Below are 72,089 nucleotides of genomic sequence, written 5' to 3'. Positions count from 1 at the left end.
CAACCTACATTCCCAAGAGCCAGATTACCCCGTCTTTGAAGATCTAATTATTTCCCGTCAAGATGTCTTGGATTCCATTAAAGTGATGAAAACGGGAAAGGCATCAGGTCCAGACCAAATAAATAGTCAAGTTTTAAAGCAAATTGCATCCGAGATTTCAGGTCCACTACACAATCTTTTTAATTTTTCTATTAGTAATGGTAGGGTCCCACGGAGCTGGAAAGAAGCAACTGTTTGTGCACTTCACAAAAAGTCTGATCCTCAGGATGTTGAAAATTACAGACCGATCTCTCTTTTAAGTGTTTTAAGTAAATGTCTCGAGAAAATTCTCCACAAATATACTTTTAACCATTTAAGGGCTATTGAATTTATAACCCCATTTCAATCAGGCTTCATTCCAAACGATTCCACTGTCAACCAATAAGTCTCTGTGTATCACTCCTTTTGTAAAGCCCTTGACGAAGGCAAAGAGGTTCGAGCCGTTTTTTGCGACATTTCTAAGGCCTTCGACAGAGTATGGCATGAAGGACTTGAAGGACATGAAGGACAAGCTCCGACTTAGTGGTATCTCGGTCAATCTTCTATCTTGGTTAAAAGACTACCTACATGAGAGGACCCAGTTTGTTGTAATCTCTGGCTGCCAATCTGACCCATTACCCATAAACGCTGGTGTCCCTCAAGGGTCTATATTAGGGCCCCTCCTCTTTCTCATGTATATAAATGACATTGTACGAGATATTCACTGTCCAATTCGCCTATTTGCTGACGACACCACGCTATATATCATCGTCGACAACCGTGTTGATGCGGCTAATCATCTTAACACTGATCTTGCAAAAATTCATTCCTGGGCTGATAAGTGGTTGGTAACCTTCAATCCGTCCAAAACCGAATCCTTGGTTGTATCTAAAAAAATCAACCGCCCAATCCATCCACCTCTCTTTTTCAACGACTACCAAATCACTGAGGTTTCGTCTCACAAGCATCTTGGCTTAACTTTTTCTGATACATGTTCCTGGCATGACCATATTGAATCAGTCATGAAGAAAGCATGGCAAAGACTCAATGTAATGCGAACGTTCAAGTTTACGCTCGATAGAAAGTCCCTTCTATCGATTTACACAACATTTATAAGACCAATTCTTGAATACGCTGATATAGTCTGGGATAACATTAATACACAAGATGAAATAGAACTTGAGAAGATTCAACAGGAAGCAGCAAGGATAATCAGCGGGGGGACACGTTTGGCATCCTTGCAAAACCTATACAATGAAACTGCTCTCGAACCATTAAAAAATAGGAGAACAAAACATAAACTTACCCACTTCTATAAAATGTATAATTCACTAGCACCCCCATACTTGTGCACTGTTATCCCCTCTAGCGTGGGAGAAAGATCTGCTTATCCACTTCGTAACTCTAACAACATTCGCAGTATCCAATGCAAATCACGACTTTTTACACGATCTTTCCTACCATCAACTATAAACCTATGGAACAATTTACCGGAATCGGTGAGAACGGCTCCTTCTCTCTCTGCTTTCAAAGCAAATCTTAGTAAAGATAAGAAAATAATTCCCCAGCATTTCTACGATGTGGAGCGGACATCTAATATTCTACATGCGCGTTTACGAATGCATTGTAGCAGTTTAAACGAACATTTGTACTCAAAAAACATTGTACAAAGTCGATATTGTCAATACGGTGCGATTGAAGACACATATCACTTTTTCTTCAATTGCCCCATTTATGCAGAAAAAAGAGTTATCCTTTTTAACAATCTGTCTAGATTCTTACCCATAACTTTGCAACTTCTTCTTTTCGGTGTTAAAGACGGCTCATATGAAGTAAATTCATTAATATTCAAACATGTTCAGTCTTACATCCGAGATAGCCATAGATTCTAACCCATTTCTATCTCAGGAACAAACCATATTCTGCTAACGATGCCCCGTTCCCGCAACTGCTTCCTTTCTTACCGCAACTTCTCTAATTCTGAAACTCTACTCTTCCACTGCTATCCCTTTCCTTCTCCACTTATTAGCTCTTATGCTATCTACATTACTTTGTTATAATTTTTGTATTATAGTTTATAGTATTTTACATTTCTAACCAGTATGCAATAATCTATCACTGTAATATATTGTTCGTAATTTTGACATGTCTTTAAATAGTTGTTATACGTTTGGTTGTTTACACCAATACAGCAGCACTTCTAACTGACAGAAGAGAGACATAGTATAAGCCTCGAGCTTCCTTCTCAATTCTGTCCAATTGTATTCTACATCCTTTATGTAAACCAATACTGCAATTCTACCTGCCTAGCATATTGCTCAAATATAATATGTATGTTTGTATTGTATTGCTTATATGTACTTTCAATTAACTAAATAAATAGTGTTTAAACCAACCAGCCACTGACACATATCACTGCTATTACCAACCAGCCACTGCCACATATCACTGCTGTTATCAAACGTCCACAGCCACATATCAATGCAATTTCCAACCAGCAACTGCCATATATCACTGCTGTTATCAAACGTCCACTGCCACATACCAATGCCATTTCCAACCAGCCACTGCCACATATTACTGCTGCTATCAAACATTCACTGCCACATATCAATGCAATTACCAACCAGCCACTGCCACATATCACTGCTGTAACTAACCAGCCACCGCCACATATTACTGCTGTTGCCAGCCAGTCACTGCCACATATCGCTGCTATTACCAACCAGCAACTGCAACATATCACTGCTGTCACTAACTAGCCACCGCCACATATCACTGCTGTTATCAAAAAGCAACTGCCACATATCACTGCTATTACCAAAAAGCCACTGCCACATATCATTTGTGTTATCAACCAGCAACTGCCACTTATCACTGCTATTACTAACCTGCCACTGCCACATATCACTGATTTTACCAACCAGCTACTGCCACATATCACTGCTATTACCAACCAGCCACTGCCACATATCATTGCTTCTATCAACCAGCCACTGCCACATATCACTGCTGTTATCAACCAGCCACAGCCTCATATCGCTGCAATTACCAACCAGCCATTGCCACAAATCGCTGCTATAAACAATCATCCACTGCCACATATCACTGCTATTACCAAACAGCCACTGCCACATATCAGTGCTTCTATCAACCATCCACTGACACATATCACTGCAATTACCAACCAGCCAATGCCACATATCACTGTTAGTACCAAACAGCCACTGCCACATATCAGTGCTTCTATCAACCAGCCACTGCCACATATCACAGCTGTTATCAACCAGCCCCTGTCAATTACTTCACGACATCAACGACAACTGGCCATCAGAGAACGACGTAAACAAAAAGAACCACAACCATCTCAAGCCCAAAGAATGGTCAATCCTGGCTAGAGCAAAACGAAGGTGAAATTGGGGATCACGTTGCGCTTCCGATACCTGCCGTTGACATAGACAAATGTGATTATAGAAACATTGTTGGTGCTATTGCTGACCAGGATTAAAATGACAGTTAAATCCGGTATAACTATAAATGTTCGGACACTTAAAATTAATTACGTTTTTTCATTTTCGAAAATGTAGATACGTAAAATATAAAACAATTACAGGTGTCAGAAAATTTAGAGACACAAATTTAGTATCCGAAAAGTATAAATGCAAATTACTCAATAACGCACAATAGTGTTTCTACTTTGCAATAAATACAACTTCACAGCTTTGCTTACTCTTGCCTTAACAAACATACAAACATTAAACATACTGCTTACTTAATAGGAAAATAACATGTAAAATGCTGTTGGGTGAAGCGAGTGTTTTTCTAACGGTATACATGGTTATTTACTCGATTACGGAAATGTTATGGTCTATTGGCCTCAGGCATGCGTCTCCTAGGTTTAATGACCTTAATACGTTTGTAAAAATCCGTTATCGAAGTGTTACAAGATAAGCGAACACAGTCACGAAATCTGTTAAAATAGCGCTGTTAAATGTACTGTCCGAAAATTTAGATTCATTAACGATATACGAAAGCGCTTATGTCCGAAAATTAAGAGTCACAAAAATTATTATTTTTGCCAAAAAGAGGGTGTCCGAAAACTTAGAGTGTCCGAAAACTTAGAGTAATTTATTGCCATGAAGTCAGATTTGTTTAGTACAAGATATTCCAGGAACCATTCGACCTCTGCCGCAACGCCTTCTTACGAAATTGGATATAGACATATACATGACATTTCATCAAGCAGTCAGGAAGACAGTTTCTGGTGGTCAAGGATTCTTTCATTGCGACTGTAGTCTAGGGAAGAGACAGTGCCAGACTAAAAGGTGTAAATGTTTTAAAGCCAATATAATGAATACTTTGTAATAGTAGATGCCATAACAGTCTTACTTGTAATTCATTTAAGTAATTTCGTGAAATGACTAAACACATTTGTCAGTCATTTTGTGAAATTCCTGAGGACAACAAGATTTTCGTGAAGTCTCTACCTGAAACAGTCTTTTACGAAATTCCATTTTTTTTAGGAATCGCATGAACATCCTTTTTTTTACAAATGTAATACAACGTATACGCATAATACTCAAACCTATTGATGTGATATTTACACTATTCTGCACTATATGTATCGAACTGTTTCGTCAATAATGGTACGCGTAACAGTGAGCATTTGTAATACAAATACATTAATCAAGCCATGAACAAAATCATTGTTTATATTACCTATTTCTATTCGCTGTCAAATCAATAGACATGCGAATCCAGCAGCAGAAGTCATATTTCGTTGATTTGCATCGACTTGGAGTTTGATGAAATCTCTTAAGCAAAGTTCGTTCGTTCCAACATACTAAGTACGCCTAGTGGTGTTTGTTTAACCGATATAAAGGGGTCTTGCGGAAGTTTTGGGTATTTTTTCCCCCATAATGTTTTTTTCTAAAAAGTGTCTCTATTAATACTTACAAACACTATGTAAAAAAGAACTAAAATATCGTATCAACGGTGGTTTTGATTTAATTTTACATGCACTTATGAAACATTATATTTTTAATTAAAAGTGCTAAACTTCTGCTTGTGACAAAACTAAATATAATATGTGATGACAAATTTACATGTCAAATTTTTGGTAGTTTGTAAGCTTTATTACATTTATTTATATCGAGTAAAAACAAACAATACAAATTTAGTGCATTACATTACTTCCATGTTAAGAAATCATGGTTTTTTATCATTTCTAAATGATTAAACCGATACAAATCTTACTATTTCAGCCACACGCTTTAAATCAATCAAATACCTAATAAGCGGAAGTTGCAAACATATTTACTTCTCTTTTTACTTTTCTCATTATGAAGCAAGATTAGAAACAGACGTCTTCTCACTTTTTTTAAGCAGTACTCACAAAGTAACATTTTACAAAATATTACAATAACGCCAAGTAAAACGCAAAATTTCGTGAATTGATTCGCACATTTTGAATAAGTATCATATTTGATGACGGTGTATATAACAGGTTGAAAAACAGGAGCTAAAAAGTGACATACAAAAGATAAAGTAAACGAACGATATGACTTACCCGCCAGGTACACTGCAGCGAGAACAGCAACGAAACACATCATCAGAGACTTGGTTTCGACTTGCAACATTAAGGTTCCGAAAATACCCTAATAATAATGACCGCGGCGTTGTGCGAATTTCTGGGACCGCTCAATTTTATACAACACCAACCCTACGCACATGCGCTCTCAGACTTAATGCCACTGTGGTACAATACCACGTTGATTAACTGGTCGAGTGTTTAAAAAAAAATTTGAAACAATTGATACTTGCAAAACAAACATTTCTGTCTCCTGTAATTAATCATGTTAATTTTTAAAAACAACAATACAAAATCGCACCAAAGTCTTAATAGGTTGTTTTTTTACAGCGAGTTACTTATACGTTGTTACGTCTAAGATATAAGACCCCCATAACTCGAGTTAATTTTTCGCAAGTTAAACAACATGTTTATTTATGTGTCGATAAAGTGGACATAATGTTCCATGTTTAAAATACAAGTCTTACATCTGGTCATTTTCAGATTATTATTCCGGGGATGTTCGTCTTGTCGTCAACTGAGGTGCACCATGAAGTCATCTGTCGTACTGACAGGAGGTGGGCAGGGCAGGCCGGGATGGGAACCCGTCAATTGAAGTTGTCTCTCCGTATGGCCGTTCGTTAGTGTGAGGCAGTGGAATTAGAGAGATGTTCAAGGGTGTTGAGTGCTTGAGGCGGTCTGTATTAAATACTTTGTAAACTAAAGAGATGGATGAAGGTGTGTCAGCGTTGGAGCAGGTTGCGTTTTATAAACATGTACTGTATGTGAGTGTGATCTTTGTAAATGTTGTGTGAGGTGCTGTGCAACATGCGGGAGTGTTGGTGTGATAGGTGTTTTGGAGATATTTTTAATTTGAGTATTATTACTGATGAGAACATGAATACAAGCTACACTGAATGGGCTGTTATATTTTTTTTTCTTTCTTTACGTCTTACCTTATCAACGTGTTTGATGATTCAGACATTATCAATCAAAAGTCAAACAACTTATGTTACTTATCAGTGAATATTTTGTAAACTTCTATCAATTCCTAATAGTCATATTTCTTATCATCCATGCATTACACATGTGCTATTTTGTATTTTACATATGGCTTAAAAACACTTATATGCTTAAGGGCTAATAAATGTTGCTGCTGCTGAGGTTGTTATATTATAATACCATTGATGATAATCTAAGGGTCGTGTTAAAGTAACGAAAACTATGTTGTAAAATAAATTTAACCCATAAACAATCAGTGTTATGCAAAAGCAAAAATTTCACCGCTAGATGTGGATATAGATATAACGAAATACCAAATGCTCGTTTTTATTTTTTTTGCGCGACAGTATATTCCATGTTAATTTTCCGCCACGATCTCCGAAGATTTACGAGCGAACGCGAGACTGGCTTCAGGAAGTGTCGGAAGAACGAGATATTCGTGAGAACTACGTCGTTCTTCCGAAGCTGTCAGAAGAACCATAATTTTTGCTTCAATATTTTCAAAGTTATTACCCGTTGTTAATGTTTATATTTATGTTTGTCTGATACATATCTCCAACACTGTAAGAGGTATAAGCTTGTGCCTTTATAGACAGTTCATCTCTCATTGAGAAAAGGTGTACTAAACAAAAAATTGTCTGTTGCTTGTATAATTGTGTAAATATTACCCTTATTTTTATGTTTAATAGTTTTCCCCATGCTGATACAATCAGTTAAACAAAATTTCTTAAACTAAACCATCAAAGCAGCATGCGCGGGCAGGGGGATTTGAGGCACGACAGTGAATATATTGTTTTTCTTGTCGCCACCAATGGTTTGTGTGTCGATTTCTTGAACCATCTAAATTTGTCAATAGAACCTCACTTGTCTACGTTTAGCATTTCAATATATCTTTACGTTTTATAACATTTATACCAGTCGCTGATCTTCCTATGAATAAAGATAACAAAGACATATGTTCTTCGAAGTAAAAGTAGTTTACTTCTTTCTTAACCCTTTCAGTGCGGGAACCGAATTTTGAAGGCCTTTGCAAACAGTTTGGATCCAGATGAGAACGTGGCGTCTCATCAGGATCCAAACTGTTTGCTATTCTGATAAAATTCTTTGAAAAAAATCGAAGAAAATGCTAATTTTAGAAATTCAGCAGACGACATTTTAGCAGACGACAAATTTCCCAGCATGCAATGGGTTTGACAGCTTCAGTAAAGGTAGCTTATCAGTCCTGGCCACGACACTGCTGGCAGCATTACGGATACCTATAGCTAATATGTATACCTACCTATAAAGAAATACACACTGTAAACGTAAAATTTATAATATTTAATAAAGTATTTGAATGAGTCCATTCTCTGAATCTTTAACACCCATAAGATGAACTCCAGATGGTTCCTGCTGTTGTCGCACTGTGTTTAGTTGGTGTGTTAAACAACAACAGCTTTATTAATCTTATTCAATCACACGCAATACAATCAGAAATAAAAAAAGATCGAAATAAAATAAATAATTGCTATATAGTTTCTATCCTTGAAGCAATATTTGAACAATTAATATGTGTATTTTAAGACGTGTCCACATGAGATATTACATAATGAAACATATATAACGTTTGATATCCTAACCACAACTTAAGTTTCAATGTTAACTGCACTTCCCTAATTGTGTGGACGTCTGCAATCACGTGCTACAAATGTACAGGCGTCGCGTGCAATGATGAGATACTTGATCTGAGCCACGCGTCCGTCACGCTGCGAACCGGATGTAGAGCTTGCAACAAGAGGATTGCCGGGGTTTAACAGACAGTTTTAAATGCTGTCATGAGCCTCGGTATTGGACAATTTAGGTCCAGCTAAAATGACCCTGTGAAGGGGCGTGGGACCTGTAAATAAACTCAGAAAAACAATCGGTATTGGACAGCGGGACTTCATGTATGTGCACAGGCTAATCTGAGACGACACTTAACGCACTTGATTTCAACCCAGATTTCACCGGAGCGAGGATCAGTTATAGAAAGGCACACAGAAATCTTCATAAGTTCTATTAAGAATTCTTTCTTTACATGTTTTTAGCTAACTTAAAGGTCATATAGTGACTATTTAGGAACTTAAATCATCCAAAGCTCCATATTGATAATCAGAAACGTTAAGTGTTGGCACAAACATAGGTTTGGCCGGATGGTAAGAAACCATCAACAGTTTTACGCCTTACAAACAATACGCGAGGTCTCTTGGAGCACGATAGCTATACTGCTGCTTAAGGGTAAAACCTTATTGTATTGGTCGAGTCCTTATCGCCTGTAAAACCCGTACTCACAATGTTTCTTATTTATTTATAAATGAAGCTTCACTTTGTGAAGTACTGTGGTGTTCGTAATAAAAAAACATCGCAGTATGTGCTTGATTTTTATACATTTAAATGGAGGAATGCGCTTTGCGAAACCGGCAGAAGTATTGAGGAGTATTTATGATGCGGTGATTGCTCGAAAATATGGCAAGCGGTCACTATTTGACCATCTAGAGTTCATTGTATTGACGCCATGTGGTCACTTTACGTACACCTTGTGAATACACGGGAGTCGTCATGGTACTGTACGTGCCATCGTATAGTCGCTGTACGGGCGCTATGTTGTGACTTTATAATAACAATTAGTGTCATCGTTTGTCCACCTTTCTGCCCAACTACGGGTATATAACCATATGCACACATGTACATACAATTAAGGTCAATAAAGGAAATATTTCATCTTTTCAGTTGGTGTTGAACGGGACTGTGTGAATGCTATTCAGACCAACGTATGTACGGAGATGTCTGTGTTCGGCTATACCGTTGCCTCCTGCTTTGTAACACCGACCTCAGTATCGGCGTTGGGCACGTGCTCATTTCCATGACAACGACTGTTTGATTTGCTGTCTTCACATTCCTGCTACTGTGACACCGATCTCTTTGACAGCACTAGTCACGTGATCGTCTTCATGACATTGGTTGTTGGATTTGCTGTCTGAACCTTCTTGGCTTATTTGCCATAGAAGAGTTTCGTGTTCACCAGATACATATTTTCAACAATATGTAAACGTTTTTTTTTTAAGTTTTCCAAAAGTAAACGAATTACACAAACACAGAAGTTTAATTAAGAAAATGCTTCTGATAGTTGATTTAAACATACGCCCAAAGAACTTGATTGGCAGAAAGAGTTACGAATTATCATTGTGAAAATTGCATTATCATTGTGGCTATTGCAATATCACTGTGACTGATGAACAGTAATTTGACTATGTCGTTATCATCGTGACTATTGCATAACGTGCGACTAACTTCAAATGAATTAAGTTAACCGTTATACATCTGTCTTGAAGGAACTACATATATGTCTTTCAAAAAGGCCGAGCGGTTATGTCGCTTGTCAGTTCCAATACCAAAAATTGCAAATGTGTAAGTATCCAACGCCATAGGCAAATGGACGGATCCATGCATCTGCTCTGCTTCGGCCGATTCTATTTAAACTTAATATGAGTGTATATATATGGGTAAGAGGATGATGCTCATATAATTGAGACGTGCACCTTTTGTCAATAACTGAGTTATGGTCCTTTTTGTCTTGAAAACACCCTTTTATATATGTTTCTGTCTTGATCTTTATCTCGAATAACATATGAGCCACATCCACGAAACTTACCATAGTTGTTCTCAAACATGTAAGGCTGAGTCACATAAGTCACGATGGAGGCAATGTCAAGGTCACATATTGAAGTCAAAGATCACACATGTGATGAATTATTAATAATTTAGCCATACATGTAAATTCATTATGCATCAAGGGATTCTGCAATAACTTTCTCTTGCTCTCAATCAACTATATTGATTTAAAAGAGGACAGATGCCAAGGAGGAGTGGATTGAGGAGCACAATTTCAACATTGACAAAGATATGAACACAGGCAGTTGTAAGTTTCCTTACGGCACCATCAGACGCTAACGGGAACCTCCTAACCAAGAGTGCCGCTGTCCTGAACAGGTTGAGTGAATACTGTAGTGACCTTTATAACTATCCGCTTCAATCAGACCCGAGTCTTTTTCAGAATGAGCCCAGACAAGAAGCGGACGAAAAAAGTCCGTCTATACTTAGGGAGAGGTAGAAGAGTCGGTGTGAAATCTGAAGGCAAAGAAATCACCGACAGGAAACAACGCGTCTTCCGAGCTGGTACGGAGGAGAGGAAAAAAGGTCCGCAACGACAGCAACATGCTAATATATATGGGAGGTGAAGAAGTGGAACCAGGATTGGACCCACACCCCCCCCCCCTCTTTCGAATAAGGGCAGCCTCAAGCTGTGCGAGAATTACCACACCATCAGCCTCGTCGGTTATCCCAGCAAAGTCATGCAGCACATCCTCTTCAATCGATTGTAAAATAAGGCCAATGAATTGCTGTCGAAGCAGCGCGCTGCATTCAGACATGCAAAGCTATTATTGAAAAACACCTTCAAAACCAACGTGAGCACTTACGCAACGTAATCGACTTCAATAAATATTTCAACCGCCTGTTGCATGATGGCAAATGGTATGTAAGGAAGGGACAAAGGGCTGGTACAAGTCATACAATAACTCTACGGATACGACAGCAGCGCAGTACTTCTAAATGGACAGAAGGGGGCTTATGAAGGGCATAAGTGGGCGTCCGCCAGGGATGTCTGCTCTCATCCGTCCTCTTTAGCCATTTCATTTATGATGACGAACTCCTCTTTACCGGTAATGCAACTGTAAACCCGGTTTACATACGCCGGGAACGGGAATTAAGCTTGGGTCACATTGGTGAGAAGCATGTGCAACATGTGGTCTATCTCTCTAACGACTGAGGTAGTATGCAACGTTCAATTTAGTAAAACAAGACAAAAGGGGGCGTTTTCATGTATAGCATTTATTGTTAATACCGTGTTAATGGTTTAACAACAATACAAATATTCGACATTTCTTCATTATTTGTAAATGAATGAATGTCTGGCGGATATCGTTTACGGCAACCAGTACTTCTGCTTCAAAACAAGTGTTATAAAATGGGTTTCAGCTCCTTTAAAAATTTTCATAGGTAAACAAATAATATTATATTAATTTTGTGTTATTTTAGGGCGCTGAATCTGTTGAATCGCTAAGTTTAATTAGCTACTTGACCTTATATCACATAGTGAATGTATGTGTATGAAGGACTAGTTGCCAGTAAAGTACACTCCAATCATGAAAATTGAAACTACAGCAAAAAGCCACACATAACACGTAGAACAAAATACATATGTAATACGAGGAATGTTTCTAAAGTCTCTGTTAAATGCCAACGTTTACATTTGATCTGTAAGTTTGACATAAACCTGTGAGGTATCGAGACGGATTTAACACGCAACAAGTCATCCGCTAATGGTTTAAATTTTTTCCAAGTAATTTTAAAATATATCTGTGTATTGTGAATGTAATGCTGAGAAAGGAATTTTACAGCTGGTTTATGGCCAAATGTTACCTTTATGTTGACCTTCACCCTTAAGCGTGTAGACGGGTGTTACCCAATTTTCGAACGGACATCCGGACACAGGCGTACAGTGCGACACGACATCAAAATCCTTTATACTGAGCAATATTGCTCTAATTATTAACAACACTGACTACAAATAAATAAGACATACGTTGCGTAAGAAAATAAATACGCTTATTTACTTTTAAAATACATTCAACATGCACAAAAGAAAAGAAATGTTAGAATAAAACATGACTGTTATATACTTGGTTTTATTCAATAGCGTTAATTAAAATTAAACGAATAAAACTGCTGCACAAGTATTACTTGTAAGTTGTCATTTCAACATATTGTTTGTCTTGTCATAGAAAACTAAAATGTTAAAGTATAAAATACAAATAATAGTCGAAAACATATACATGATTTGTAATTGGGAGTAAATAGTAATCTACATAAACAGTCATTAACATAAATATAATGTCCCTTTAATACTCATTAATGCCATATTCTACCAAAGTCAGTTATGCTAGCCATGGGATACAATTGTGAAATATGGAATTGTAAATGGCCTTATGTAATTAAGACAATCCAATACTTGTGCAAACAGCATATTATTGATATTATATCAATGCATATTTTATGTAATAAACGATGCAGCGTAACACAAATATTTACAAGCGTATGATTTCATACAAATATGTATGTTCGTTTTTCATATTTGTATCATAAACCTTATAAAAAGCGTAACTCTCAAATCTTGTATCTTAAAGTGATATTATGCGCATTTTTCACTGTTTAATTGAGCTGAAAAGAATTAACAGGTCAAAATAGTTAGTTAAAATTTGGTACCTGACTTCTTATCTACAACTAATCTTGCTACCAGTTCTTTATAAGAAATATATATTATAATCGATATTTTACATGATTCACCCAGTCATCTAAGCCGAAAAGATCCGTAAAACAAAATTATGTCTTTGTGTCCTATGAACGAAACTGCATGAAAACTACATTTAGACTCACATCGTAGATCGAATCATTTCTGTCGTCAGTTGTCAAAACGAAAGTACGGTTGATATTCAAATGCATTATTTTTCTATTTCCGGGATATTGCTTTAGTATGTTGATGCTGCATTAACAAATATAAGTATACACTGAAGTGAAAACACCAAAAATAAACAAGGTTTGCGATAGACACCTATCAACATAGCATATACTGTAAGATGCCCATAATATCACTTTAATTAAAATGAATAATTTTAAGACCAACGCATTTACAACCAATATTCAGTACACCGTTGAATGTTATTTCAACCAAAACTATTCACATTGTTACACATTGTACTACATAAACGTTTGCAGTTACAGAATTTCAAAAGAAATTTAAACTGCATATGCATAAAACTGCGATCAATATGAATTCGGAGTACACATACATTTGATTGATTAAGCAATCTATAACATCACTCGATGCAACGATATTTAAAACGCAATAGAAGTATTAATCGTACATTAGACAGTTTATATGATATACTGAAAGCAGTTTATGTTACAACAATTCAAAATAATTGACAGTTACTATTTGATAGTATAATTAACTTGCAATTTATAAATTGCACATTGAATGCTTGCCAATACAAGCTATGCATTCGTCACGTTTGAAAATGACATCGTAAATGATAAACCATGTCATGGCATGGGACAGGTAACAGAACAACACAATTAAGACAAACCCACATTTGTAGACCATTTATCAAAAGTCTATGTTTGAAAAGTAGCACTCAGCCTAATTTCATATGCAATGAATTCATTCAAATAACGCATTTTATATTTTGCACACATTTATAAGTGTAATAGGCACACTTTCCTTAAACTAATTAAAATGTGTAACCAATTCAACTTACGCACACAGAGAACTCTATACACTATGATTTATTTAAGTACATAATTGCTTAAGCAATACTTATAGATAGACAAGCGCATCATTTCAGAACTATAAGTACAGTACCTCTTATTTTGTGCCATGATTGATGTCTAGTATTGATTTGCGAGATTGTTTTTTTTTGTATATTGTTGTATGTGGCCAAAGGCATTAATATATTTATTCTGCCAATACACTGAAAAATGATTAATCAAATAGTACGGAGCATTTATTTATAAAAAATCTGACTAGAAACGACTGCTGAGTTCATGGATATTTGACGAATTTCGAACATTTTATCATTAAATAAATGTTACTGTTAGCATCAGTCGACTACATGAGGAAGGCTAGACATTACAGTGATATGTACATAATGCATATATATTGTAACATTAACGTTTTAGCACACAATTTGAATATCAATAAACATGTGTTTTATACGTTCATAACATACACAATACTTACAACAGTTTCACATAGTAAAACAGACGTAGTTCAGGTCAGTGAAGAATATACATCATACATATAAATATATATATTAATGACGAAATTCGAAAAATAATAAGGTAAACAATACATTCCACTAGAAAAGAGCTGCTGTATTCAAACCCAATGTATAGATCTTTATCATTCTACAACAAGAGAACAATTACAAGTGCAATTCAGCACCTATAACATGTGCGGGAAATATATTACATAAGCAAAATTACGTACTATACTTGCAATATTCATTTCCCAAAACCCGATACCAATTTGATTTATTTACATAAGCCTTGTGAAGGTAAAACATAATTCACATTCATGCCATACTGTTTAAATAATCAGTCAAAATAAAACATTGACTCAATTTTACCAAAGAATATTAATACATATTGTACATATTACTAAATTAGGAATCGTTATCAACATCGATAGTTTTGTGATATCTGTATAAATTCAGATGAACAATCTTTTCTAAATGTCTACAAACATGTATACAAACCTGAACAAACTATAAACTGTATATCTCTCTCTCTCTCTCTATATATATATATATATATATATATATATATATATATATATATATATATATATATATATATATATATATATATATTCAATATTACAGAATGTTATGTAAAATACATATTAACAAAACAGACATAACAATTTTACACGCGCAACAAATAAAGAAAGCTTATGTTTGAGATATCAACACGGTTCTTCAGACATGTTGTTGTTGTTAAGCATAAATACATAGGTAAAAGTACATAACGCACCAAAACTTTTTTATGTATTATCCAACAAATATGATGTTAAATTTATCCAAGGACTTTAGGTGTGTGTATTTGTAACCAGCAGACAGCTGTGCAGTAAATTGATTAATATAATACCTCCGCACAATTTACTTTATAAGCACGTTGATCATTTAAAGGATGCTTGATGCTATTGAGACTCAATCTGCCGTTTTAGGCTCAATATTCCTATACTCCTTTAGGATAGATTTCAAAGAGTCAAAACACTGCCAATTTCCATCGATATCTTTATTTCGGACATAGCAAGTGACAGTGTATAAGATCGCAATTCAGAATGTATGGGAATCTTTGCCACAGACAACCTGAGGCGCCTTAAATCTAAAATCCAAAAGCGAACCCTTTACAGAATGATATAATGATGCAAGCGTAGTCGACAAGCTGTGCAACCATTCAATTGAACATTCCGCTTCATTAAGTGATATGCGTTGCACAATGGAAGACAGGTCCATTGTTCATCAATTACTATAAGTCTTCCACAAAATACAACCTTTTTAATTTAATGAAAAATATCTTTGATGGTTAAAGGCTGAAATACGACATCCATTAATTCACACTACCGAATGATCTAATGTAGAAAGCACGATCAAAAAGCTGCACAGCCACTCAGCTAAACATTAAACTGTCTACAATGATACATGTATGCATTGCAATTTAGCAGGCAGTGGTCAAGTGCCCAAATCACACACAAAACTTAATCTCTGTTCACTGCCTGAGCGTGTAGAAAATCTGTGATGCTGATGATGAACAGTCGGCTGTTTTCAGGTCCAGGATCCAAATTGTTGAACCACGAACTAACGCAAACAGTTTAGCACTTCCATTTTTAACAATAATTTGAATATAGGACATGTTATGTGTCATTATTTCAGTTCGCTTATCAGATATATGTGTTTGAGAATCGTCTCCATAGTCTTCTTCACATGGCTGTAATACAACATTCCACAGCTCACACCGTATAGAATGGTGTAATAAAGAAAGCGCAATCAACAAGCTGCACAGCCACTCAGCTGAACATTCAACTCTATGCAATGATATGCATTGCAATGTCTCAGGCAGCTGTAAAGTACATCGCCCACTAAAAGTTCCCCGCAAATAAAGCTTTGTTAAATTCTTGAGAGTGTGCAGAATCTTCGCAGCATATCAGCCACACTCTGCATTTCTCAGGTCCAGGATCCTTATACTTGTATCACGCAATATTTCAGACAGTTCAACACTTCCACCAAAATTGTCATGTGTGTCATATCAAGTGCCAGTATTTCAGATCGCAAATCAGATACATGTGTTTGGGATTCTCGTCCGCAAGAGTATTCAAATGACTGAAATACAACATCATACATCTCACACTGTACAGAATGAGCTAATGAAGAAAGCGCGATCAACATGCTGCAGAGACACTCAGCTGAACATTCAACTTTCTGCAATGATATGCACTGCAATGTTGCAGGAAGCTTCAATGTACATCGTTCATTGTAAGTCCCCCACAAATGAAGCGTTGTCAATTGCTTGATATTGTACAAAATCTTTGACGCAGATGAGGCGCAATCTGCCGTTTTCAAGTCCAGGATCCCTAAACTTGTATCACGCAATAGTTCAAACAGTTCAACGCTGCCATTTATCACCGACATTGTCATGTGTCTCATATCAAGTGAGAGTATTTCGGATCGCAAATCCGATGCATTAGTCTGGGAATCGTCTCCGCATGAGTATTCATATGGCTGGAAAACAACATCCAATAATTCACACAGTAGAGAATGATCTAACGAAGAAAGCGCACTCAACAAGCTGCAGAGCCACTCAGCTGAACATTCAACTTTCTGCAATGATATGCATTGCATTGTCACAGGCAGCTGTAAAGAACATCGCCCACTAAAAGTTCCCCACAAATGAAGCTTAGTTAAATTCTTGAAAGTGTACAGAATCTTCGACGCATACGAGGCAGACTCTGCATTGCTCAGGGACATGATCCCTATACCTGTATCACGCAATATTTCAAACAGGTCAACACTTCCATTTTCCACCAAAATTGTCATGTGTGTCATATTAAGTGCCAGTATTTAAGATCGCAAATCAGATACATGTGTTTGGGAATTTCCTCCGCAAGAGTATTCAAATGACTGCAATACAACATCATACGTCTCACACCGTACAGAATGAGCTAATGAAGAAAGCGCGATCAACAAGCTGCACAGCCCTTCAGCTGAACATTCAACTTCCTGCAATGATATGCATTGTAATGTATCAGGCAGCTGTAAAGTGCATCGCCCACTATAAGTCCCACACAAAACAAGCTTTGTCAATTAATTCAGAGTATGCAGAATTTGTGATGATCATGATGCACAATCGGCCGATTTTAGCGTCAATATTCCTATATTTGTACCTCGAAAGATTTCAAACAGTTCACTACTGGCATTTTTTACCCATATTGTAGTTTGAGACATATCAAGTGACACCATTTTTGATAGCAAATCAGATGCGTGTGTTTTGGAATCGTCTCCACACTCATCTGCACATGGCTGCAATACAACATCCCCCAGCTCACACTCTACAGAATGATCTAATGAAGAAAGCGCAATCAACAAGCTGCACAGCCAATTAGCTGAACATTCAACTTCCTGCAATGATATGCATTGTAATGTAGCAGGCAGTTGTAAAGTGCATCGCTCACTATAAGTACCCCACAAATAAAGTTTTGTCAATTTCTTGAGAGTATACAGAATCTTTGAGGCTAAAGATGCACACTCGGCTGTTTGCAGATTCAAGATTCCTATAGTTGTACCTCGAAATATTTCAAACAATTCAACACTGCCATTATTCAAAACTATTTCAATTAGTGACATGTCACATGAGAGTATTTTAGACCGCAAATCAGATACGTGTACATGTGAATCGTCTCCAGAGGCATCTTCACATGGCTGCAATACAACATCGCACAGCTCACACTCTACAGAATGACCTAATGAAGAAAGCGCAATCAACAAGCTGCACAGCCACTCAGCTGAACATTCAACTTTCTGCAACGATATGCATTGTAATGTAGCAGGCAGTTGTAAAGTACATCGCTCACTATAAGTACCCCACAAATTAAGTGTTGTCAATTTCTTTAGAGTATACAGAATCTTTGATGCTAAAGATGCACACTCGGCTGTTATCAGATTCAAGATTCCCATATTTGTACCTCGAAATATTTCAAACAGTTCAACGCTGCCATTATTCAAATATATTTCAATTAGTGACATGTCACATGAGAGTATTTCAGACCGCAAATCAGATACATGTTCATGGGAATCGTCTCCAGAGGCGTCTTCACATGGCTGCAATACAACATCCCACAGCACACACTCTACAGAATGATCTAATGAAGAAAGCGCGATCAACAAGCTGCACAGCCACTCAGCTGTACATTCAACTCTCTGCAAGGATATGAATTGTAATGTAGCAGGCAGTTGTAAAGTACATCGCTCACTATAAGTACCCCACAAATAGAGTTTTGTCAATTTCTTGAGAGTATACAGAATCTTTGAAGCTAAAGATGCACACTCGGCTGTTATCAGATTCAAGATTCCTATATTTGTACCTCGAAATATTTCAAACAGTTCAACACTTCCATTTTTCAAATATATTTCAATTAGTGACATGTCACATGAGAGTATTTCAGACCTCAAATCAGATACATGTACATGGGAATCGTCTCCAGAGGCGTCTTCACATGGCTGCAATACAACATTCCACAGCTCACATTTTACAGAATGATCAAATGAAGAAAGCGCGATCAACAAGCTGCACAGCCACTCAGCTGAACATTCAACTTCCTGCAATGATATGAATTGTAATGTAGCAGGCAGTTGTAAAGTACATCGTTCACTATAAGTACCCCACAAATAAAGTTTTGTCAATTTTTTGAGAGTATACAGAATCTTTGATGCTAAAGACGCACACTCGGCTGTTGTCAGATTCAAGATTCCTATGTTTGTACCTCGAAATATTTCAAACAGTTCAGCACTGCCATTTTTCACCAATACCTCAATTTCAGACATGTCATGTAACGATATTTCAGACCGCGAATCAGATATCCGTGCTTGGGAATCGTCTCCACACTCTTCTGCACATGGCTGCAATACAACATCCAACAGCTCACACTCTACAGAATGATCTAATGAAGAAAGCGCAATCAACAAGCTGCACAGCCACTCAGCTGAACATTCAACTTCCTGCAATGATATGCATTGTAATGTAGCAGGCAGTTGTAAAGTACATCGCTCACTATAAGTACCCCACAAATAAAGTTTTGTCAATTTCTTGAGAGTATACAGAATCTTTGATGCTAAAGATGCACACTCGGCTGTTTTCAGCGTTAAGATTCCTATAGTTGTACCTCGAAATATTTCAAACAGTTCAACACTTCCATTTTTCAAATATATTTCAATTAGTGACATGTCACATGAGAGTATTTCAGACCGCAAATCAGATACATGTACATGGGAATCGTCTCCAGAAGCATCTTCACATGGCTGCAATACAACATCCAACAGCTCACACTGTACAGAATGATCTAATGAAGAAAGCGCAATCAACAAGCTGCACAGCCACTCAGCTGAACATTCAACTTCCTGCAATGATATGCATTGTAATGTAGCAGGCAGTTGTAAAGTACATCGCTCACTATAAGTACCCCACAAATAAAGTTTTGTCAATTTCTTGAGAGTGTACATAATCTTTGACGCTAATGAGACATCATCAATAGTATGCAGGGACAGTTCTCTGATAGATGTACAACGCAGTGTATCATATAAAGCATGATTGCCGTGTTCAATACTTAGTTTGATATTTGTCATATCGCTTAACAATAATTCTGACAGGAAAAATTGCGTATTGGGATCCGTAACAGTTACAGCTTCCAAATACAAGTTAACACCATGTTGTACTGATACTAAATACACGAGTAGGCGATGAAGAAACACTGCCGAACAAGTACATTTTAGCAAATAAACATCTTCTATTGTGCCAGGAAGAACTGTTTGCTCAAAAAGATTTGAGTCTTCTATTGATAAAAACATTAAGTTAGACAAAGACGGAAGAACATTGGAAAATGGTGATTCGTCGATTTGTCCGATAACATATAGTTCCTGTATTTTCAAATTATGTAAGGCTTTATAAATTTCCGGGGTCACTGTAGTCTTTAAACGTTGAAGACTATGCTTTGACTGTTGCATGACTGACAGTAATTCGCTTGATTCCAAAACATTGCTTTCTAATATGAGTGACCGAACATTTGACTTGTTGAAACTAAGCAGTTCCTTTAATGCTCTTGTCTCCGAATCAAGTAGATATGTATTAAATGTGAAATCCATACAATATAGAAAGATGTCCTTCTGACCACTGATTTTTGCCTCATTGAAACCAGCTATAACCATGTGCTGGAACAAGACTGATATTGCAAGACAACGTGCATCGTAATTCATATCATTACGTTTTGATTTTAGAACGGTTTCCTTTGTGTATTTGTCTATCTGAAATGCTGATAAGTTTTCCGAATAGTGCTTAATGTACAAACTCAGTCCGTTACTTATGTCGTTGAAGAATTCGTCGTCTACTAAACGGTTTAGTAGTTTATTAGCTGTCTCGCACTGAAGTCCGTACAGATAAATAATCGTCTGGCTCATTTCTAACACACTATATTTATGTTCAGGTTTGAAATTTGCTATCATGTCTTGCTGTGAATTTGCTATATGAAATGCTGCCAGAAACTCATGGACTGTTTCGTGCGTAAATGAATATTTCGAACCCTGTGCAACTTTAACGGAATTGAACCTTGCTGTTAAGACACCAGCCTTGAGACAAAACTGCAATTGTTTTTTAGATAAATATTTCCTTAATTCCTGTTCACTGAACGTTAGAGATGTGTTCGATGAAAATGTAAATTGAAACGCAGCATTTGCAAGTGCATCAAATATTTTCATTTGTTTCTTTATATATCTCGTACTTGATAAACACTCAATCGAGTACCCGTTTTTAAAAGATCCCTCTGTCGCATTGGCATTCTTAAATAGTGAGTCTAGAAGAATACAATTTATTTCACACAATGAGCCTTTAACATCCGTTTTGCTCATCCATACATTGACTATCAACTCCTGCAGCCAGGGCGACGTAAAAAAATGCATAAAGTGATGTTCGTTAACGTATGTCATAAAATCAGTGTGTGTCAGTTTATTAGCAGTCTGAAGACTGACTATTAATTGCTTTGTTAACTTTTCTGAATCTGTTATGCCTTCAATTTCTAGCAGTCTGTCAATAACAGAAACTTTGATCCGCTCGTCCGCCATTTTCCATGGTCGTGTTGTTATTAGCGAAACGCAGTTTGTATGAGAGCTTGGTATTCTAGGGACAACGTGCTGATTCAAATGATCAGTCCACTCGTTAAGTCCATCCATAGTTACGAGGCAAGTCTCTCGTTCAAGGATTTGGTGTAAAAGCTCAAATGCTTTCGTTTGTTTAGCACCCGTGAAAATGTTGTCAATTATTTGTGTTTTGATCATTTCTACAACCTCACGCTGACCCTTGGCATCTCGTAGTGAAATGTGAAACAGAAATTGAAAGTCCTTCAAAGTATCAGCATCGCTAAATGTAGCCTTGTAATCAGGATTGCAACAAGAAACTGTGTTGCACCAGTCAATCACAAGTTTAGTTAGGAATGTAGACTTTCCTATTCCGGGGTCTCCTTGAACAAACACACGTTTGAGCTTTTTATCATTGTAAAAGAAGTCCTTGTATTGGTAAATCGCTTTGTTTGTTTTATTTCGAGATCCATCTTTCTCAATATTGTAAAGACTGAATTTCGGTTGCACAAAAATGTCAAAGATGGGTTTGTCAAGACCCAGCCATAGCGGCAAAACAGACACAGTATTCATCTCCGTCGTATACAACTCAATTAAATGTCCGCGAAAATCTGAAATGTACATGTGCATTTCGTTTTGCAAGAAAACAATATTGACGAAAAAACATGAACATCAATAATGCTAATAACCATGATAATATAACAACAGCAATTCATATTATACTACAGCCACTACAGTACTTCTTCTACTACTACTACTACCACTACTATTACTACTACTACTACTACTACTACTACTACTACTACTACTACTACTACTACTACTACTACTACTATTACTACTACTACTACTACTACTACTACTACTACTACTACTACTACTACTACTACTACTAAAAAATACTAATACTAAATTACTAATACTAAATTAAAGAAATTGTCTACAAATATAAGACATCAGAAAATCCTAATGTATGTTCTGAAAGGCAGTAATTTAACACGCTCCTGTGCATGGACTCAAATCTAGAACCTCAAGATCAAAATAGTTAAAGATTAACCACTCCAGATTTTCAAATGTATGTATAAGTGTCTTATGAAAATAATGCAAGTTGATCTTAATTATGTTCACACATTTCAACAATCTAATAAAGTTCGTCGTTTATATCTAAAATATATTATATACTAAAATTAAAACGCATAAAGAGCTTTCGCACAAAATCCCATATTATTGTGTACTCACAATCGCGTGCCCACAAACAACACTTTGATCGAAAACTACATATTACACAAGAATACTGTAATACTCGTTTTGTAAAAACATAAATAACTAGCAATGTAAGTTGCATTAGAACCAAATTACCCACTGCTTAATTAACCAAAACGTATAGGCATTGCCTTATGCCACGTTTGTTAAAGTTTCGCAACACAACACTGTTTCAATATATACTATTAGTATTTTTAACTCTGTCGAGATATCATAAGGAACAACGCTCTGAGGAAGTTTCATGATGATTCTGCTTAATATTTGACTTCATGGTGTTCATTAGCTCTTTCTTCAATTCGACCGTGTTGCCTTGTTTTTCATCCCAAGTGACCCAGTTTATAACCCGGTTTATAACCCGGAAATACAATTGGAAATAATATTCTGGCCATGTTTGTTCAAAGGCTGGGCATTCAAGCAAAATGTTGACGAAGAACGGACAAACGATGATCATAAAAGCTCACTGGTCAATAAATGTACGAATATGTGTGTCATATTTGTTTGTATGGCGCACTTCGTCGGTTAAATTTATATAGGTATCTTATAAAGAACAAAGTTCAGAGGCGCATTTTTGTGCACACAGTCAATCATCGTATAGATGTAGACAAACATTAAAACACATACAGTTAAAATGTCAGTCGGCAATCATACATACATACCTGCGTTAACACTAAGATTTAATTGGTCTCATTTCGGTTCCATCGTTTATATTTGATGTACTTTTAAAAATTGGAATTATTATTTAATGCCTTTCATTTTATTGTTATTGCAAAATACTTAATTTAAATAGATAAATCAGACTTATGTTTAAAACAAATGCTCAAAAGTGGGCGATTTTTCAAAAAGAATATTCAAAGTTATTTTTAAGATCCATACATATACGTTTGCAAGTTCAAAAGCATATCTGTCAGAATATTAGCGTGTGTGTAGTCTATTTACAGCTGTTTTGTGTAAATACATGTTTTACCTAGTTGTATGGCATACGGTTGACCGTTTTTCAAGGTTAAATTGTGGTTATGTATCTGAACATTTTTTTTCACGAAGCTACAAACGTCAATCGTAGTTTTTTTTAATTCGTCGACCAGTAAAATCAACAACGTATCACTTCAAATTTCAAACACGTGTGTGATGCTTTAATTCGGAAATAAACGGACACGCTGTGCTAATCCGTCAACAGATGCTATGTTCTATTACGTTTTAAAAACCTATGTCAAATGATTACAAAGTTATCCCTCAATACAGGTATTCAATAACAATACTATTGATGAAGTGAACAGTGCTTTACATTGTAAATATCAATAGCTTAATAATATGTCATTGAAATTAATCATGTTGAAAGAACTCTCCTCGGGGTGCAATTATTACTATAACGTTTAACTGCATATGATATAAAAATATTTTTTAAGCTTTCGGCTCATAGAACGATCACCAAAAACAACCGACTTGCATGTCTTAATCGGTGTTAAAATTAGTCCGAAGTATTTTCTGATTTTGCTAGACAGAATTATTTGAACGTTTAAATTGTTACATCTCTTAAAAGTTTTTTGTCTGTAATTAAAGCAACTTTACAAGTTACTGATCCTTATCAATTCTGTCGATCTGTGTGTCTATATACTCCTGTTTCATGACTCTGGAATACGCTAACAAACATTAAGAACTGAAATTGCGTTGTGTGCTGTCCTTCGAGCTTGAACTTTTTACATGAACAGAACATATCATGGAATGCACAAAGGAAACATTGGGTAAATGTAGTGAATTTGTTTTCTAGTAAGGCTAAATGCGCGATACTTAACAATTCCAATCAGAAAAATCTAATACACGAGTTTTATACGCATAACTGAATTTTAAACAGACAACACTATAGTATATACGAATGTTTTTATGTTTGCCCATAGCGTTCATAATCGCAAAATTGTTTTCAACCCTCAGACTATGATCAAACATACTAACATTTCTTTAAATAGTTTGTTATCAAACAAGCGATTAACTAGCAATGCAAACTGAGATTTAGTAAAGGGTTTAAAAAACGTGATTAATTATACGAAATATACATTCGGAGTTATTAATAGAGAACTTACAGCGAACACAAAATAAGAAATACCTTTACTAGATTGCTCATAGGTCGATTCCAAAGTCTTGATGGCATGTTCATCTATATCAGATGTACATTTGGCGGTATGGTCATCAAGTTTCTGTTTACACATGTCTATGTGTGAATTTAGATCCGTTGTACACTGTTCAAGGTACATCTGCATCTCATTAAGAGATTTATCAGCTATGTTTTGAACTTCCTTAAGTGTATCGTTTGCAGCGTCTAGTAAATGAATCATTTCCTCCGTGGTTATCTTTAATGTGTCCTTTTGCAGCTGTATTGGATAAAATGTGTTTAAAATGTGAAAACATCAACAACATATTAAGAATTTAGCAAGTATTACATAAAACCAGTATGTACAACTGTATGAAGAAGTAGTGTCATTGTAATTAGTGTCATATATTGTCTTCATTTTACAGCAGTTATATATAAGTAGTTTAAAATGCCTGATACGTATTCTCATTTTAACTTAGGTTATATATGTCATATCAACGATCTTATAAAATACACATCACCGTGGACAATGATATCAGGAGCAGAAAATGTAGGAGTTTACTTTGACAAGCTGGAAAAATTGGCACGATTTCGATAAATTATGCGGACATTTCACCATAATATGGTTATAGTTTATTTTAATGTTAAATGATTCCATCCTGCACTCTTCATATTTTGGACATTGGTATATTTTCAAAAACGTATAATTAAAGTTGTAAACAAAAACGCGTTTTCGATTTTTACTGTTTATGTTACGGTGATAAATTATAGCGATAAATGAACAGTTTTATGTATTTAATGCAAATCCTTTGTGCTTAAATATTTTATTGCTGAATATAATTTCAGTTCGACCATAATGTTCCTTATAATTCGAATACCAACGGGCACAGCAAACTGGCTTGAAAATGAACACTAATACCTCTGCTAACTTTTTCACAGCCTCCATAGCATTGACGTCATGTGCAAGACTCGTTTGGTCACGAAGCAGGTTAGTCAGTGTTGTGAAGACGTCCTGGAGATCTGGGTCTGTGACTTTACACTGGGACGAGTGACGGACAGTTCTACCAATAGCTCGCGCCTGTTAAGACACGAAACATGTGTACTTTATATAAGTATTGACTGACGTAGTTGTGCCAACGTCTACATTTAGTAAACGAGTGCATGAAATGTTTTATGTACTAATTTGAAACATATATACATTTTAAATATGCACGTAAAATAAATGGCAATAAATCAGCCCTGAATTTATTAACAAGGAAATTAACCGGAAAGAAAGTCATAATTTAAGCGTTTATCAATACAAATCTTAAATACTCAGTGGACGAACAGCAATCACAAAAATTGCAAATGTGCTTTGGGCTTTGTTCACTCATGTGCTTTGACGATAGAAAAATATTCTGACAGAAATGTAGCATTTATGATGGTTTTTTATGATTGTGAAGTTTTATGGTAACATTTGCAATAATTGAATTAATGTTATTGCATTTAGACTCTGTAGAATACATAAGCTGAATAAAAAAAAGGTATCTTCTAAGAACCCAGTTATAGCTTAATTGATTTCCTTTACTTTACTGTTGATATGACCATTTTGGCATTGAATATTTATATTTTAAAAAAATACCATTGATTTCAGTCAGCATAACACACACCCAACTGAGCTCGATAGGAAGGCGGGTTATTCAAATTAAATATATTCCTCATCGCAGGCAAATTTATGAAATACATCGATACACATAATTGTTAACTTACTTTAGTCAGTAGACACGGAGGATTGTGTTTTCCGGTAGAAATTGGAAAAGAAAACTTGTTGTCGAAGTGTTTGCAGTTCATCATAAAACTGATGATTCCGTTGAAGTCTGTATCTTGGACTGAACACTTTCCAGTATATCCGTCTGGAGGCAAATACGCCTTGGCTATTTGCCATGGATTTGTTGTCCATTGTTCCGCCATTGTATTTTTCCATGAAGGTTTGTTAAACGTATGATGCTTTACAATTTCGTCATGAACTTTATTACACACATTAGCAGGACACCGTCGTGGTTGTTTTGCCGCGTCATCATGCATAGATGTGCATGTACTCTGTGGTCCTCGTTTATTGCATACGCCTTGCGTTGGGCATTTCAGCAAGTTTGCAGTAGTACAGCCTATACAGGTGGCTTGCGATGGAATACTTGACCATACATTGTTGTATATATTGGTGTGTACAGTTTTAGCCTCGTTCGCCACGAATTGCTCTAAACCAGACTTAGCAATGTCAACTGCCAGCCACGCCTTTAGCCAGTTCGTCCTTTCTGTCTCAGTGAACACAGCGGATAGACTCGCCATAGTGTTTTATCAGCCACATCCCAACATTCAATAACATATGTGTTTTCGGAGCCAAGAGTTTTCATAAAAGGACCCTGTGAAACATAAACTAGTTGAAAACAAGCATGTATTAAAGTAGACTTCAAATATTTTTCCATATTGAACAGAGGTTAAAATTGACTGATTGTAAAAACTGTTTTGTCATTCAATATTCCCCAACCTTAAAGCAAAAATTATTACATGAAATTTGGGCAATCAGAGTTTTAGAAATTCTGAATGAAAGCTGACAAAAATATTTTAGTAACCTATTGTGCTTAATAAATGTTTTATTGCGTTAGTCATTTTTTCATCGAAACTTTGATGTCACAATGCAATTATAATTATATCAAAAGGGCAAAAGGCAAACTTAAGTTCTGACGATTCCGTACTGCTTTAAGAAGCTTTTCTAATGTTTGTACTATAAGTGTTGCTTCTGACCTTGCGTTTTACTCTGAATCATTTATTATCTTTGCTAAGATGTCATTTAAACAAAATAAATGTCCCACCGCCTGGTGGCCATGTGCTTCAAAAGAACAAATTATTTCATGAACTCAGCCAAAATATAATCAAAAATATATGTCTCATCAAGTTTGATTAAGAATGGAAACATTAGTGCCATAAAGACCCTGAAGTGCTTTCCTTGACCTCAAATATTAAGTGACAATAAGTTCACACCCATGCTATGACTGCACTTAAAGGGGCCTTTTCACAGATTTTGGCATATTTTAAAGTTTGTCATTAAATGCTTTATATTGATAAATGTAAACATTGGATCTTGAACGCTCCAGTAAAAAATCAAGAATAAAATTAAAAAAGGAAAAAAGTAGCCAGTACCAGGGCTCGAACCAGTGACCCCCGAAGTCCTGGAGTTAGTCTAAAGTAAAAACGCATTTGCCCTCTCGGCTATTCCGCCAGGTACACACAGCAGTCTTCGTTGTTTCGTAAATTTAGACGACAACAACAGAACTCTCCAAATTATTCAATCGTTTCGCGTTGGAACGCTTTATAATTTTTAGGTTTTCAAATCGTTAAAAGATACATGGTAAATGTTCAGTAATACTGTTTCCTCACAAATACCATAACTAAAACGAAAATTTAAGAATCTGAAACATCTTTTTTCAATTTCGTCAATTTACCAAACCGTGAAAAGATCTCTTTAAGCCAGCTACGAACAAAGTTTAAGTGAAATACTTAAATATATAAATGTGAAACTCCAGCTTTGGAGCAGTTTTGCATTCTTATTATATAAAATTCGTTGGTCCTTTATATAAGGCAAGTGACCAAATGCCTAAACAGAACAAAACAGCACAATACAAAACAACATAAACACATATAGGAATAAAGCTTGGGTCACCGCCTTGGAACGGTCAATGCTAAACATTGGGGGTTTAAACCGGTTTTAGACCGCTCAACCTAACACTTGATCCAGCAATATTCATGATACATATAAGAGTAAATAAAATTTAACCTCATAGCATTTTAACTCAAATTAAACAAATATAAAAGGGAATTAAAACAAATTCAATTTAATTACCATTTGATTACTCGATTGTAGGAAAGAGACCAGAGCAACAGAGTTACAACGTGTTTGGGAACGATGAAATGAAACTACGGACGAGTGTCAACTACATCCCTTCTTTTTAGAAAAAAGATTCAAGAATATACATTATAAAGTCAATATTTCAGATCATCATCGCGCATATACGGGAAGAAGCAGCAAAAATGGTTGTAAAGGATCCATATTACATAGCTTGGTTGTTTACGTGACTGCTAAAAAATAAAAAATAAATCAATCAATCAAACAAGAAACACCCGTTAGAGAGAAAATGTTAATACAATTTTACGCTTTAAACCCGATGACCTATGCATGTAGACTTAAACAGTGACAGTGTGTCGTATGAAGCAATATAGAAGCGATGATGTCAAAAATGCAATGCAGCCGAGAACATTGAAAGAGTATCTAATGACGTAATTGAGAAGCGATGACACGATGAGGCAAAAAAATCCAGGTGCAGTAATGTAAAATAAAAATAAAAATATTAAAGGGGCGGTATTGTAAAATCGCAATACCAATAAAACCAGCTTAGGTGATTTAATATTTAAGAATCAAACATATACAATGGTAAATCCAATGATAATTCCAAATTTTAAGAGAATAAAAATATAGTGAATCGAAAACCAACAAGCAAGTGTTTTTAAGTACGTTAACATCATATCCCTTTGATAAAAATAAGTTAATTAAAACGATGGGTGTGAAATTCCATTAGTTAGATGAAATGTTAATGAAACATTTTAATTTGAAATTAAATCACCATACTTTGACAGAAATTTAGCGGATTTACTTCCTAGGTTATGATAAAAAAAACTTATTTTAGCAATTTCTTCGGTAATGTACGATTACGATCATTTAAATCTTTAATACATGAACATGCTCTGGCATAACGTACCAACTGCGAAATGTAAATACCATAGGATGGACCTTTAGGGATGGTACCATCTAGAAACGGAAAATTCACAATTTCAAAGTTGAAGTCGTCCCGTTTGGTGTATACACCTGTCTTAATCATAGTATTATTAATAGTAAGATGTAAGTCTAAATACGCAGCATCTGTATTGGATTGACACGATCTATTTAACGCTATTTCGTTCGGGTAGAGTTTGTGGATAAATATTGATCACAGAATGGATTATCTAAATTAAGTATATCATGAATGTACCTACTTGTAAGGTTAAAACGTTGAATCAAATCTAGTTGTTTAGTTTTAGATAATTCTAACATAAACACGCTTTCATAACAATATAAAATAGATCAGCTATAAGTGGCGCACAATTAGTACCCATAGGTACGACGAAAGTATAATTCAATATATTGAGCGAATATTATTTTGCTTATTATTTTATAACAACCATTGATCAGAACTCAACATGCCCGAAATGCAACTCCTAGCTAGGTCTCACAAGCAGGCCTGACAAACGTGTAGCATTAACATTTTCAGTAATGGCTTTTACTGCTACGGGCCTGTATTTATAACACATAGTTGATGTGCAAGTACGAGCGTTTTTTTTTCTTTCTCTCACTAAAGTCTAAATTGGGAAAAGTGCCGGTAACAGTTAAACATGTAAACAATTGTAAAAGATAACAATTGTTTTGCTGGGAAGACCTTTCAAAGTTTCGTGTGTGTGTCAGTACATTGCACGCATCAATGACACACATTCTGCATGGTAAGTATTTCGCACTCGACATACACAGCGATAGTTTCCGTGTAAATCACTGAAATCACCAAATTGTGTACCTTTTGTTGTGAATGACAGCTGGTTAAGCTGATTCCCACTCACTCAATAAGTATAACCAGTGGCCACCAACCACAGTTATTTCTCTTGGCAATGAACAATACATGATGTTCAAAACTATTAGTATATTGTTGGATGATTTCAAAATTAAAATAATTCGTGTTATTAATGCTTATTGAAAATACTTTGATTAATGGTTTACATGATTTGGAAACTGAATATCTTCAAAAAATGAAAATTGAACAGACAATTGAATGTGGAATGATACCGTTTTAAAGTATGTAATTTATGTAGAGAATAAACGACGAAGAGCAAATATACGTAACAGGTGAATACATTGAATAAACACTATAGCCTTTTATCTTTAAGACTTCAAACAAATAATGTGTATTAAAGAAATAGCAGACCGAGATTGTCAGTCATGTAAGCCCAGTTGTAAATAAGTGCTATTGTTAATACGTCTTTTTTAATGTGCTGTCAGGCATTTATCTTTGAAATTGTAGTCTCAAATACCTGCTATCAAATGGTGGTGAACTAATGTAAATAAGAATAGGCTAACACATTGTATTGATATGAGTGTTGTTTTCGTGTTACACGGCCCTGCGACCTTAACCTCAGACTGGTTCATTTCTTTATTTCCTAATAAGTTGCCAAAAACATAACTTCGATGATATTTTGTCAAATAAAAGTTTAGAACAAACAATTTCAAGACCTTTATAGAGTCCAACATATTTTCAGAAGCTAGTCAAGGAAAATGGTGAAATATAATGCTTTTGGCGACTGGCTATAGTCAGGTGAAAACTTTTTAGAACGTAGGCCAGCTGTAATATCATTATCTTTCAAAGAAACAAATACTAAGGGCTTGGAATTATTTTTGGTTCGAAAACATCATTTTAATTGGAACACCCGTAGCTAAGCACAACTTATCCTGAATAAGTAAATCGTTTTAGGAAAAAAAAAACATATTTAAAACCATAGATAATCATTCTTATTTTGTCAAAACTCGACCAGTTTCACAAATTTGATTCGTTCTTCTAATGTGAGGTACTTGCGTTTGAAACTCATTTTTAATTCATGATTGATAAATTCTCTCGAAGGAAAAATTAACATGAACTTTGAATGATTACCTTAACGTTGTTAATTAGCGATCATATAATCTGCGATAATAATTAAAAAGTTGCTACATACATATTTGTTAAGATATCCGCAAACGTATCCCATAAAACAAACCTTCTAAACATCCCTTAATTAGTTATATTACAGCGGACAGCAATTATTATATTTAGGGCTGTTACGGCTGGATGATTATTGAACCATACAATAGACGCTATGACGTCAGTGGGAAGAAACAACAATGTAGATCGATTTTAGTGTTTACTTTTCTCTCTTCGAATGACTGCCTTGGGACCGCCTAACACGGGCTGAAGAATGACTCGTTGTGAAATATACTTGTCACTGGCCTTTAAAATAGGTGGCCGTTATAACCAGGTTTTATAAAGACAGATTTTCGCGTGTGGGGGATCGAGACTGACCGCTTACACTTGGTGATGATTTAACTCGGGTGAACTCAAAGTCATGCTGTACTGTTGTCTTAAATGCAATTAGACAAAGGAAAAAAAATACTACAAACGTTTGGCGTAGCATGAATTCCGTCTTTACCAATCATCCTAGAACATATAAAATAAAATGGACACCAGCATTAAAACTTTGAGCAAAATCCGCCCAACAGTTAAAGAGATGAGCACACAATTATTTATAATATGATGTTTCGAACTGCAAACTATGCTGTATAAAACTTGTTTTTCATACATGCATTGAACAGCTTATGATACATAAATCATGGGTACCATACTTGTTCAAAGATAACATCACTATGTATGCACGTGAAGTTGTAGTGTTTTTCCCAGGTAGGCAAATGGACATGGCGCAATAAATTCAAAATAGGAATTTTTACGAGAGGTATATTCAAAAAGGGCAAATTGTAGCACGCAAAACTGGTTGTGTTCGCAAATATATACCGTGTTAGTGGAAGTTTGGGGAAAACATTTACAAATATAAGCAAACACATTACAGAGTTATTGATATATTTCATTAATTTAATTACTATTAATGTGCACCATTCAAAATCTTCCAGTTCAGTCTCATGCTGTTTCAACAACTGTACAGCATGACAAACATTAAGTTTTTTGGGAGTATAAGAAAGAAAAAAAAAGAAATACACATACACAACTCAAGACAAAAATAGTATTCCGATTTATTTATTGTACGATCTTACTTTATGATTTTCCCGAAACAAGGCCCTGAGCAATAAATACGCGAATGTTTGTGAATCAGTCATGCGTGAATTACTCCGTTTCACACTATCAGTCGCAAGTTTCAGGGGTTTTGAGGAGGTTTGTTGGCTATGTTATACGTACCACACTACTTAGCTCCTCCACTTTACAACCGTGGCCAGTAACCAAGGAGACTGATTATGGCAACCGGGTGTAATAATCGCGGAAATAGTGCATTGGTATATTTGGATCAACATTACTTCTTTGCGAATACCCGTATAACCGGGGTAAATATGACCTACTTTGGTCCAAAATTAAATATTTTCCCCTGAAAGGTCACAGGGGAAGGTCAGCACATAAGGTAGTCGTGAAGACTCGAGGTCGCCTTGGTATAATGGATAAGGTGTCTGCCTAGCGACTGGGTGGTCATGTGTTCGATCACCACTGTGTGAGCGTTCTTTATATTTCCCGCAAAGACACCATGTACTGGTTCTAGACCCAGTAAACGGACTCGAGGGCGTTTCAATAAGCCTGAGGCTTTTGATGCAATCGAGCTAATATAAATAAGTTTAAACTAACATCACCTCTGCCAGTTGTCAATGTAAATTTCAATGCCCATGAGTATGTCGCTTACTGTACCGGATATTGATTTATTCAAGAAATCGTCTGCTGATTCAGAGTGGTAGTTTAATATGTAGTTAAACCAAAGATCTTTGGTTAACGTTACTTTAAGATTTTATAGCTTAATACACACGTCTTCCAACCGCGTCCATTAACCGATAACCCAATTTAATCACGGTTTCTATGATCAAACCGATATATGACCAATTTTGTCTATAAATGTGTTCAAGAATTTCACAAACACAAACGTCCGCCGTTCTACACAATAAACAAAGTGAATTGTGGGATTTTAAAAATCGAATCGAACAGGCGTAACACACGTAACGCGATGTGTAAGCATCGAGCTCTGTTTATATGTAGTAACAGCGATCAATGTATTGCATAAACATTATAAAATGGCAAAGCACAATAAGTAATATCGTCATGGAGAAGTACAAAGTCAATATAATATACAACACAGTATTTAGCATCACATTTATAACTATAATGATGAAGCATTATACATATAGTATTCGTTAATGAAAAGTGAGATTGTTTCATACTAGCGAAAAAAGTATATAAAGAGTGTCTTTATAATTATTCAGACTCTATTCTTAATTTCTCGACATTATATATAATTTTGGCAATTTGATATAAGATGGTACTAAATGTTGATTTTTGAAGCAATTTAAATTTAGTTAGGGTAGACCAGTGACAGAAATAATTTTTTTTTTCATTCTGATCTCCTTATACTTTGGCAAGACAGGAAACCATGGTATTATGTTTCAATTTGGTTGATGTTACAGGATCGGCAGGTTCGTTCATTCACGGGAATGTTCGTGTATCTGCCGATTTCAATAGCAAGTTTATGCAAGGAAAATCAACAATGGCAACTCGCTGGGCAATTCACCCCATAACGGAGTATATTAAATAAATGATGTTTGTGCTTTGACATATAGTACAATGCTGTAATCAAATGACAACTGAATGTTGCATTATGATAGGGGATACTATGTTATATATTATCTTTTAATGAATGACAAATGCAATCTTTAATATTTTTATACGAGTACAAGTTTTAGCCCTCTACATTTGACACCGATAACAATAAAGAAGTCAATGAAAATACCAAATGATTTTTTATTGTATGCTTTCCAGTGGTTTGTAGAGAAATATCAGTTTTTAATTTACGGTTTTCAAACAGTGAAAACTAACAATGAAATTATTGATAATTTACATTAATTGACCGCAACTATTTATTTTTTAATTTGTTCGGTTTCCCCATTGTGACTCCCAATTTTACCATTAGCGACTACTCTGCATTGAATGTGTATAACAGCATACGGATTACTAGTATCTTCCATTGAACATTCATGAGATTAAATTTCGGGGCGCCCAACATATAGTCCGGAATGGCATAAATACACAAATAATTATTTATAAGCACAAAATAAAAAGATAATACCTTGGATATTTGAGATGATCACTCGTGAAGTAATATCGATATTCCACCGAATCAAACAAATATCCTCTATATAGTTGTAAACTTAAAGTTTAAAAAGCTCATTTCATTGCTCAAAGTCAATAACCATACTCCACATATTATACATCACAGTTTAATTTTTCAATTAAATAAGAATTGGTACAGAAAAAGTGGTACAAGTTAACAAATTTTATTATTATAATGATGATTTATAAAAAAAGTTAACATACCTGCGCACCAAACACTCCTTTACGAAAAACGATTTATACCCGATCGTCTACCACTATTTAATGCAGTGAGCCCGGACAAATGCCACATTAAATTGAAGTCGTGAAATATGAGAACGCATTGCTCTAGGTTTGTATATTTGAAAGAGGCCTTCAAATGATACAAAGGAGTGGGTAGGTTTAAAAGAACCGTATAAATTTACAAAGCATTTATTCAAAAAGCAAAAATGTTTAGGCATTTATTTGGTTTGCGGTAAGTATTTTGCTTTACTTAATCGTCCCTAGCTCGAAGCAATATGAACCATATCGATTTTACCATATCGTAACCTTCATATCAAAGGTTTATCAAGGGAGTGTTGAATTGAATGACTTGACATTTTATTTCATAATAAAATATGTTTTTTATAGTTCTAGACTTCGAAATATATGAAGAAAAAAACGAGTTTTTTTCATGATTGCGTGTGCACAAACACGCTTATTGGGGATCCAATCACATTGTTGCTTTAAAGGACTTGCTCATATAATAAATATACAACTTAACTACATAACATACTACGAAATGCACAATGACTGAAGTTATAAAATACAAAGGTACTCCAAATACGCAACACAAATCATTAAATGATAGAGTAGACTATATATGTTAAAACCATGGTTTTAAGTAGCAGCAACCGGAATAGGTTGTTTACCACGAGAGACATATTTTTAAGTCCTTTAAATTTATTTGAAATATATATGTTTTTCATGTACATGGAATTCTTCAACGAATACAATTTTTAATAAGACCTAAATAATTAAATATTTGGTTCGTGTTTATTCAAATATTGTATCAATTTATATCTGCCTTCAAATACTTATATTCGCAATCTGCAAACATGTTAATTTGTTCCTTCAAACGGACATTCAACGTCTTAAAACAATTAAGATATGTGAAATGTTCATAATAAATTGTTTCTGAAACTTACACAACATCTAACTTTATTTTAAGTTTTAATGTTGATCAAATAACCATGTCCCGTTAAATAGCTCGAACATACACAGGAATGTTTAAGAATTGCATTTGAAGCGAATTAATCGATACCGCTGCGTGAAGAGAATTGAGTGCTATTCAACAAGACCGCCGCTTTTGTTAGATAAATATCAGCTATTAGCATTAAATATAATATTCGATGTTTGAAATTGATTGAATGAGGCGAACGTTACTTTTTCTTCAGTATGTATTTGCCACTAGGGGGCGCGGTAGAAGCACGAGGATATTCGTGCATGAGTGAGCAGTAGTCAGTTTTTGTCATTCAGCCTTGGGACCGCGAATAGTTTACATGTTATTTTTTATAGTAATTTGTGACAATTTCAGATTATTCAAATTATAAATAGAATTGAACAGTTGATATAGGTATCGAACCAAATTGATAGGATGATACTGTATGATGACTGAGAAAAGATTGTATTATCATGCGTGCTATATGCACGTGTAGCCAACAATCCCGATAATCCTTTAAACTATTAATGATCAGTACGCGTTTACGTATTGTTTTCTTCTCCGAATCTTTAGAGACACTTTAACAATATTGCATTGTCGGTCGGATACGGTTTCGCACTATTCATAACGGCCATTATATTTACGACTTATATCACGTGCTTATAAAATACCACGCCGTATGGTTGACATTACTTATATAATTATATACTTGAACTTTATTAACAACACTTTAACATACCCATTTTTGGTGCCGAACGTGTCTCCGAGTGTTTTTTTTTTACCAACGGGTTCGGCGTTTTGAGATTAAAGAGGGGTTGTGTGCGTTTACTAAAGGCATATGTAGGATTTATAGAATAATTACAATGTTTTTGTTGATCCTTAACACGCTTGTGATTTACATATGTGATGCCTATATGCAAATCGAATTAACATAATTTAAAACGATTCGACATGTTACAAAACATTTATCTCGAAACAATACAAATAATCATACAATATGAAATATCATTTATATCAAGAAATTAATTTCGAAATATTATATCTCCCACATTACCGTTTGTAGCGCAGTAGACACGATCAAGCCATAGAGAAAGGATATATTTGGATCAAGAGAAGCACTCGCTTGTGTTGCTGACCAGTGCGGAAATGCATCAAATATGCTGTCGCTGCAGGCATCACCATTTCCGGTTTTAACGCCTGTATAACAAGCCCTTGAGTATCAATCGTATGTGTATAAAAAGCGTCAGTGTACCAAGCGCATGTTGAGCAAGAGCATTCTAATCAAGCACATGTGTATCAAGAAAATGTGTATCGAGCACATGTGTGTCAAGCGTTTATGTAACAAGAGTATGTGGTATAATCACTTGTGTATCAATCGCATGTGTATCACTTTTTAACACAATCTGAAAGATAGAAGAAAACACAAACATGTGTATTCAGTTTGCCTAGAATCTCGTATATATTTACTCATTGTCTTTTCATGCCACATAGTGTGATGCTTTTTCGAAATTGTTTTGCTTTGCGAGCCTTCGAGAACTGACAAGAGAAGCTCCTAGTCGAGATCAGGCCTATTCAAAATATCAAATGACAACAAATGTTAGTTGTTTATGTAAAGCATGTAAAACCTTTAAAGTAACTCTCAACTTTTCGAAAAAAACTACAACAACGGAACACGCTTTACATTATATATTTTAACAAAACTTATACTTTATTTGCGTAAACAAATAAAACAATACCATTGTATAGTTTACACTTTGAAAAAAATATTCATTAGGAGCAGTATATAAACATAAATGAATGCCTAATATTCATTCGGCTGTTTCATAAAATAAAATTAATGCGTCGTGTTATTGGGAAACAGGTCTTTATGCTGTGTAAGTTGTCGATTGCACAGGCTAATTTAGAACGCTCTTTCCGCTTTATTGAATTGTATGTTTCTTCTTCCCAGATCAAGGCTTAACTATTTTTATTAAAGTATTTATTTTGTTAACTATTTTATTAAAGTATTTGTTTTGTTATAAGTTTAAATAATTGACGACGGTAAACAATAATTAAATATGTAATAACAATTAGCAAACGTCTTATCTGAATCAATACCAGAACAAGCACTCGCAAGTCAAACGAGCACGGTTGAATACTATTTCAGGGAAGGTGGTTAAGGATTTTGCGCATAGAATATCCCACAACTATAATAGTGTGTTCTCGAATGCGAGGACTCGCGTTAAGATACGGCATCAAATGATTCGATAAAAATAGTTCTTTGGGTTGACCCACAACAACAGATTGCAGTCTTTTCAGGTTCTTTGGATCACTTTAGGGCGTTCTCGGTATATGATAGCGAATTACACTACATGTGTCTCTCTCTTTATATTTAACACCTAACGATTCAATCTATTTATATCTTAATCAATAGCATGTGTTTGCTATATATTAATATTAATTTATTAACTTTAGTAAATACTCTATAGAGTATATAGATATTCAACACCTAACGATTCAATCTACAATTGTGTTACTAATAAAATTATATTATTTTGAATCATTTAATTGAGAACGAAATAAATTCACTGTCAAATGCTTTCAAATGTCAATTTTATTTTAACTACATAAACACAATAGCATATTTCTAAAATAAAACATCGTCAACATATGATAACATAAACCCAAATAAGGAGTAAGAAACACATCACATTATAAAGTGCCGTAAATCATGGTTATAAAACTACTCACAGCTTCATAAAATTAGCATGGTAAAATACAGCGATATTAGACACAAAAAGACTAGACCCGAGTTATACAATTATTTTTATTTCAGGATTGTGTGTGTAATTTAATCAATATTTATAACTTAAATTATTGTTTGAATATGCCAGTGTTCATTTTAAAATCTGAGATTTAAAAACAATCCACCAATATGTCCGTATTCGATATTCGACCGTTTATTAAAATAAAATGAAACCTCTTATGTGATGAAACTGTGTTTATGTGATATATGAGTAAAATCCTATAATATCATTTATCTAGATTATCGTGACAGAAATTGGGGTTAATTTGTTAAATTACTTGTTTATTTTCGTGAGTTTTGGTGTGTTCGAACTAAACATGGAATATCCAATACTTTCGAGTTATCAACTTTCACATACTTTAAGCTAAACTATTAATACATGTTCATCGTGAAAAGTATTTATCCGTACGTGCTTATACCACTATATCACAGCATAAAACGGTTCATAATAGTATGTTACTAGATGTTACGAATATGTTAAGTACGATACGGATCTTCTATGTATTGCTTATGTTCCATGCATTTATCATTTTAAAAATCTGCTTCCAAAACAATTGTGTGTATTTGATTGATCGAAATTAGATCAGCATTATAACCTGAGGGTTTCAACAGTTAGTAATTATATTAGAGAAAATAAATAAAATACACATATAAACTATTGATTAATGTTTGTTCACGCAAATATTACTCGCGTCATGCGAAAATGTGTCTTATGTCATATGCGACGAACGTAGCTCCAGACAAGTCTATAGTTGTATCACGTGAGTGGTATCTTGTTTGATGATATCATAAATGTTGTCCTCAACACGGCGAGTTTAACATGCCACAGACAATATACAGATGTACTAGTAATTCCACATAAAAAAGTATAGTTTTAATAATCGTTTTGCCTGATCCTTACTGTTTTGATCGTTCGCTTTTAATTTGTATACTTTCAGTAAAATATATAAAGTACATTCATGAACGAAGCTACAGTTTACTAAACTAAAAATACATCATGTAAATGAATTCAGATTAATCTGTGTTAAAAGTGGTCTACGTGGCGTCACAAACACATCAGAGACGTTCTAGTTAAACACATTTGTCTGTGGTGACATTCGCTTCGGCTTAAATGTGACTCTTGCTACGCCACTGGATGTCATAATGAGCGCATATTATAATCGCCTTTCTTTATTTGTTTACATATCTGTATTTTGAAACCCCTGATAAAATATGTGTATAACTTATTACAATATTAGCTACCAATTATCTTATTTATATTTTGGTGTGGAAATGGTTTTATAAATGTTATTAATGTAACAATAATAAAAGGTCAGGCCGTAAGATGCATGATATAAATTGGCCGCAAATTGTTTGGGCGCACATACAATAAAATGTACTTAATAAAATACATAAATAAACTGATATAATTTCATACCATAGATTAACTTGTGTTTATTTTTGAAATTCATAACGCATACCACTACGTATTCTAAGCATTTTCCAAATACTGACAAATTTACTCGTATCTGTTACCGAACCTTTTTAAGTTGTGTCTCCGTCATTACAACAAATCTTCAAAAAATAGTGGGGATTTCCCTACATTGATCCAACAGTTCAAAATGAAATGCAATGGCATTTAACTCTAATGTTCGGTACAATTTCGCCTGATCTTTATTCTTGTGTGTAATATATCAATTTTTTCGTTCGTAAGACGATTCGAGAAATGGAATAAGGGAGATCTTATCGATTCTTATGTTACAAAGCACTACCTATCGATACGATCTTGATCCTTTTTGCAAAGAATAGTTCGAGAAAGTAGAATGTGTAAAATGGTATTTAAAACACACTCCTTGATTTGCTGAACTTGTGTTCCGCATGTTCCTTCTATTTTGGTGATTTTCCTTTCTTTCTAATACGCATGCAGCGTCTAGATTCTTAAATAGTACACAGCGCGTCCGTAGTTTACATATTTTACACAGTCTTTAAATACTCAGAAAATAATACTTCTTATACCAAAACAAAATCGAACTGAATGAATTTAGTTTTGACACACTTATTCCATATTTGACCGACAGTATTTTATTTTGATAATTATCCTTCCTTTTTTATTTTATTGTTTATACCTCACACGTTACAAATTTGCAAGGTAGGATGGATAGGTATCTCAGTTATCAAAAGTTTAGCACACACGAAGCGTTACTATGTACATAATGTATGTACACAGTTACTGTCTTCAGTTAATTTGCATTTTTGATTTTTGTCTAGTACTAGTAAAGGCATCACATTAAACCCTTTTATGTATACATATTGCAGGGACTCAGAACCTTAATTCTGGCTTCAATATGTGCAATGATATTACGTGTTATTAATGCGATCGCTAACAAGCTTACGTCAACCACGTAAGCATTCTATGAAAATATGAAAGGTATTCACATACAGACGTGTATATACACGCATTCGATGCAGATCCCCAGATCAGAATCCATGTGATTATAGTTGGCGAAAGGACATCCTTTTACCGATTACTGTAGCATCAAATGTTGCTTTAGCTAAACTAAATACGCTTGTCTTGATAGCATGATGGTGTACAAGCGCTAACCAATGTCCAATATTTTGATGCTCATGCAATCAAGTGCAAATACCATGTAGTATGTTTTGTGCTTGTTAAAAGGTTTAGGTTGATATAATACAATGCAACACTTATCAGACAAACATACGCGTTAGATACCTTACTTTGTCGCAGGAAAAGGGCAGATGGAGAATTATAGCTTATTGCGTCATGTAATTGTTGGCATCAAAGACAATCATATGAACTAAACTAATATTTACATCAGAAAATCAATATATGCTTGACGACAACTCAAAACATGAGCTAAACTATTATTCATATTTTTTTCTACCATGATGTATGAAAAAAGGGTGACCTGATTATGCTCTTGATAAACAGAGTTTGAATAATACATATTATAGTGTTTCGATTGATATATAATGTGCTTTATGACATATATTACACCGGTATATTTTCGTAAAACAAATCATACTTTTGGATGAGTTGCTGTTACTGTATACAAAGATAATATGACTTTTCTCGAATGGTCAGGATTATGTCGATATGTTCTTGTTATACTATACTTTGCGTATGTATTGTTGAAATATGATCGAACACTTATTTAACTCTTAATTGCTACGTTATTGTAATATTCTTCCATATTCATTAGTATAAAAAAATGATACGACTTTCGTTTTTGATGCAATCATTGAGCAGCAATCTTGATTCTGGCAGCCATTTTGGACGCCATCATTATTTTTTATTTACAAATGTTTTCACATCTTTATTTAAATTGAACATGAATTACAATCTGAAATGACATTATAATAAATAAAATAATACATATCTATATGTTTTAACAAAAAACACTGAAAACGGCCGCCATCTTGGACGCCATCTTGATTTTCTAAAAAAAAACAACAAAGATACCAGCCCGGCATCATTTTGATTCTTCATCAGTTACATGTCCCCTAACAAAAACACTTTAATATTTACTATAAATCTCAATTTCAGGTGAAACATTGCCATTTTAGGCATTTACGAGCAAACGCGAGATTGACTTCGGGCAGCGTCGGAAGCACGACGTAGTTCCCATGAGATGTCCGAAGTCAATCCAGTGTTCGCACGTAAATAATCGGATATCGCCGCGTAATATATTGTCACAAAATAAAATAAAAACGAGCATTTTGTATCTCTTTAAATCTATGTTACTAAACCACACCTAGCGTTGAAATTGTGGCTATTGCTAAAATGAACAACGATGTATAATGTGTAAGCTTTAGTTTACGAAATATTTTACGAAATATTCGTTGATTTTGAGTATTTATGTGGCTTTAAGATTTTAACTTACAAGAATATGTGTAATGTATGAATGTGAATAAAAGCTTCATAATGAAAAAAACTTATTTTCCAGTTGGTCGGATGTCGGCGATCACGATCAGGGAGATCACGTGCTACAATTGTATGGGAGAAGCGTGCAACGATGACACGCTTGATCTTAACCATGCGTCCGTCACGCAGATAAGCGGATGTAAAGCTTGTATGAAAAGGTAAGCCGGACCACGTTACGTTACATTTTTTAATAATGATATTAGTTCGAGCAATGGGAATAAAGTGCCGTCCGAGATAAGCCTGAGCAGTCCGCACAGGGAAATCAGGGACAACACTTAAAGGGGCCTTTCACGTTTAGGTAAATTGACAAAATAAAAAAAGTTGATTCAGATTCGCAAATTTTTGTTTTGGTTATAATATTTGTGAGAAAATATTAATACCGAACATTTACCATGCTCTAAAATATCCTTTATATGCATCTCTCTGACGATTTAAAAACCTGAAAATTATAGAGCGTTGCTTAATTATAAGGCGTAGATTAAGTGTACAACCTAATATTATTGTTAGAAAACAGTAAGCATAAATAATTTCATTTACCTCGATCTCTTCATAAATTGTTATTTTAAAAACGAAGCCATGTTTTTCCTGAACAATTCAATGAAGCTTGATTTTGTTAGAGCACTAAAGGAGAGATGGGTTAACTTTAAATAAATACACGAATATATGTCTGCGCCTAAAATGAATGTATATGTTCACATGTTTCACTTTAATTGATGTTGTCTGTAGGAAAAGCGTTCAAAGCCGAAATATTATTTTTTAATGAACACATATTACTTGATCAAAGGTCACCGCTTCCAAGGACGAGTTTTCCAAAGGCTGAGCGCTTATTGAAACTCTGTCGAGTCCTTATGATCTGTAAAACTCTTACTCCCAATGTTTCGTATTAATAAATAAATTACGCTTCACGTTGTGAAGTACTGTGGTGTTTGTAATAAGAATACATCGCAGAATGAGTTTGATTTTTATTCATTAACATGGAGGAATGCGTTTTACGAAACCGGCAGAAGTATTGACGCGTTTATTGCATGACACTATATCACCATCTGGAGTAGGGACGCCATGTGGCCATTTAACGTACACCTTGTGAATGTACGGGAGTCGTAATGGTAATCTACGTACCATCGTGCAGTCGCTGTACGGGCGCAATGTTGTGACTGTATTGTCACCATGTGCCCATCTTTCTGCCCACTTACGGGTATAAAAACAAATACACATATGTACATACAATTAAGGTCAATACAGGACATACTTCATCCTTTCAGTTAGTGTTGAACGGGAATGTGTGTATACGGCTCAGTCAAACGGTTGTGTGGAGGTGTCTGTCTTCGTCTATACCGTTACCGACTACTACTGTAACAACGACCTCTGTAACAGCGCTGGGCATGTGCTCGTCTCCATGACAACGGCTGTTTGATTTCCTGTCTGTACATTCCTGCTTCTGTGAAATCGATCTCAGTAATAGCGCCAGTCACGTTATCGTCTACAGAGCAACGGTTGTTGGATTTGATGTCTAAACCTTTCACCAGATGAATATTTTCAGAAATATGTAAACGTTTGTATTACGTTTCCCAAAATTGCTATAGCATTATTGGACTGTTGCGTTATCGTCGTGGCTATCGAATTAGGTGCGGATAAAAATGCAAATAAAGTTAACTGTCATAAATCTGTATTGAAGGAACTACATGTTTGTTTTAAGGCCGAGCTTTTATGGCGTTAGTAAGTTCAATGCCGAAAGTGGCAAATGTGTAAGTATCATGCCATAGGCGGATGGATATAGTGTTTGCGTTGTCCGTCCGTTCGTCCTTCCGTTCGAAAACGTTAGTGTCCGGATCCATACATCGGCACTGCTTGAGCCGATGTAATTTAAACTTGATATGAGTTTATATATGGGTAGAAGGATGATGCCCATAAAATTGTGACACAAATTTTTTGTCAATAACTGAGTTTTGGCCCTTTTTGACTTGAAAATACCCTTTTTATATTTTCTGTCTTGATCTTTTTCTCATATAGCATATAAGACACAGCCATGAAACTAACCACAGTTGTTCTCAAACAGTTGCTGCTCAGTCACATGCAAGACCTATCTTCGAAGAGATAAGATCAAGGTCACACAATGAGGTAAAATATCACACATTTGATGAATTATTCATATTTAAGCAAATGCTTCACTATGCATCAAGGATTGCTGTAATATTTTTCTTCAATTGTTTCTTGTTATGTGTGACAGGTAAGACTCAGGTTCTAGAGTTAATGTCAACGTCACATGAGCCGTCTTTAATCTTAGTCCCTAAACAATTGTTGAGAAAAATCTAACCTCCATCGGTAGACGGTTCTCATTGCCGGAGAGCAGTTATGAGCCCCTTAACATATACACCAGGATTCGCTTCAACTGGCGACGTTTGCTCTAAACTGGATGATATTATTTACCCATTTAAATCTGCATTCAGATTACATCCGTAAATGTGTAAATGTCTTTAGTGATGAAGAAACCAGACCCTATCAATCTGAGGTGCCTATGCTGTCTGTATTGCATTAAATAAATGTGGACTCTGTTTTATCTGCGTCCATACAATCGTCTCATGTTCATAACCGATTTTAAATGCGATTGCGATGGAGAACTATTGATACCTAATTAATCTGCGTCCAGAAATACTTCATAGGATTCTTTTGTGGTAAAGTGCATGTTTTTTGTAAGCGACCCCAATTAATCAGCAAACGGTCATGTGCCCTTAGAAGCAATGGACTAATAATAGTGTTTAATAGTGTTTACCCTGCCTATATTGCAAACAGTGACACAATAAAGCAGTGGCCGCATAAATTAGTTGATCTCCGGCAGTAGATCACGTGACCGTGATCTGCCGTTTAAACGTACTCCTACGCGCCGGTTAACATGTTCGTGTATTTGACCTTTAAATTTATTAAGACGCATCATGAATGTCACAACGCTCTGCCGTATGTTAATATAAAATATCCTTTTTTTTATTCTTCTTTAAAATATTACAGAACCAGCTTTCCGTAATTTATTTTCATTCACCTGATTACGCAATTTATGAAACATCTCGCGTGACGTCATTTCTGCAACGAAACATCTTAGGGACAATAGTTTAAACGTGTTTCTCTTACAGTATAATATTTGTTTAAAATCAAACGAATCCAAAACTGGATAGTGTGTTTATCGTGCATTATTGTAAAGTTCGAAAGCAATTAAAATAAAAATTAATTTTGTTTAAAATGGATTTCGATAAATGGATGGAAGAACAGTGTATATCGTTGAAACTTTAGCTACAAGATAAGTATTGATGCAAAGCATCAAAGGGCGTCGGGAATTTCAGTGTTAAAGGCACTCAATGAAGCTACATGGAACGATTTTTTTCTACTGTAAATATAAATATATTGGTCGATTATTTTAAACAAAATAGAACAAGATACTGGTATATCCATTATCTATGATTGTGTGTTATAACCCCCAAATAACCATTATCTACGATGTTGTGTTATAACCTCCAAATAACCATTATCTATGATTTTGTGTTGTAACCCCCAAATATTTCATAAGTCATTTCATTTACATTGATTTCCTTTTTTTACTGGCATCCGTGTGAAGTTTTTATGTTAAAAAAAATTCTGCTTCATCTTATAAGCGTAATTTCATATTTTTCTCAACTTCAAGGGGAGATGATTCTGAACTTATTCTTACGTTGCTGATTTACGCTAGAGGTTGAGTACTCATTGATATGAAAACACTGTAAAAGTTTCAATGTGTTTACGATTCCTCCCCCCCCACCACCACCCTCACACACATATATTTCATGAGCATAATAAAAACAAAAAATGGTTACAATAAAACAGCATATTTATTTAAACTAAAATGTCTACATCAAAACAAAAAAAATAACATAGAACGCAAATAAAATAATTCTACTGGGGCTCGAACCTTGGGCCTCTCACATGTAAAGTGAGCGAGTAACCACTACACTACGGAACCGCTTGAAAAATCACCTTCTAACTAAGATATTAATAAGTGACTGTAGTGTTACGGTTATCAATAGAGCAATAAACCGTGAAATCGCTGTTGTCTTGTAAAATTGAAGAAAATACGCGTTAACCAAAACTCGAACAGCAAAAGTATGCGCTATTGTTGGAAAAACCACATAATAAATGTATTTTGATTATGTTTTGGTTTTTATACAAAACCAGAAAGTTTTTTCCAGTTCGCGTATTTGCCCAGTCCATGTGATCTTTTATTTTTGCCTAGTCCCTGTGATCAGTTATTATTATTTAAAAGAATTAGCTTTGCATTATTGGCAATAAATGGTGTGGTAAATGTAATAGGCACAAATGCAGTACTTATTTACACTAATTTACACAAAAAATCACCACTATGCAAGATATTCTGGCAACAAAAATATATACATTGTTTCGTAAAATAACTTCTCCTCCCATAAGCGAAAAAAAGTATTACACGCAAGTCGCCGCACTTCAGTGCGACGCCAATAACTAAAGCATTTGATTAAATTTATCATTGTGGTAAGAGACTGTCGTTTATGATATACTGAGTTTTGTATGACTCCTTCAAAAGCTTAAGTAGTATTATCAATCTAAAGCACAGTTTCAGCTGCAATCGATTCTTTGTTGATTTTGGCTCAATTTTATTTATATCTGTTGAATAAGACTAAATATGCCCGCCATTTTATTCAATTGAATGTTCAAATAAAATTGGGGTTTTGTTTTGCTATCGCTTTTGTTTAAAATTTCTAACAATACATTTATCACATTCTCGATTAGTTTTTTAATTGGATCTCATTTTTCCAATCGGTGGGTAATAAAAGGATGAGTTGAAAGTTCAACTTTTTTTAATTACACAGTCGGTACTTATTCGGTCGTAAGGAATGTATCGTGATGTATGAGGATAATTATTTTGCTATGTCAATATATCATTTGTCTTTGGTGAACTTTGTTAACGGCATAATTTAAAATGAAGCAATATGAATCGAATGCATGTTTGGTTCCGAGTTGGAGAACGATTATCAGGTTCGGCCCGAATAAGAAAATAGGACTCGCCAAAGCTCGCCCTATCTTCTTTTTCTAAGTTTCATCGGTTGTCCGGTAAACCGTTATATGGCACTAAATATATAATTGAAACCTATACAATGTTTTAATACAATCTAAGAAATATAGACACAATTGCCAGCTTTTTTTATGTTTTCTGAAATATTTTAATTTTAGTGTGGTACATTAGTGTGGAAAATCCGGAGTACCCGGGAAAACCCACATTTGTCCGGGAGCGTTACCAACAACCAAGCTCAACTGTGCCGGGAGCGCGATATGAGCGCGGGTCGCATAGATGAGAAGCGTGTGTTATACAAATACAAACAACTGACTTGCAACCCTCAATTTAGTTCGTATTCGGTTTCAATTAAATCGATATATAAATAAATATAAATAAATAAACAAATATATAAATAATATAATAAACACGAACAAAGAAAGCGTTATGATGCATACCATTTATTTTTAATACCATATATATTGTTTAACAAATCCACAAATTTGCGAAATATTTTTATTAACAGGGTGCAGGATCACGTGACTGTGTGGGGCTCACAATAAAAGGTTAATGGACGAAAACATAAAGGTAAGTGGTGCATTTTCAAAAAACATTTTAAAACAAATTTCCTTAACAAGTTCAACTTTTGCATACAATACATACGGAATATTACGCTAGTCAATTGTTTCAAGAGTTTATATCACTCGAGTGGCTTGTGTGATGACGTATCACACGAGAGGCGGAGCCTCGAGTGTGATGCGAAATAGAACAAGCCACGAGAGTGATACAAACTCTTGGAACTATTGACTAGCGTAATATTCCTTTTAGTATATACAATAACTAACGAAAACAGTTAACAAATGTATTTCTTACTTTTACAAAACTGACAAAACAATGACAAAAACGGTACGCCATAGTTTTTTTAAGACGCGCATGAATGCAGTTTATGTAAATTAACGTGTAAACATTCGAATCGGGAAAACACAGGTTTCCGACACGCTTACCTTAATGCCATCGTTAATCCAATTTTCATAACAATTAAGTTGACAACTTTAATCCGATGTTTATAACAAAAACGTTTAAACGATATGCACTTCCACTTCTATCTTCCATGTCTTTATCGAAACTTAGTTTAAACACAATATTTTTTATTGTATTCCAATCGAAATATACATTTATTCATGATTAACACACACTCGAAAATACGTTTTTAACACATAGTTTACTGCTAAAAAAACTTACGTTCATTGGTGAATACGGCTCCAGGTCCGACATGTTCTTACAGAGTTTAGATAAAACTATTGTTTATTTCACAGAAATGACGTCACACGATGTACTAAGTAATATATTTCGTAATAGGGTGTGTAAGTCTCGTCATGTGATCACCGTTATTTCTATTTTCGGTGCGTGTATTGTGACGTCATTAAATGGGTCGAAGTAGTCCGGCTAGTATGGTAATACGGAATTGGAAACAGCGAGTAGCGTAATACGGTATTTTTTATTTCAACGATTGATACAACCTGTATTTTGGTAAAGCATTAAACATGTATACAATAAGCATTTTTATGATGATTATGACAGTGTGAAATACATCCGAATTACTTAATTTAATAAGCCTGTGTTCTTGTTCAAAATTTCCTTGTGTACTTCACGTAGCTTGAAATTTTGTCACCGATTTCAGATGTATTCAATGATTTATTCTTATATCTTAAGATATCGGGACAAACTGCTAGAACAAATGTCTTTTATGCAAGTAAGGTTTTTAAAAATGTATTTCAATAAATTAAATTAAAAAAATAAAGTTTTCAACGCTGTGTTTGCATTTTTGTCCAGCCCATGTGTAAACCCTGTTGATTATGCACCCTGTTATTTGTAAATGAAATAAAATCGGACGGATGTTGTTTCCGGAAAGCAGTTCGTTATTTTGCTTTAAAATATGTTTATACAATGGGTGTCAGTCCCTTTAAAATAAACAAAGTAAAACAAATTGTATTATAATATTAATTTTGGGTTCTTTAGGGGCACTGATTCAGTCGAATCTCTAAGTGAAATTGGCTACTTGACCTTATAACGCATAGTGAGCGTATGTGTGTTAGGAAATTGTTGCCTATAAGATACCTTTCAAGCATGAAAATTGAAACTACAGCAAAATGCCACACATAAAATGTAAAAAAAAACTGAAATACTTTAAAATATATGAAACAAGGAATGTTTCCAATGTCACGGATCTCACAACAGTCAACTTTGGTCTCAAAACTCAACACATACAACAAATAGCTGCTATTCCATCCGCTGATGGGTTATACAGGCGACACACCGGCTCCTCATTGTGGTTAGTGGATTTTTTTAGTTGCATGACGATAGGTCTGGTCGCAGCCCTTACAAAGTGTTGTATGACCAGATTTGAGCTTTAACTTTCGACCATAGGCATTTGCGGTACAGACGTTGTCGTATGATGGTCTATATGTATGCCAAATTTCTTTAAAATTTCATGAATAGCAAAGTATTGTGCTAAGACAGGAAAACTTGCGCTGTTAAAGGCCAACTTTTACCTTTGACATGTAAGTTCAAAATAAGCCTTTGAGGAATGTAGAGCAATGCTACAGAAGACAAGTCATCCGCCAATTGTTAAATTTGTGCCAATGAAGTTTTAAAAAACATCTATTTATTGTGATTATATTGCTGAGAAAGGAATTTAACAGCTGTTGTATGGCAAAATGTTACCTCTAAGTTGACCTTGACCCTTAGGTCTGGAGACGGGTGTTACACAATTTTCGAACGGACATCCGGACACAGAAGTAAAAACGGACAGTGTGACATATAGCAAAAAAATTATTCTGGGCAATATTGCTCTAATTATTAACAACAGTCTCTAAAATAAATAAAAAATACGATGCGTAAAAATATAAATACGATTATGTACTTATAAATGCATTCGGCATGCACACAACAAAGGAAATGTTAGAATAAAACAAGACTGTTATATACTTGATTTTATTCAATAGCAACTTGTAAATTAAAATTAAACAATTAAACTGCTGCACAAGTATTACTTGTAAGTTGTCATTTCAACATATTGTTTGTATTGTCATAGAAAACTATAATGTTAAAGTATAAAACACAAATAATAGTCGAAAACATATATATGATTTGTAATTGGGAGTAAATAATAATCTACAGAAATAGTCATTAACATTAATATAATGTCCCTTTAATACTCATTAATGCCATATTCTACCAAAATGCTAGCCGTGGGATACAATTGTGAAATATGGAATTGTGAATGGCCTTATGTAATTAAGACAATCCAATACTTGTGCAAACAACATATTATTGATATTATATCAATGCATATTTTATAGTAATATACGATGTAGCGTAACACAAATATTTACAAGCGTACGATTTCATACAAATATACATGTTCGTTTTACATATTTGTATCATAAACCTTATATAAAGCGTAACTCTCAAATCTTGTATTTTAAAGTGATATTATGCGCATTTTTCACAGTTAAATTGAGCTGAAAAGAATTAACAGGTCAAAACAGGTAGTTAAAATGTGGTAACTGACCAATTATCTACAACTCATCTTGCTACCAGTTGTTTATAAAAAATATATATTATAATCGATATTTTACATGACTCACCCAGTCATCTAAGCCGAAAAGATCCGTAAAACAAAATTGTGTCTTTGTGTCTAATGAAAAAATCTGCATGAAAACTACATTTAGACTCACATTGTACATCGAATCATTTCTGTCGTCAGTTGTCAAAGCGAAAGTACGGTTGATATTGAAATGCATTATTTTTCTTATTCCTGGATATTGTTTTAGTATGTTGATGCTGCATTAACAAATATAAGTGTATAAGAAGTGAACACACCAAAAAGTAACAAGGTTTGCCATAGACACCTATCAACATAGCATATACTGTAAGATGCCCACAATATCACTTTAATTAAAATGAATAATTTTTTAGACCACACATTTACAACAGATATTCAGTACACCGTTAAATGTTATTTCTACCAAAACTATTCAAATATTTACACATTGTATAATATAAACGTTTGCAGTTACAGAATTTCTAAAGAAATTTAAGCTGCATATGCATAAAAGTGCGATCAATAAGAATTCGGAGTACACATACATTTGATTGATAAAGCAATCTATAACATCACTCGATGCAACGATATTTAAAACACAATAGAAGTATTAATCGTACATGATACAGTTTATATGATAAACTGACAGCAGTTTATGTGACTACAATTCACAATTACTTGACAGGTACTATTTGATAGTATAACTAAATTGCAATTTATCAATTGCACATTGAATGCTTGCCAATAAAAGCTATGCATTCGTCACGTTTGAAAATGACATTGTAAATGATAAACCATGTCAGGGCATGGGACATGTAACAGAACAACACAATTAAGACAAACCCACATTTGTAGACCATTTATCAAAAATCTATATTTGAAAAGTAGCACTCAGCCTAATTTTATATGCAATGAATTCATTCATTCAAATAACGCATTAGATATTTTGCACACATATATAAATGTAATAGGTACACTTTCCTTAAACTAAGTAAAATGTGTAACCAATTCAACTTACGCACTCAGAGAACTCTCGACACTTTGATTTATTTAAGTACATAATTGCTTAAGCAATACTTATAAACAGACAAGCGCATCATTTCAGAACTATAAGTACAGTACTTCTTATTTTGTGCCATGATTGTTGTCAAGTATTGGTTTGCGAGATTGTTTTTTGTATATTGTTGTATATGGCCAAAGGCATTAATATATTTATTCTGCCAATAAACTGAAACATGTTTAATCAAATAGTACGGAGCATGTATTTATATAAAATCTGACTAGAAGCGACTGCTGAGTTCATGGATATTTGACGAATTTCGAACATTTTTATCATTAAATAAATGTTACTGTTAGCATCAGTCGACTACATGAGGAAGGCTAGACATTACAGTGCTATGTACATAATGCATATATATAGTAACATTAACATTTTAGCACACAATTTGAATATCAATAATGATGTGTTTTATATGTTCATAATATACACAATATTTACAATAGTTTCACATATTAAAACCGACGACGTTCAGGTCAGTGAAGAATATACATTATACATATAAATATATATATTAATGACGAAATTCGAAAAATAATAATGTACACAATACATTCCACTAGAAAAGAGCTGCTGTATTCAAACCTAATGTATAGATCTATCATCCTACAACAAGAGAACAATTATAAGTGCACTTCAGCACCTATAACATGATGCGGGAAATAAATTACATAAGCGAAATTACGTACTATGCTTGCAATATTAATTTCCCAAAACCCGATACCAATTTTGATTTATTTACATAAGCCTTGTGAAGGTAAAACATAATTCACATTTATGCCATACTGTTTAAATAATCAGTCAAAATAAAACATTTACGTAATTTTACCAAAGAATATTAATACATATTGTACATAGTACTAAATTAGGAATCGTTATCAACATCGATCGTTTTGTGATATCTGTATAAATTCAGATGAACAATATTTTCTAAATTTGTACAAACATGTATACAAACAAAACTGAACAAACTATAAACTGTATATATATATTTATATATATATATATATATATATATTTATATATATATATATATATATATATATATATTATTTACAGAATGCTTTGTAAAGGACATATTAACAATACAGACATAACAATTGTACACGCGCAACAAATAAAGAAAGCTTATGTTTGAGATATCAACACGGTTCTTGCAGACATGTTGTTGTTGTTAAGCATAAATACATAGGTAAAAGTACATAACGCACCAAAACTTTTTATGTATTATCCAACAAATATGATGTTAAATTTATCCAAGGACTTTAGGTGTGTGTACTTGTTACCAGCAGACAGCTGTGCAGTAAATTGATTAATATAATACCTCCGCACAATTTATTTTATAAGCACGTTGATCATTTAGAGGATGCTTGATGCTGTTGAGACTCAATCTGCAGTTTTAGGCTCAATATCCCTATACTCCTTTATGATAGATTTCAAAGAGTTAAACACTGTCAATTTCCATCGATATCTTTATTTTGGACATAACAAGTGACAATGTATAAGATCGCAATTCAGAAACATATGTATGGGAATCTTTGCAACAGGCATCCTCAGGCGCCTCAAATCTAAAATCCAAAAGCGAACCCTTAACAAAATGATATAATGATGCAAGCGTAGTCGACAAGCTGTGCAACCACTCAATTGAAAATTCCGCTTCATTAAGTGATATGCGTTGCACTATTGAAGACAGGTGTATTGTTCATCAATAACTATAAGTCTTCCACAAAATACAACATTTTAAATTTAATGAAGCATATCTTTGATGGTTAAATGGCATACTGATACATGTACGTTCTCAAGGTTCAACAATCAACACATTGCAGAGCCACTCAGATGATCATTCAAATTCATACAATGATATGCATTGCAATGGCGCAGGCAGCTGTAAAGTGCCTCGCTCATTATACGTTCCCCACAATTAAAGCTTTGTAAATGCATAAAGAATGTACAGAATCACTGCTGCTAATAAGGCACAATCTGCCGTAGTCAGGTCCAGAATCCCTATGTTTGTATCAGGTAACACATTAATTACAGTTCAACAATACAATTTTTCATCAAAGTGTTCAATCATGGACATATGAAGTGACAGGCAGCTGTAAAGAACATCGCTCACTTAGTCCCCCAAACAATATCTTTGTTAATTTATTAAAAGTGTAAAGAATTTTTGATGATAATGATGCACATTCTGTTGTTTTCAGCGTCAGGATTTATGTTTATGTACCCAGCACGTTTTATACAGCTCATTACAGCCATTTACCACCCATACTTAAAATCTGTACATGTGATGTCATGTGACAATATATCACATCGAAAATCAGATGCATATATTAAGAAACCATCTCCACGTACGTCTCTAAATGGCTGAAATACGACATCAATTAATTCACACTCTACCGAATTATCTAATGAAGAAAGCGCGACCAAAAAGCCGCACACCCACTCAGCTAAACATTAAACTGTCTACAATGATACATGTATGTACTGCAATTAAGCAGGCAGTGGTCAAGTGCCCAAATCACACACAAAACTTAAGCTCTGTTCACTGCCTGAGCGTGTAGAAAAGCTTTGATGCTGATTAGGAACAGTCGGCTGTTTTTAGGTCCAGGATCCCAATTGTTGAACCACAAACTAACTCAAACAGTTCAGCACTTCCATTTTAAACAATAATTTTAATATAGGACATGTTACGTGACAGTATTTCAGATCGCTTATCAGATATATGTGTTTGAGAATCGTCTCCATAGTCTTCTGCACATGGCTGTAATAGAATATCCCACAACTCAAACCGTACAGAATGGTCTAATGGAGAAAGCGCAATCAACAAGCTGCAGAGCCACTTAGCTGAACATTCAACTTTTTGCAATGATATGCATTGCAGTGTTTCAGGCAGCTGTAAAGTATAACGCCCACTTAAAGTTCCCCACTAATAAAGCTTTGTTAAATTCTTGAGAGTGTGCAGAATCTTCGACGCATATCAGGCACACTCTGCATTTTTACAGGTCCATGATCCTTATACTTGTATCACGCAATATTTCAAACAGTTCAACACTTACATTTTCCACTAAAATTGTCATGTGTGTCATATCAAGTGCCAGTATTTCAGATCGCAAATCAGATACCTGTGTTTGGGATTCTCCTCCGATAGAGTATTCAAATGACTGCAATACAACATCATACATCTCACACTGTACAGAATGTTCTAATGAAGAAAGCGCAATAAACAAGCTGCAGAGCCACTCAGCTGAACATTCAACTTTCTGCAATGATATGCATTGTAATGAAGCAGGCAGTTGTAAAGTACATCGCTCACTATAAGTACCCAACAAAACAAGCTTTGTCAATTTCTTAAGAGTACATATAATCCTTGACGCAGATGAGGCACAATCTGCCGTTCTCAGTACCAGGATCCCAAATATATATCGCAAATCAGATACATGTGTTTGGGAATCTCCTCCGGATGAATATTCCCAAGGCTGCAATACAACATCCAAAGAATGACAACCTACAGATTGATCTAATTAAAACAGCGCAATCAACAAGCTGCACAGCCTATCAGCTGAACATTCAACTTTATCCAATGACATTAATTGTAATGTAGCAGGCAGCTGTAAAGTGCATCGCTCACTATAAGTCCCCCACAAAATAAGCTTTTTTAATTTCTTGAGAGTGTACATAATCTTTGATGCTAAAGAGGCGCAATCTGCCGTAAACAGATTCAAAGTCCCTATATTTGTATCACGTAAGATTTCAAACAGTTCAACACTGCCATTTTGTACAAAAATTGTCATGTTGGACATATCAAATGACAGCATTTCTCATCGCAAATAAGAGATTTGTGTTTTTGAATCGTCTCCGCAAGATAATTAACATGGCTGCAATACAACATCCCACAGCTCACACTCTACAAAATGATTTAATGAAGAAAGCTCTATCAACAAGGTGCACATCCACTCAGCTGAACATTCAACTTTCTGCAATGATATGCATTGTAATGTATCAGGCAGCTGTAAAGTGCATCGCCCACTATAAGTCCCCCACAAAATAAGCTTTTTTAATTTCTTGAGAGTGTACATAATCTTTGATGCTAATGAGACGCAATCTGCCGTAAACAGATTTAAAGTCCCTATATTTGTATCACGTAAGATTTCAAACAGTCCAACACTGCCATTTTGTACAAATATTGTCACGTTGGACATATCAAATGACAGCATTTCTAATCGCAAATCAGAGATTTGTGTTTTTAAATCGTCTCCACACTCTTCTGCACATGGCTGCAATACAACATCATACAGCTTACATTCTACAGAATGATCTAATGAAGAAAGCGCTATCAACAAGCTGCACAGCCACTCAGCTGAACATTCAACTGTCTGCAAGGATATGCATTGTAATGTAGCAGGCAGTTGTAAAGTACATCGCTCACTATAAGTACCCCACAAAACAAGCTTTGTCAATTTCTTCAGAGTATGCAGAATCTGTGATGGTAATGATGCACAATGGGCCGATTTTAGCGTCAGTATTCCTATATTTGTTCCTCTAAAGATTTCAAACAGTTCACTACTGCCATTTTTTACCAATATTGTAGTTTGAGACATATCAAGTGACACCATTTCAGATCGCAAATCAGATACGTGTGTTTGGGAATCGCCTCCACACTTATCTGTACTTGGCTGCAATACAATATCCCGCAGCTCACACTCAACAGAATGATCTAATGAAGAAAGCGCAATCAACAAGCTGCACAGCCACTCAGCTGAACTTTCAACTGTCTGCAAGGATATGCATTGTAATGTAGCAGGCAATTGTAAAGTACATCGCTCACTATAAGTACCCCACAAATAAAGTTTTGTCAATTTCTTGAGAGTATACATAATATTTGATGCAAAAGATGCACACTCGGCTGTTTTCAGATTCAAGATGCCTATATTTGTACCTCGAAATATTTCAAACAGTTCAACACTGCCATTATTCAAAAATATTTCAATTAGTGACATGTCACATGAGAGTATTTCAGACCGCAAATCAGAAATCCGTGCTTGGGAATCGTCTCCAACGGCGTCTTCACATGGCTGCAAAACAACATTCCATAGCTCACACTCTACAGAATGATCTAATGAAGAAAGCGCAATCAACAAGCTGCACAGCCACTCAGCTGAACATTCAACCGTCTGCAAGGATATGCATTGCAATGTAGCAGGCAGTTGTAAAGTACATCGCTCACTATAAGTACCCCACAAATAAAGTTTTGTCAATTTCTTGAGAGTATACATAATCTTTGATGCAAAAGATGCACACTCGGCTGTTTTCAGATTCAAGATGCCTATATTTGTACCTCGAAATATTTCAAACAGGTCAACACTGCCATTATGCAAATATATTTCAATTAGTGACATGTCACATGAAAGTATTTCAGACCGCAAAACAGATACATGTACATGGGAATCGTCTCCAACGGCGTCTTCACATGGCTGCAATACAACATCATGCAGCTCACACTCTACAGAATGATCTAATAAAGACAGCGCAATCAACAAGCTGCACAGCCACTCAGCTGAACATTCAACTTCCTGCAAGGATATGCATTGTAATGTAGCAGGCAGTTGTAAAGTACATAGCTCACTATAAGTACCCCACAAATTAAGTGTTGTCAATTTCTTCAGAGTATACAGAATCTTTGATGCTAAAGATGCACACTCGGCTGGTTTCAGACTCAAGATTCCTATATTTGTACCTCGAAATATTTCAAACAGTTCAACACTGCCATTTACCACCAATACCTCAATTTCAGACATGTCATGTAACGGTATTTCAGACCGCGAATCAGATATCCGTGCTTGGGAATCGTCTCCACACTCTTCTGCACATGGCTGCATTACAACATCATACAGCTCACACTTTACAGAATGATCTAATGAAGAAAGCGCAATCAACAAGCTGCACAGCCACTTAGCTGAACATTCAACTTCCTGCAAGGATATGCATTGTAATGTAGCAGGCAGTTGTAAAGTACATTGCTCACTATAAGTACCCCACAAATTAAGTGTTGTCAATTTCTTCAGAGTATACAGAATCTTTGATGCTAAAGATGCACACTCAGCTGTTCTCAGCGTCAAGATTCCTATATTTGTACCTCGAACTATTTCAAACAGTTCAACACTGCCATTTACCACCAATACCTCAATTTCAGACATGTCATGTAACGGTATTTCAGACCGAGAATCAGGTATCCGTGCTTGGGAATCGTCTCCACACTCTTCTGCACATGGCTGCATTACAACATCCCACAGATCACACCTTACAGAATGATCTAATGAAGAAAGCGCAATCAACAAGCTGCACAGCCACTCAGCTGAACATTCAACTTCCTGCAAGGATATGCATTGTAATGTAGCAGGCAGTTGTAAAGTACATAGCTCACTATAAGTACCCCACAAATTAAGTGTTGTCAATTTCTTCAGAGTATACAGAATATTTGATGCTAAAGATGCACACTCAGCTGTTCTCAGCGTCAAGATTCCTATATTTGTACCTCGAAATATTTCAAACAGTTCAACACTGCCATTATTCAAATATATTTCAATTAGTGACATGTCACATGAGAGTATTTCAGACCGCAAATCAGATACATGTACATGGGAATCGTCTCCAGAGTCGTCTTCACATGGCTGCAATACAACATCCCACAGCTCACACTTTACAGAATGATCTAATGAAGAAAGCGCAATCAACAAGCTGCACAGCCACTCTGCTGAACATTCAACAGTCTGCAAGGATATGCATTGTAATGTAGCAGGCAGTTGTAAAGTACATCGTTCACTATAAGTACCCCACAAATAAAGTTTTGTCAATTTCTTGAGAGTATACAGAATCTTTGATGCTAAAGATGCACACTCAGCTGTTTTCAGCTTCAAGATTCCTATATTTGTACCTCGAAATATTTCAAACACTTCAACACTGCCATTCTTCAAAAGTATTTCAATTATTGACATGTCACATGAGAGTAGTTCAGACCGCAAATCAGATACATGTACATGGGAATCGTCTCCAGAGGCGTCTTCACATGGCTGCAATACAACATTCCATAGCTCACACTTTACAGAATGATCTAATGAAGAAAGCGAAATCAACAAACTGCACAGCCACTCAGCTGAACATTCAACTCTCTGTAAGGATATGCATTGTAATGTAGCAGGCAGTTGTAAAGTACATCGCTCACTATAAGTACCCCGCAAATAAAGTTTTGTCAATTTCTTGAGAGTGTACATAATCTTTGACGCTAATGAGACATCATCAATAGTATGCAGGGACAGTTCTCCGATAGATGTACAACGCAGTGTATCATATAAAGCATGATTGCCGTGTTCAATACTTAGTTTGATATTTGTCATATCGCTTAACAATAATTCTGATAGGAAAATTTGCGTATTGGGATCCGTAACAGTTACAGCTTCCAAATACAAGTTAACACCATGTTGTACTGATACTAAATACACGAGTAGGCGATGAAGAAACACTGCCGAACAAGTACATTTTAGCAAATAAACATCTTCTATTGTGCCAGGAAGAACTGTTTGTTCAAAAAGATTTGAGTCTTCTATTGATAAAAACATTAAGTTAGACAACGACGGAAGAACATTGGAAAATGGTGATTCGTCGATTTGTCCGATAACATATAGTTCCTGTATGTTCAAATTATGTAAGGCTTTATAAATTTCCGGGGTCACTGTAGTCTTTAAACGTTGAAGACTATGCTTTGACTGTTGCATGACTGACAGTAATTCGCTTGATTCCAAAACATTGCTTTCTAATATGAGTGACCGAACATTTGACTTGTTGAAACTAAGCAGTTCCTTTAATGCACTTGTCTCCGAATCAAGTAGATATGTATTAAATGTGAAATCCATACAATATAGAAAGATGTCCTTCTGACCACTGATTTTTGCCTCATTGAAACCAGCTATAACCATGTGCTGGAACAAGACTGATATTGCAAGACAACGTGCATCGTAATTCATATCATTACGTTTTGATTTTAGAACGGTTTCCTTTGTGTATTTGTCTATCTGAAATGCTGATAAGTTTTCCGAATAGTGCTTCATGTACAAACTCAGTCCGTTACTTATGTCGTTGAAGAATTCGTCGTCTACTAAACGGTTTAGTAGTTTATTAGCTGTCTCGCACTGAAGTCCGTACAGATAAATAATCGTCTGGCTCATTTCTAACACACTATATTTATGTTCAGGTTTGAAATTTGCTATCAGGTCTTGCTGTGAATTTGCTATATGAAATGCTGCCAGAAACTCATGGACTGTTTCGTGCGTAAATGAATATTTCGAACCCTGTGCAACTTTTACGGAATGGAACCTTGCTGTTAAGACACCAGCCTTGAGGCAAAACTGCAATTGTTTTTTAGATAAATATTTCCTTAATTCCTGTTCACTGAACGTTAGAGATGTGTTCGATGAAAATGTAAATTGAAACGCAGCATTTGCAAGTGCATCAAATATTTTCATTTGTTTCTTTATATATCTCGTACTTGATAAACACTCAATCGAGTACCCGTTTTTAAAAGATCCCTCTGTCGCATTGGCATTCTTAAATAGTGAGTCTAGAAGAATACAATTTATTTCACACAATGAGCCTTTAACATCCGTTTTGCTCATCCATACATTGACTATCAACTCCTGCAGCCAGGGCGACGTAAAAAAATGCATAAAGTGATGTTCGTTAACGTATGTCATAAAATCAGTGTGTGTCATTTTATTAGCAGTCTGAAGACTGACTATTAATTGCTTTGTTAGCTTTTCTGAATCTGTTATGCCTTCAATTTCTAGTAGTCTGTCAATAACAGAAACTTTGATCCGCTCGTCCGCCATTTTCCATGGTCGTGTTGTTATTAGCGAAACGCAGTTTGTATGAGAGCTTGGTATTCTAGGTACAACGTGCTGATTCAAATGATCAGTCCACTCGTTAAGTCCATCCATAGTTACGAGGCAAGTCTCTCGTTCAAGGATTTGGTGTAAAAGCTCAAATGCTTTCGTTTGTTTAGCACCCGTGAAAATGTTGTCAATTATTTGTGTTTTGATCATTTCTACAACCTCACGTTGACCCTTGGCATCTCGTAGTGAAATGTGAAACAGAAATTGAAAGTCCTTCAAAGTATCAGCATCGCTAAATGTAGCCTTGTTATCAGGATCGCAACAAGAAACTGCGTTGCACCAGTCAATCACAAGTTTAGTTAGGAATGTAGACTTTCCTATTCCGGGGGTCTCCTTGAACAAACACACGTTTGAGCTTTATATCATTGTAAAAGAAGTCCTTGTATTGGTAAATCGCTTTGTTTGTTTTATATCGAGATCCATCTTTCTCAATATTGTAAAGACTGAATTTCGGTTGCACAAAAATGTCAAAGATAGGTTTGTCAAGACCCAGCCATAGCGGCAAAACAGACACAGTATTCATCTCCGTCGTATACAACTCAATTAAATGTCCGCGAAAATCTGAAATGTACATGTGCATTTCGTTTTGCAAGAATACAATATTGACGAAAAAACATGAACATCAATAATGCTAATAACCATGATAATATAACAACAGCAATTCATATTATACTACAGCCACTACAGTACTTCTTCTACTACTACTACTACCACTACTATTACTACTACTACTACTACTACTACTACTACTACTACTACTACTACTACTACTACTACTACTACTACTACTACTACTACTACTAAAAAGTTTACTAATACTAAATTACTAATACTAAATTAACGAATTGTCTACAAATATAAGAATCAGAAAATCCTAATGTATGTTCTGAAAGGCAGTAATTTAACACGCTCCTGTGCATGGACTCAAATATAGAACCTCAAGATCAAAATAGTTAAAGATTAACCACTCCAGATTTTCAAATGTATGTATTAGTGTCTTATGAAAATAATGCAAGTTGATCGTAATTATGTGCACACATTTCAACAATCTAATAGTTCGTCGTTTATATCTAAAATATATTATATACTATAATTAAAACGCATAAAGAGCTTTCGCACAAAATCCCATATTATTTTGTACTCACAATCGCGTGCCCACAAACAACACTTGATCGAAAACTACATATTACACAAGAATACTGTAATACTCGGTTTGTAAAAACATAAATAACTAGCAATGTAAGTTGCATTAGAACCAAATTAACCACTGCTTAATTAACCAAATCGTATAGGCATTGCCTTATGCCACGTTTGTTAAAGTTTCGCAACACAACACTGTTTCAATATATACTATTAGTATTTTTAACTCTGTCGAGATATCATAAGGAACAACGCTCTGAGGAAGTTTCATGATGATTCTGCTTAATATTTGACTTCATGGTGTTCATTAGATCTTTCTTCAATCCGACCGTGTTGCCTTGTTTTTCATCCCAAGTGACCCAGTTTATAACCCGGTTTATAACCCGGAAATACAATTGGAAATAATATTCTGGCCATGTTGGTCAAAGGCTGGGCATTCAAGCAAAATGTTTACGAAGAACGGACAAACGATGATCATAAAAGCTCACTGGTCAATAAATGTACGAAATGTGTGTATGTGTCACATAATTGTTGTTATGGTCGCAACATTCTTCTGTTAAAAAATTTATATCGGTATCTTATAAAGAACAAAGTTCAGAGGTCGCATTTTTGTGCACACAGTCAATCATCGAATTGGATAGTAGACAAACATTAAAACACATACAGTTAAAATGTTCAGTCGGCAAGCATACATACAATACCTGCGTTAACACTGAAATTTAGATTGGTCTCATTTCGGTTCCATCCGTTTATATTTGTTGTACTTTTATAAAATAGGAATTATTATTAATGCCTTTCATTTTATTGTTTATTGCAAAAAATACGTGAATTTAAATAGAATAAATCAGACTTATGTTTAAAACAAATGCTCAAAAGTGGGCGATTTTTCAACCCGGTCTTATTCAAAGTTATTTGAATTTCCATAAATATATATTTGCAATTTCAAAAGCATATCTGTCAGAATATTAGCGCTTACATAGTCTATTGACCAGTTGTTTTGTGTAAATACATGTTTTACCAGTTGTAAGACACATCCGCATTGACAATCATTCTTGGTTAAATTGTGGTTATGTATCTGAACATTTTTTTTCACGAAGCTACAACGTTAGTTTTTTTGCATAATTCGTCGACCAGTAAAATAACAACGTTTCACTTAAATTTCAAAAGGTTCGTGATGCTTTAATTCGGAAAATGCCCATTTCCCCGTGAAGATTTCAGTCATGAATACTGTCTGATCGATCACAGCTGGGTCACGCGAGTTGTGTATCGTGTTATTTTTTAAAAGTTGACCCAGTATTTGTAAAAATATTGCAAGACATATACATTTCCAGAAAGGAAATTTATTTCTGCGTTGAATAAGACCAAGATCGTGAAAATCGCTGCAAAATTGATGAAGTAATGGCTGTTTAAAACGATGCATCCCGTTTTCGGATGATTTCGAGTTGGATACCTTGTTGAATATATATTTAACTTATTTTTTTTAAGAAAAGTTGATTTTTCGTTATAATATTATTACTTATCATTCCAAAATATGTTTTCACTAACTAGTATTATAGCCACACGCTAACCACCTGTAGCTGGACACTTTTAAAAAACACTATACAAATTCAAGTACTTATGCACTTAATTGATTGTAAACAATGACGGTTGAAATCCGTGCGTGGGAATTTTTCTGGTAACCAAGAGCGACGTCAACGTTCATGACAAACCTGTTTATATGACATTTATTTATTGATTTTTTCCAACTTGATTGAAAATTATGTTTTATGATATTTTAATACATGTAGATGAAGTAGTTGTTTTCTCAACGAGGAGTACAATAGTTGTACAGTACTAGACACGAGTACTTGTAACTTTCAGGTTTCTCTGTATACCACAGACATTATATAGTCATAAAATGATAAATATGTGTTTATAGAAATTGTAATTATAGCATGGTAAACAGACTAGAGAAATCTGAAAGTTTCACGCACAGGTCTGTGGCAATGGGGGTTTGGGCTACTTTATAAATATGAGGTCGATATGCAATGCACATCGGTAGATTACGTCTACTGTAATTATTTGGACTAGGCAAGGGCCACAATTCCAACACATCAGCCCCGTTATGTTCTGAATAAAATACATGTATAATTTCTTGAGTGCCAATTGCATCTTACAAATATCAAAAACATTCACGGCAGTCAATTCATTGTGTAAACTTACTGGTCTTCATGGCAATAATGAACGTATTTAGTTTAATGGAGATTATATAACGAAGGGAACTAATTCAGCTTATTCAGTTTACTAGTCAAAATGATTCGGATGTTTTCGCTTTTTTTTCCGAAAAGTAATTTATTCAACATACGGAAAATAAACGCGCGCCACCTGATGTCATAATTTAGTAACTTGCATTCTGCTTACTGCCTGTTGCTAACTGCCGTTGTTAATGACGCTTAGTGGCAAAACCGATTATGACTGGTTTCAGGAATAATGAACACACAAACATTGGATAGTCACCAAGCATGTTGAAACAATCATCAAGTATAACCGATAGAGAACAAGCATGTTGGAACTGTCATGAAGCATGTTAGAATAAACATCACGCATAATGTAAATATTATTCATGACTGATGTAATGTTGCAGCAATCATCAAGTATAAACGAATAGACAACAAGCATGTTGGAATTGTCATAAAGCAAATTAGAATAAGCATCAGTCATAATGTAAATATTCACCACGAATGATGTAACTTTTACCTAAATATCCTTCCATAGACATGTGTTGTTACTAAAATAGACATAGAGATTTGAGCATTGGGAGTGACCTAATCATACTGTGCTTTAGCAGTTTTACGGAATACCGTTAGTGCCATCGTGGTTACACATTAAAATCCAGAGGGCGAGAACGCGAGAACGCGATAGTACGATGGCGACAATGTGACAATACGATGATGACAGGGTGACAATACGATGGCGACAATGCGATAGTACGATGGCGACAATGCGAGAACGCGATAATACGATGACGACAATCAGACAGTGCGATGACGACAGTGCGACAAAACGATGGCGACAGTGAGATAGTACGATGGCGACAATACTACAGTTCGATAGTGCGATAATACGATGACGACAGTGCGAAAATACGATAACGACAGTGCGACAATACGATGGCGATAGCCGACAGTGCGATAGTACGATGGTGCCAATGCGATAACGCGATAGTATGATGGCGGCAATTCGAAAATGCGATGGCGACAGTGCGACAATACGATGGCGACAATGCGATAGAACGATGGCGACATTGCGATGATACCACGGCGACAGTACGATATGACTATCGCATTGTCGCCCCCGTACTATCGCACTGCCGCCATTGTATTGTCGCACTGTCGCATTGTCGTCATCGTACTAGCGCGTTTTCGCAATCGTACGAACGCATTGTCGCCATCGTATTGTCGCACTGTCGTCATCGTACTTTCGCGTTCTCGCATTCTCGCCCTCTGGATTTTAATGAGTAACCACGGTGGCCCTAACGGTATTTTGTACAGTAAAGTGCGTAAAATCTGGTTTGGAATAACAATTTTTATGCCGAAAACAGATGTTGAAAACCCGACTTTGTTTTATAAGTAGTAGTCTAAATATACAATGAGTTTTCCGAGCATTAAATAAACATATTAAAATAAAATTCATGTTCGTATCAGTTGAAGTTCTTGTTAATAGTAGAAGCAAAGAACACAATAAAACGCTGATTGGGCTTACTAATTTGAGGCAAGAAAAAACACATCGCGCTATTATATATAACATATAACGCGCATCCGCAAAGTTCGAGCGCCCGTCTCGGTGCCGTCGTTTCCGGTGAAAGTTTCGCACAGGAGCTACCGAGTTTGGATATGAGACCACGAATCATGGCTTGACTTTATATATGAGTCAGCGTAGTACCTGACCAGACTGCGCGGTTGGACAAGCTAGGATGGACCAACTTCGGCCGCATATGACATAAGACCCATTTTCGCATGACGCGGGTCATCTGACCTTTATAATGTGTATATAGCTTTGAATGGAATTTGCACATAGTTTTTGGCATGGACTTATTGTTATGTTAATGTGTTGCTCGCTTTCAAAAGCAGAGGGCATATATAAGATCAATTATACTACGGAGTTCATTTTCTGTTGCAAAATGAAATGCAATAAAGATTGTTACTCAGCGGTGTGTACAGTATGACAGCGTTGTCTGTCTGCGATGCATTTATACTGGTTCTAAGCTGGCATACTCACCAATTGGACTCAACCATCTGCTCGCTCGAACAAGAAATGATAAGTTCTACTAGCATACACCTTTAATTGTAACTCATTTTAAAAATATTCATGTTATTTATATTATTCAATTTATTATTCAAAATTATAATTATTATTTCCTTTATTGTTGTTTTTCGCATTAAGAAACTTATTCGGCTTACGAAACTGAAAAATCCCATTGGAAAAAATCCCATGGGAGAAAAAATCCCATGGGATTTAAAAATCCCATGGGATTTAAAAATCCCATGGGATTTTTTGTTGTTTTTTTAAACACGACTAAACGCATTAAAATATCGTAGTTGTTCATCATTTTATAAAATATGATGTTTCTGAAAGTTTCATGAATAAATCTCTCAAAATAAGAAAAAAAATCCCATGGGATTTTTTTCTCCCATTTTAAAATGGGATTTTTTTATTACTAAATAGTTTTATATATAATTGGCATAAAACCAATATACAGTCCTTAAATAACGTTAAAATACTTGCAAACGCAAATAAAACACGATTTTTAAAATGTTCAAAATCCCATGGGATTTTTCTCCCATTTGCAAATTATGGGAGAAAAAAAATCCCATGGGAGAAAAAATCCCATGGGAAAATCGAAAATCCCATGGGAAAATGCAAAAATCCCATGGGAACCCCAACTTTGCTTATAAATTTCATAGTGAAGAAAACGCGTTTTTTGAGTGAAAATAACCAATAATTAATCAACGATAAGACTTTTATCGCATACTATGTCTCAAAGTAGCAAATCTTTAAGAAAAAGGGTACTTAAGTTTGCGAAATTTCGGTTTCGCAAAGTTTTTCCGGTGGCCGTTATTGAATATTTATATTTTAAACAAATACCATTGATTAAAGTCACCATAACACATACCCAACTGGACTCGATAGGAAGGCGGGTTATTCAAATTAAATATATTCCTCATCGCAGGCAAATTTATGAAATACATTGAAAATCGTAATTGTTAACTTACAATAGTCAGTAGACACGGAGGACTGTGTTTTCCGGTAGAAATTGGAAAAGAAAACTTGTTGTCGAAGTGTTTGCAGTTCATCATAAAACTGATGATTCCGTTGAAGTCTGTATCTTGGACTGAACACTTTCCAGTATATCCGTCTGGAGGCAAATACGCCTTGGCTATTTGCCATGGATTTGTTGTCCATTGTTCCGCCATTGTATTTTTCCATGAAGGTTTGTTAAACGTATGATGCTTTACAATTTCGTCATGAACTTTATTACACACATTAGCAGGACACTGTCGTGGTTGTTTTGCCGCGTTATCATGCATAGATGTGCATGTACTCTGTGGTCCTCGTTTATTGCATACGCCTTGCGTTGGGCATTTCAGCAAGTTTGCAGTAGTACAGCCTATACAGGTGGCTTGCGATGGAATACTTGACCATACATTGTTGTATATATTGGTGTGTACAGTTTTAGCCTCGTTCTCCACGAATTGCTCTAAACCAGACTTAGCAATGTCAACTGCCAGCCACGCCTTTAGCCAGTTCGTCCTTTCTGTCTCAGTGAACACAGCGGATAGACTCGCCATAGTGTTTTATCAGCCACATCCCAACATTCAATAACATATGTGTTTTCGGAGCCAAGAGTTTTCATAAAAGGACTCTGTGAAACATAAACTAGTTGAAAACAAGCATGTATTAAAGTAGACTTCAAATATTTTTCCATATTGAACAGAGGTTAAAATTGACTGATTGTAAAAACTGTTTTGTCATTCAATATTCCCCAACCTTAAAGCAAAAATTATTGCATGAAATTTGGGCAATCAGAGTTTTAGAAATTCTAAATGAAAGCTGACAAAAATATTTTAGTAACATATAGTGCTTAATAAATGTTTTATTGCGTTAGTCATTTTTTCATCGAAACTTTAATGTCACAATGCAATTATAATTATATCAAAAGGGCAAAAGGCGAACTTAAGTTCTGAAGATTCCGTACTGCTTTAAGAAGCTTTTCTAATGTTTGTACTATAAATGTTTCTTCTGACCTTGCGTTTTACTCTGAATCATTTATTATCTTTGCTAAGATGTCATTTAAACAAAATAAATGTCCCACCGCCTTGTGGCCATGTGCTTCAAAAGAACAAATTATTTCATGAACTCAGCCAAAATATAATCAAAAATATATGTCTCATCAAGTTTGAATAAGAATGGAAACATTAGGGCCATAAAGATCCTGAAGTGCTTTCCTTGACCTCAAATATTAAGTGACAATAAGTTCACACCCATGCTATGACTGCACTTAAAGGGGCCTTTTCACAGATTTTGGCATATTTTAAAGTTTGTCATTAAATGCTTTATATTGATAAATGTAAACATTGGATCTTAAAAGCTCCAGTAAAAAATCAAGAATAAAATTAAAAAAGGAAAAGAGTAGCCAGTACCAGGGCTCGAACCAGTGACCCCCGAAGTCCTGGAGTTTGTCTAAAGTAAAAACGCATTTGTCCTCTCGGCTATTCCGCCAGGTACACACAGCAGTCTTCGTTGTTTCGTAAATTTAGACGACAGCAACAGAACTCTCCAAATTATTCAATCGTTTCGCGTTGGAACGCTTTATACTTTTTAGGTTTTCAAATCGTTAAAAGATACATGGTAAATGTTCAGTAATACTGTTTCCTCACAAATACCATAACTAAAACGAAAATTTAAGAATCTGAAACATCTTTTTTTAATTTCGTCAATTTACCGAACCGTGAAAAGATCTCTTTAAGCCAGCTACGAACAAAGTTTAAGTGAAATACTTAAATATATAAATGTGAAACTCCAGCTTTGGAGCAGTTTTGCATTCTCATTATATTAAATTCGTTGGTCCTTTATATAAGGCAAGTGACCAAATGCCTAAACAGAACAAAACAGCACAATACAAAACAACATATAACATATAGGAATAAAGCTTGGGTCACCGCCTTGGAACGGTCAATGCTAAACATTGGGGGTTTACACCGGTTTTAGACCGCTAAACCTAACACTTGATCCAGCAATATTCATGATACATATAAGTGTAAATAAAATTTAACCTCATAGCATTTTAACTCAAATTAAACAAATATAAAAGGGAATTAAAACAAATTCAATTTAATTACCATTTGATTACTCGATTGTAGGAAAGAGACCAGAGCAACAGAGTTACAACGTGTTTGGGAACGATGAAATGAAACTACGGACGAGTGTCAACTACATCCCTTCTTTTTAGAAAAAAGATTCAAGAATATACATTATAAAGTCAATACTTCAGATCATCATCGCGCATATACAGGAAGAAGCAGCAAAAATGGTTGTAACGGATCCATATTACATAGCTTGGTTGTTTACGTGACTGCTAAAAAATAAAAAATAAATCAATCAATCAAACAAGAAACACCCGTCAGAGAGAAAATGTTAATACAATTTTACGCTTTAAACCCGATGACCTTTGCATGTAGACTAAAACAGTGACAGTGTGTCGTATGAACCAATATAGAAGCGATGATGTCAAAAATGCAATGCAGCCGAGAACAGTGAAATAGTATCTAATGACGTAATTTAGAAGCGATGACACGATGAGGCAAAAAAATCCAGGTGCAGTAATGTAAAATAAAAATAAAAATATTAAAGGGGCGGTACTGTAAAATCGCAATACCAATAAAACCAGCTTAGGTGATTGAATATTTAAGAATCAAACATATACAATGGTAAATCCAATGATAATTCCAAATTTTAAGAGAATAAAAATATAGTGAATCGAAAACCAACAAGCAAGTGTTTTTAAGTACGTTAACATCATTTCCCTTTGATAAAAATGAGTTAATTAAAACGATGGGTGTGAAATTCCATTAGTTAGATGAAATGTTAATGAAACATTTTAATATGAAATTAAATCACCATACTTTGACAGAAATTTAGCGGATTTACTTCCTAGGTTATGAAAAAAAAAAAACTTATTTTAGCAATTTCTTCGGTAATGTACGATTACGATCTTTAATACATGAACATGCTCTGGCATAACGTACCAACTGCGAAATGTAAATACCATAGGATGGACCTTTAGGGATGGAACTATCTAGAAACGGAAAATTCACAATTTCAAAACTGAAATCGTCCCGTTTGGTGTATACACCTGCCTTAATCATAGTATTATTAATAGTAAGATGTAAGTCTAAATACGCAGCATCTGTATTGGATTGACGCGATCTATTTAACGCTATTTCGTTCGGGTAGAGTTTGTGGATAAATATTGATCAAAAAATGGATTATCTAAATTAAGTATATCATGAATGTACCTACTTGTAAGGTTAAAACGTTGAATCAAATCTAGTGGTTTAGTTTTAGATAATTCTAACATAAACACGCTTTCATAACAATTTAGAAATAGATCAGCTATAAGTGGCGCACAATTAGTACCCATAGGTACGCCGAAAGTATAATTCAATATATTGAGCGAATATTATTTTGCTTATTATTTTATAACAACCATTGATCAGAACTCAACATGCCCGAAATGCAACTCCTAGCTAGGTCTCACAAGCAGGCCTGACAAACGTGTAGCATTAACATTTTCAGTAATGGCTTTAACTGCTACGGGCCTGTATTTATAACACATACTTGATGTGCAAGTACGAGCGTTTTTTTTTCTTTCTCTCACTAAAGTCTAAATTTGGAAAAATGCCGGTAACAGTTAAACATGTAAACAATTGTAAAAGATAACAATTGTTTTGCTGGGAAGACCTTTCAAAGTTTCGTGTGTGTGTCAGTACATTGCACGCATCAATGACACACATTCTGCATGGTAAGTATTTCGCACTCGACATACACAGCGATAGTTTCCGTGTACATCACCAAATTGTGTACCTTTTGTTGTGAATGATAGCTGGTTAAGCTGATTCCCACTCACTCAATAAGTATAACCAGTGGTCACCAACCACAGTTATTTCTCTTGGCAATGAACAATACATGATGTTCAAAACTATTAGTAGATTGTTGGATGAATCCAAAATTAAAATAATTCGTGTTATTAATGCTTATTGAAAATACTTTGATTAATGGTTTACATGATTTGGAAACTGAATATCTTCAAATAATGATAATAATTGAACAGACAATTGAATGTGGAATGATACCGTTTTAAAGTACGTAATTTATGTAGAGAAT

Source organism: Dreissena polymorpha, chromosome 6 (assembly GCF_020536995.1).
Source record: "Dreissena polymorpha isolate Duluth1 chromosome 6, UMN_Dpol_1.0, whole genome shotgun sequence".
Lineage (NCBI taxonomy): Eukaryota > Metazoa > Mollusca > Bivalvia > Myida > Dreissenidae > Dreissena > Dreissena polymorpha.
This window is presented reverse-complemented; position numbering follows the sequence as displayed.